At 43.6% G+C, this 72,089-nt stretch overlaps 1 non-coding gene across 1 annotated transcript; it reads right to left on the reverse strand.

Moving 5' to 3' along the window:
• Positions 1-25,449: 25,449 nt before the first annotated feature.
• Trnat-ugu lies at positions 25,450-25,523 on the reverse strand. The gene has a single exon. It is a non-coding gene; the product is annotated as a tRNA-Thr (tRNA).
• Between the last annotated feature and the right edge of the window lie 46,566 nt (positions 25,524-72,089).

Raw genomic sequence — 72,089 nt, forward strand, 5'->3', positions numbered from 1 at the left:
GATTATATGATAGCGGAACAAATACTGGTAGCAGTTACTTCTGTAAAATATCTGGGAGTATGCGTACGGAACGATTTGAAGTGGAATGATCATATAAAATTAATTGTTGGTAAGGCGGGTGCCAGGTTGAGATTCATTGGAGGAGTCCTTAGAAAATGTAGTCCATCAACAAAGGAGGTGGCTTACAAAACTCTCGTTCGACCTATACTTGAGTATTGCTCATCAGTGTGAGATCCGTACCCGGTCGGGTTGACAGAGGAGATAGAGAAGATCCGAAGAAGAGCGGCGCGTTTCGTCACAGGGTTATTTGGTAAGCGTGATAGCGTTACGGAGATGTTTAGCAAACTCAAGTGGCAGACTCTGCAAGAGAGGCGCTCTGCATCGCGGTGTAGCTTGTTGTCCAGGTTTCGAGAGGGTGCGTTTCTGGATGAGGTGTCGAATATGTTGCTTCCCCCTACTTACACGTCCCGAGGAGATCACGAATGTAAAATTAGAGAGATTCGGGCGCGCACGGAGGCTTTCCGGCAGTCGTTCTTCCCGCAAACCATACACGACTGGAACAGGAAAGGGAGGTAATGACAGTGGCACGTAAAGTGCCCTACGCCACACATCGTTGGGTGGCTTGCGGAGTGTAAATGTAGATATGCCAAATTGACACTGAATTATTGTGTTTTATTAATTGTCAGTCAGCTGGTCACTAGTAAGGTTAAATATTTTTTACTTAAAGTGTTATGGACATGGCCAGATTCGGTACGTTAAATTGGAGAACAAATTTGGACATATGAACTTTCAGCAATGTCATGAATACTTGCCTTGAGCTTTCTTATTATTGATGTTCTTTTTTTTTTAATGCAAGGAGTTATGAAATAAAACTGCTCAAGAGTAACATTCACTCTCAGTTCAACCCATCCCTACTACTGCCATCACTTTGAAATCTTACTGTATGTGACTAAATATCGGCAAGATTATTTCAAACAACGCTTCATTATAGATAACGGCATAGTCTACGAAAAGTCCAAGGTTACTATTACTATTTTTCTCAAGGGCATTAATGCAACATGAACACTTCCTTGGAGCATATCCGATGTTAACTCTACATCTGCCCACGACTCGCTGCCCGAAATACACTTTAAGAACGACGTACCAGGGATGAATTGTCCGAATGGAACGGAAATCGGTAGATGTGATTTATTTGTTCAGGTAAGTAATTCATTACAATTTCCGAAAACATCGACGACTTATTCAAGAGTAAGAGTTTCACAAATTGAGAAAGTCAATAACGCGTTGGTCCACCTCTGCCTCTTATGCAAGCAGTAATACGACTTGTCACTGATTGACAGAGTTGTTGGATGACCTCCTGAGGAATATCGTGCGAAATTCCTTGCAATTGGGATGTTAGGTCGTCAAAATACCGAGCTTATTGGAGGGCCCTGCCCACGATGCTACAGACGTTCCTAATTGGGGAGGGATCTGGCGACCTTGCCTGTCAAGATCGTGTTTGGCAAGCACGAATACAAGCACTAGAATCTTTAGCCGTGTGCAGTTTATCTAGCTGAAACGTATACCCAGAATGGCTTGCCACCTAGGGGAACAAAACGGGCGCAGAATATTGTCGACGAACACCTGTGCTGTAAGGGTGCCGCGAATCCCAACCAAAGGAGTCCTGCTGTGAAACGAAATGGCACCCCGTACTCCTGGTTGTCAGGACATATGGCGAGCGACAGTCAGGCTGGTATTCCACTGCTGTCCAGCATATTTCCAGACACGTCGTCGCTGGTTTAGGGACTCAGTTCGAAATGGCACTTATCACAGAAGAAAATTCTACTACCCACAATGAGATGCCACGTCGAATGCGTCTGACACCATTGCAAACGGGCTTGTTGGTGTACAGAGGTCAATGGTAGTCGGCGCAAGGGGCACTGTGAGCTCAGCCCCCTTTCTGTCCCCACCCATTAATGGTCCTTGTGGTCATTGAAGTACTAGTCGCATCGATGTTAATGACGAATCCGGGACTCTGAGTGCCTCTCTGACGATTTCTAGTTTTTCTAGGTCAACTGCTTCCTTAGGCCCGTTTCACACTGGGACACTGGTTACGGTCACCAGCGACGGTCACCGGTAATTGTGATGAACACTCCTAGATCACCGGTGTCCGACACCACAGGAATTGCCAACTGATTAGTTAGTGAAATGGACTCGAGCGAGGAGGAACTTTTGTTGGTACTTCTAAGCAAGAGGAGGAGGAGGAGAAAAATGAGGACAAAACGTTCATTACATTTACATCCACTGCTACGAGATCGGCTAGAGAAAATATTGTTTTATACTCTTTATGTCGATCTGAGACAAGACGAGAAGAAGTTTTTTCAGTATTTTTCGAATGTCGAAAACTTCATCTGAGGAACTGTTAAGAGAAGTGAAAGAAGAAATCACAGGAATGGACAATAATATTTTAGCTGTTTTTTTTTTTCGACCATAAGGCGGAGCGCCATAAGAATGGTTCAAATGGCTCTGAGCACTATGGTACTAAACATCGGAGTTCATCAGTCCCCTAGAACTTAGAACTACTTAAACCTATCTAAACTGAGGACATTACACACATCCATGCCCGAGGCAGGCTTCGAACCTGCGACCGTAACAGTCGCGCGTTTCCGGACTGAAGCGCCTGGAACCGCTCAGACACCGTGGCCGGCGGAGCACCTTAAGCGACGATAAGGCGCACACTTAATTTTGTTATCAAAATTTTGAAATAAGTATTTTCTTTAGATTTCTTCTTCATTCGCCCTGTAGGGGTGAGTTCATGGTTTCCACGCCCATCCATTTTTTCCCTCCTTATCGCATTAGGACTGCGTAAAGGTACACTTAATACTGGTAAATGCAAAATAAAAGGGGTGAGGGATGTGTTGTGTTGGCAGAAGAGCCAACACCGTGTTACGAGAGGAGGCCGAAATGCAAGCGTTTTAGCTCACGCAGGCTGGCGTGAGGAGGTAAGGACTATACTGACGTGAGGTCTGGAACATTACAAGGAATTAGAATTTAGAAAGCGGACGTAATTAGTTTGATACTTAACTTTAATCCATTAATGATGAACGTCACTCTTGGCGGTACAAGATTCACAATATTAGCTATTCAGAATACATTCTTGAAGTAATAACTGAATATAGTGCCTTGCTAGGTCGTAGCAAATGACGTAGTTGAAGGCTATGCTAAACTGTCGTCTCTGCAAATGAGAGCGTATGCAGACAGTGAACCATCGCTAGCAAAGTCGGCTGTACAAAAGGGGCGAGTGCTAGGGAGTCTCTCTAGACTAGACCTGCCGTGTGGCGGCGTTCGGTCTGCAATCACTGATAGTGGCGACACGCGGGTCCGACGTATACTAACGGACCGCGGCCGATTTAAAGGCTACCACCTAGCAAGTGTGGTGTCTGGCGGTGACACCACAGGATGCAAATGTGCTTGTAGGTTACTGCCCTCCCAGCCTTTACAGACGTAGCAACTAAATTTCACTACTCTTTTATGGTCCGAAAAATAAGGTATTAAATTTGAAAAAAGAACTGACAACAATTTTGGTTTTTCATCCATGCTCTTCTCATTGGAATCAGGCACAAACTTCATTATAATTTCTTGTCAAGCATTCCTTTTCATCACTTTGTTGCTATAGTCATCGCTTTTGACATCCCAAATAGCAGGACGACTTTCTACCTCACTTATAAAGTTTTCCGTGTTAATCAAATCTAAACTCATGGCTACAATACGTACAGTATAATGAAGAATGAATGTTTCCCGTCACTGTCTCAAAAATGACTGCCGTCTGTTGGCAAATCTGAAGCGCTGTGTCTGTGATCTGTGTCCCAGTGCGAACGCTCCAATTCAAACTAATGCATGTCCGGCGGTGACTGCCGTGAACACAGTGACCGTGTGCCTCACATGTGGCTAGGTCAGTCACTGCTGCGTCACAGTGATTCGATGAGCCTGTGTAGTGTCCCGGTGTGAATGCTCCAGTTCAAACGAATGTATCTCTGTAGGTGACCGTTGCTGGTGACCATCACCAGTGTCCCAGTACGAAACGGGCCTTACTGACGCTGTGTTCGGCCATGGTTCTACATCTACATCTACATCCACACTCCGCAAGCCACCTGACGGTGTGTGTGGCGGAGGGTACCTTGAGTACCTCTATCAGTTCTCCCTTCTATTCCAGTCCCGTATTGTTCGTGGAAAGAAGGGTTGTCGGTATCCCTCTGTGTGGGCTCTAATCTCTCTGATTTTATCCTCATGGTCTCTTTGCGAGATATACGTAGGAGGGAGCAATATACTGCTGGACTCCTCGGTGAAGGTATGTTCTCGAAACTTTGACAAAAGCCCGTACCGAGCTACTGAGCGTCTCTCCTGCAGAGTCTTCCACTGGAGTTTATCTATCATCTCCGTAACGCTTTCGCGATGACTAAATGATCCTGTAACGAATCACGCTGCTCTCAGTTGGATCTTCTCTATCTCTTCTATCAATCCTATCTGGTACGGATCTCACACTGCTGAGCAGTATTCAAGCACTGGGCGAACAAGCGTAAACTACTTCCTTTGTTTTCGGATTGCATTTCCTTAGGATTCTTTCAATGACTCTCAGTCTGGCATCTGCTTTACCGACGATCAACTTTCACCCATTTCTGCCAACATCGTCCCGTAGTGACATCGCTTCTACTCAAATGTCGAGCGATTTGCCAATTACTTCAATCGCCCTCTTTAAGCTCAACAACATGTCCTCTTAGATGCTGATATCTTCGTGTATTGTTCATGTGCCTGTCTGCGAGGCGTAGTTACTGTCCAGCTGAGTACACGGAATCAAATTCGCAAAGACTTTATGCCCTCTTTACTATCCTTGGCAGCCGCGCTGTGAAATTGCGCTGCAGCTTCACACATTCATCCGTTGCCCGCCAAAGTTTACAAATTTACATTTTTCGTCGATATTCGTATGAATATAACTTTGTGGCCCATTTTTGTGACTCCTTCATGGTGTATCCTTCTTTTTTGTCTTTTTGCTGCGTTCTCCTTACCAAATATTCCTCAGTCAAGTCACAATTTTCGTTTGATCCCCCATGCGATCGTACTTTTGATAATAAGGGTGGCAGTCGTACCGAGTCAATTGCTTCTCTGAAATGAATACTGCATCTACCTGCCTGCTTGATCCATCGCTTTCCGTACATCATGTGAGGAAAGTGCGAGATGGATTTCACATGATCGATGTTGGCGGAATTTATGCTGAGGGCGACATGCAGGAAGTCATTCTGTTCGAGAAATCTCGTTACTTATGAGCTCATAATTTATAAAATTCTTCAACAAGATATGCGAAATACCCTCAGTGGAAGACCGTGTATTATAATGGGCTAGCCCTGTTTTCCTTCCCAGTGTGAAACACTTCGACGTGCTGTGTTTGGGGTCTTGAGTGGCCTAACCTGTTCCACCAACAGGTCGAGAGCCAGTAATTGCTACCAATAAAATTAATGCTATTTCGCTAGCGACAGCCCACTCGGCTGACTAACACAAGCAATTCCCCTTCTATTTAACGCCCACATTGTCGGATAAAGGAGCATAAGTATGGCCTCTTTACAGCAATCAAAATGATACCTTTGAAGTAAGGTGTCATACAAATAGTGTATAGTGCCAGTATGGAGTTACAGAGACAGCATACACAGTGCAGTGACATGACCACAACGTGACAGTGGAATAAAAAAATGGTTAAAATGGCTCTGAGCACTATGGGACTTAACATCTGAGATCATCAGTCCCCTAGAATTAGAACTACTTAAACCTAACTAACCTAAGGACATCTCACACATCCATGCCCGAGCCAGCATTCGAACCTGCGACCGTAGCGTGACAGTGGAATAGCTATTTAATTAATCAGTATTATTGTTTCAAACATTTTGTTTGATTACCCATTTAGAGAGCTAATAACTAAGGAAACAAAAGCATTAAGCATACAATCGAAACCTCACGCCACCATCTCGTCATAAAAAGGAATAATATTACATAAGAATAAATATACTTCCTACAGACTTGGGAATGGAAAGAGTAGTTGATATAGAGAACGAGATGCACACTAGCCTATTGCAACATGCGTCTTGTTTTCCAGCCGTGCTTGCTGTAATGTCAGACGATCCTTGCTGCACGGACGCTGTCTCCTCCTAAATAAAATTAAACACACGAAATCAGTTCAAACAAAACTCTACCAAAGAAATGTTTCGTCTGAATGTGAGCTTAACACGAAGAATCAAGATTAGTGTTTGACGGCAACAAGGCTGTTACCTAAGGCGTTCAATGCAATATGAACTTCTTTTCTACGATGATAGCAGGTTTGGGCAAAGAACTGTATTCTTAGGACTGTAAGAAAACTATAGCCACAAAACTATATTATTTTCCATTACCGACGTGAGGGGAGTGTACTTCAGGAGAATTTCCATTGCTTGTTCCTCAGCTCCAATTAAGAATGAATGTGGTTTATCGAAACCCTGAGCTTTAGCCACTGAGTTCGTCACTTGCATTGACGAGATTAATATGACCAGCATATGGGTCGTCCTCGTATTCATGGTATAAGTGCACATATTTGTATCTACGACTGAATACAAAGTACTGAACAACATTATATCAATATTTACTTCATTTGCAGACTAATAATGATTGGTATTATGAGCAGTATGTTTATAGGGTGGTTAGTACTTCGAAGTACACATGGCACAAGGAAACCACTAATGTGTTTTTTTTTTTTCCATAGGCAGTACCTCAGGTACTGATGTATGGACACACATTTGCAAAATGGATAGTCTGTACCGATGGGCGTAGTCCATTTCGTGGTGCAGTTAGGACCACATAAAAAATATCACGTAGGAAGTTATGCGGTTTTTTTTGCCAGACGATTGCTGGACGCACAGAGAAAAACAACTAACACGTTGAAGTAATGTACCAATTATAGCACTATCGGTACCTATACCCCGAACATCGTGAGCACTCCAATGGACATGTGGCTAATGGCTTATTTTATCCATAAAAATTCAGTAGTTAAGTGATTTCTACTTCAGAACAAGCATATTCCCATAAAATATTCGTGGTAATAAATACAATTTAAGTCGCTGCGGCGGCGTTTACTGAACTTTATATTTTTATGAAGCAACTGTATTCTGTTCACAAATAAGGAATTGGTATGCAGGCAAACCATGTAAGCCACTTGTCCGCCGGCACAGTTAACAGCAGTGGAAACGTTTTCCACAGTTATCTTCTTGTGGCGAAGGAACGCGTTTTTGCATTCCCCACGCACATCTGTAGGACCAAGTTAATGGCGCTGTCTGTTCCGCAGCCAACGGCAACCAGTCTAGTCGGAGGGCACACTTATCTCTCCAAAACACAGTTACTTAAAGGCGGCTCTTTGCCTCAACTGCCTACAGTGCTTACTACGTTACCGCAGCAATAAACAGCAACAGGTTCCCTTAAAAGTGAAAAGAAAAACAGCAAGCTCATTACGTGAAGAATGACTATTTTTCAGTTCAGCAATGTAGCGCCGTTGCAGTTAATATACGATGGATTACGACGATAAAATAGGTAAATGCAAATGTTGCCATGATATTCGTGACTTCTCGTGCCGAACATTTGCATATTAAAAACATTTTCTCACTAGGCACCGAATGAAGGTGCGGGCATCAAAACAAATGAGACCTATTCGAGGTTCGGGACAGAACTCAGTTTTCCATGTGGCACTCAGGACTTCTTTTTTTCCGTACTCTTATTTAATAATTTGGAGAGACGCACGAAAAGATTCATTCACGAAGGTCGCGACAAATGCTTGCCTTCTTTTGCCAACTGAACAAATAACCAATCTTTTGTGACGTCGATGTCTGCGTTAAACTCAATCACACGATTGAATTACAGCGCGCTTCTCTTTACTTCTGGCAACAAGAACAGTCCTCCACAAAGCAAACGCAGTATTTCACTTGCGACAAGTAACTTTAGTCGTAATGTGTACAAAACAGATGAAAAAGGCATTATTGGCGAACGAACTATTGTAGTTCTTAAACATTTTTGTAATTTTACCCCATTTTCCTTAAGTGACACAATTGCTTAAATATTGCTGACTAAAAAGTAAACATTCTTCAAGAGTACTAAGTTCTATGGTTCAAATGGCTCTGAGCACTACGGGACTTAACATCTGAGGTCATCAGTCCCCTAGACTTAGAAATACTTAAACCTAACTAATGTAAGGACAGCACACACATCCATGCCCGAGGCAGGATTCGAACCTGCGACCGTAGCAGCCGCGTGGTTCCAGACTGAAGCGACTAGTACAGCTCTCCACAGCGATCGGCCCCGTATCGACGGGTTAAGCCCTGATCTTCCTTCAGTCCTACCTTCACCCTTCCAATTTTTCTAATGAAAAACACGCAGCCGTTGAGAGATCTACGTTATACTGTAAGTGAAAGCCACACTTTTATGATTCTACAAAAAAACTGCAATTTTGGGCCTTTAATGAAATAATTCATTTTACTTTGTGCGTTGATTCATGTACCGAAGAAAGAGGCGATTATACCACTTCATACCAGAAATGAACCATTAATCGAAAAAATGGGGTGGAAACTTCTTATTCTGCAGCAAAAGCGATGGAGTCGAATACATCAGTAGCCAATGATTTCTAGAGTGCTAAGGGAATTCTACCTCTTCAGTACCTTGTGAGGGGTAAAGACTATTTTTGCATGGGAAAACCACAGTCACCATAAAATTATTTGTTCTCGTATGATTCGGAAATTTAGCATCGTAGCAGACAGAATTCAGCTCTCTTTAACACCGTGAATTATTGTGTTTGCATCATCGGGGTGTAAGTTTGGATGTGCAGCCATTCGTTCCAACCGAGTCTCAGTAATTGACTGCAATAAAACTTTTTCCTCTTTTGATATCTTTGAGTGACCGCTAATTCTGCTACTCTCCAAGGGCTTAGTAATTTGTGCTGTTACGAGAAACAACATTCATTTTTATCACCTGACGCAAGACTATGAAGTATATCAACGGTAAGCAATAATGTTCCTGTAAGCGTACACGCTGAAGAGTGAGGTACAGCAGTTTTCATTTATATAAAAATCCTAGGAAATCTATCAGCAGACTACAGTTTAGCGATCGTCAGGTCATTTTTCGTCGCAGAGTAACACAGTTGTGCTTCACTATTTGAATGACCTCCCTTTCATTTGCCGACCTTGTGTGTTCCAGTTAAGCGCCTGACTTGTGGTGTTTCTTGTGGTGTCCTACATTCAGAAATTATTTCTTCTTTTTTTCCTTGTCACAACTCCCGATGCCAGAATGAGTCTTATGTACTACATATACAACGAATTTTCAAGCATCTAGCGGGGAAGAACAATAATAAACAGTATAATGCAAAAATGCATGACATGTCGCGACCGTGTAACAATGCTGCCTCTGTGTACATTCACTTTTAGGAAAACGATAGTTTATGAGCTTTCCGCCTGCATTAACTGTAGTTTTTATGATCGCGGTTGCTTTCACACAAAAACTGTACAAGTAAAATTCTAAACAATGACTGATATTCACTAAACTAAAGTTCCAACACCCATCACTTGCTCCTAATTGGTTTACTTAGAGCAACAAGCTGTGTATCATATTACCTCCTGAAGCGCGTGGTTCATCTCGAAATGCAAACTCTATTCTGTATTTCATATGAGAGATCGTTTCACGTACAAGCTCAGAAGAGCTGACGTAAGAAGCGACCCTACGTTCGCTTGAAGTGATTCTGAACAACCACGAGAAGCATTAAGTAGGATGGGCGAGCAGGGATTTTTGTCTCATTTGTTCCGGATGTGTTTCCAGTGAATTAATGCCGATGCTCAGTATTCCGTGCGTTTTATCTTAGAATGCCACAAACTGGCAATAGACATATTAGTAAACATTAATTTTCATATTCATTTTTGTTACTAAGCATTACACAAGTTCTCTATTACTTTCCATCTGAAATGCGAAATTCATGACGCAAGAGGCGTAAAAAAGTAAGACCCGGTATTGCGGTATCTCTCTCCAGTCGTGCATATTTGGCAAAAATGTCCGCTCAATGAGCTCTATCAGTCTGCGTAGTGACCATGCGTCGAAATCTGTTTTGGGGATAGCTACAATATTGTTCTGTACATAGCATAGAGCTTTATTGATTCTTGTTGTTTCTGTCTGACAGCGATTGACTGGAACGAGCGTAGTTGATAACACTAAAGAGCTATTTTTCATTATGCATGCCATGCAGGATATTCACTTCACGGCAAAAATAAATATATCTGGCAGTTATGGACAGAACTTTTGAATATCCAGGTCCGCTACCTGACGGAACACGTACTCCCTACAAACTGACACGCCGACGTTGGTCCTCATACACGTTTACTGGCTCCTTCCAGAATACGCACAGTAATTATAAGTGATGAATAGGCTGTCACGCTCCAACAAAACTTTTCCATTTATATTTTGTGCAAATAGCGCCCCACAGTTTGTAAATATTTGAAGGAAATCATACTTCAGAACTACTAACAGTTGTGATGACATGAACCATTATTCGCCGCCAGCTCCGATCGACCGATCTACATCGGGTAACATAAAATTATTTGCATCAAACAGTGCATCAAACAGTAAGAATGATACCTATAGGTTTATGTAAATAATTTTGTTACCTGATGACGGTCGGTTAAGCAGAACTGATAGTGCAAACATGTTTATCTCATCAGCAGCTGTGGTGGTTGATAGATATTTTTTCCTGTTGTTTCGAAAAAGGAAGTAAATTTATGCACGTCAGAACAAAAAATACAGAACCAATCTCGCAATGGCCTCCAGCTTACAATCTTGAACCAACAAATAACGTCGAGTTTCAAATGGATCAAATGGCTGTGAGCGCTATGGGACTTAACATCTGAGGTCATTAGTCCCCTAGAACTTACAACTACTTAAACCCAACTAACCTAAGGACATCACACACACCCATGCCCGAGGCAGGATTCGAACCTGCGACCGTAGCGACGCGCGGTTCCCGACTGATGCGCCTAGAACCGCACGGCCATCTCGGCCGGCCGTTGAGTTTCACTAATGGATTCTGAAGGTACGGCCATTTATATGTACCAGGTATTGCGAATACTCTATTTTTTCCCGAATGCAACCGAACCGTCATACTTTTCTGTGACCAGCCCACGAGCTAAGGATAATCCAGCTACATGCTCTAAAACTAACCGAACATCTGAAAGGTCGTTACAACTGTCACAGAAAAGAAAGGGGAGAGATTATTGAGCAGTTGTTTCTGACCTGCCTATACGACTTCCCTAAGACAGAAATAACTGGAAAATGAACTCACGACTAACAGCATCTCACCGTACACTTAAGTACGCGAGGTTCTGCCAACACTTACACCGACTCAATACGGCTTCATGGTAGGAGAGCAGTCAGTTAGTGTCAACAGCTAAGTAATAGGGTTGTTCTCATCAGAACCGACAGCAAACCAACACCAACAACAAATACAACAACAATAGTTTAGGTGACTTAGAAAGCAGTGGGTGAAAAGGTAGAGAAATTTTATGAGTATATTTAAAGAAAAGTTCATTATGAAAATGGGAAATGATAACGTAGTAACAATGAGGGATTGGAATACGGTTGTAGGGGAATATATAGAATAAAGTCTTACGGAAGAATCTGGGCTTGTTAGGAGGACAGAGAGAGAAAGAGTAAGTGAGTTATGCAGTAAATTTCAGTCAGTAACAGAGAATACATTGTTTAAAAGTTGCAAGAGAAGGACATATACTTCGGAAACAACTGAGAATACGAGAAGATCCTGGCTAGAATACATCGTGGCCAGGCAGAGATTTGAAATCAAGTATTGGATTGTAGGGCGTACGCAGGAGCAGACATAGACTCAGATCACAATTTAGTAATTACTAAGAGTAGCCTCTAAGTCCAACAGACTCATCCTGAAGTACCAATGAGCAAAGAAGTGGGATACTGAAGTACTGTGAAATTGTGCAAGATGCTCTAAATAATGATAAAAAGGTAAGGTGTATGGAAAGACGTGTAATACACAACAATCCTTGCACCGCTGCTGTTCAATGTTTCACTGAATAAGAAGTGAAGGAAATAAAAGAAGGATTCAGGAATGGAACCAAAATTCTGAGTGACAAGATATTGACGATAAGATTTACTAACAACTTTGCTTACCTGATTTAAAGTGAGTACAAAATGCAGGACACCTTGAATGGAATGAACAGTCAAATGAGCGCACACTTTGAACTGACACTAAACCGAAGATAAGCGAAAGTAATCTGGAGTAGTAGAAATGAGATTGCTGATAAAGTTAACATCAAAATAATGGTCTACGAAGTAGAGCAAGTTAAAAAATTATTCTACGTTGGAAACAAAATAACGTATGGCAGACGAAGCTATCAGAAAATAAAAAGCTGACTAATACAACAATAGGAGGCAACCTCATGAAAAGAAGTCCACTAGTATCGAACACTGGCATTAGTCTGAGAAAGATATTTTTCAGAACGTACGTTTGAAGTGCAGCAGTGTACGAACTGTCGGGGAACCGACAAAGAAGGGACTGTAAGCGTTTTAAATGTGGTGCTACAGACGAATGTTGTAAATTAGGTGGACTTGCAAGAGAAGAAATGAAGAGGTTCTCCGCAGAATTGGCGAAGAAATAAACATATGAGAAGCACTGACCGAGAAGAAAGGACAGGATGATGGGACATGTGCTAAGTAAGATATCAGGAAATAAATTCCATCCTATTAGTGGGAGCCGTAGAGGATACAATCTGTAGGGGAAGCCAGAAATTTGAATACATGCAACAAATAATTGAAGACAGCTACTTTGAAATTAAAGAATTGGCACAAGAGTGGACTTCGTGACAGGTCGCATGAGACCAGTGAGAAGACTAAAAAAAAGAAAAAAAAGACGCGGTGAATGAATGTATGAGCTATATCCAGAGGTCAACAACTGAAAATAAAAAATGAAGTACCTTCGAAAGGCATGTCAAAGTTTATATGCTCGTCTAGATGGATGCCATTACAAGCGAAGCATTAAAGACGCTTGGATATGGCCGGTAGGAAAACATTGGCCGTGTACTTGTTTAATGTTATTCGTGGAAACTGCTTAAGCCCAAACCTGGATGCCCTAACAACGAACACTATTCCTCTTGAATACAGTCCCAGAGCCTCAACCTCAGAGTAACCTCTAACAAGACGGGTGGATACACCGACATCTCGTATCAGATTGTGACCGATTTTCTACCCAGTACAACAGTCCTACAGTCAGCAACGACTCACTGAATGAGCAGATTGTCTCCACTACATCTTCCCTCCAGAGTATTTCGAGTCCGACGCAGCTTTGGGAAAGCGTATGCATAATGAATGGTGCAGAGCAGCTGCTCGGCGAGGCTTGAGTAAACTGTGCATACAGAATGATATTCGAATCCCGGTTCCTCTAAGCAACGGAGATTGTCCCCACCAAGGACGAGTTCCGCTGTTGCACCGGCATACGCTCGAAAGACACGGAGCACACCAGACAAAAATTAACCATCCTCAACACGCAGCACTCTGATACCGTGTAACGCCGTCTCTAGCATTGGTAATTGTCTCAATTCGCCTAGGAAGGGAATCCACAAGTTTCTTCAGGCATACCAAGTTCAACAAAAACTACTCATTGATGAATAGATCACGTAGAGCAGTCGAACTACATAGATGTTGATTGCTACTTTTCGATCGCTGTTCCAAATAGTGGCATACATTTCTGTGGGATAAATATCGGGTATTTTAGTGAGTCAATTGAGGTGTGATACGGTCCCCGAATCAGGAAAGGATTCGTGCAGCCCTCTGTGCAAGAGTTTTCACAGAATGCTTACCATGATAGTGTACAAGTAAGGAGAGCACTTGGTCACAGAATACGTTGAGGTAAACTTCCTTGTTCGTGCTCATAGTAACCAGAATGAGTAAGTCCAAGTCAATGTACAAAATAGTGTGGACCCACTTCCAGCCTAAACTGTTCTCTCCACACAATGTAATTCAAACACTTGTCAGTGCACTCGACGCCTTGCATCAATTTAGAAAAGGCAGAACCACCTTCAGTGAGTTACTGTCCTGTTCCTGGTTGTTTGGCTCACTTTATGAGTCGCCATGAACAATAATCTTTTTGAAGGTACTCAACTTGAAATATCACTGCTTGCTGTTCCCTTAGCAACGTTTGCTCGGAAACTGGTTGGAATGAACTGCCATTCAATGATGGCAGCTAATACTGTTCGGTTTCAATTCTTTTTTCGGTGACAAGGCGTGACACACTTTTCCGGTTGCGCGCTTTTTTCAAACCACTGTTCCTACGCCGCATTACATAGCTCCAAGCGGTACGCAATTCCTTGTAGCACTTTGACAGTCTGTGTTAATACGAATGAAGAGAATATCAGACATTACGAGTTAAATGTCGATGCATGCAATCAAAGATAGCCTGGATATGTTTCTGAGGCTTTACCCTCCACACGATTTCTAAGTTAGTTATCATAATGCATATCCCCCTGTTGTGGCCTAATGAGTTGAGCTACTGAATCACAGTAGTGTTATACATCTTGGTAGTATACTAAAAATCATCCAAGTTCTACCTTGGCAGCTCCTCGAAGGCGAACCACCTGTGATCATCAATAGACAGCCAACTAGGGGGAAATGCTGGGCGAGTTGCGGCAAACACGGAAGCTATTTTAGCACAGAGGAACGACTATTATGACATCATGGAAGCCGAGAAATACAGTCATACTAGTGACAGAGCAGAGTTTCGTAAGGAAAATTAGATACAACGTAATGATAAGTATTCAGGTGTCGAGCCAGCGGAAAAAAAGTGAAAGGTGAAGATGCAAATGTCTGTGGTTACTAGGAGAGCTGATAGCGACGTAAAACCAGGACACTTAACCATCCCCTCCACCGCAGAGCGCATGGGAGGTGTCAACATAAATACCTCACCCTTCTTGACAAATGTCATTGCTGACTACTGTGCTGATACCTGACTGCCCGGGGTGTAGTCTCATCTCTTGTGTCAGTTGCAGATATCCAGTGAGAGGGGAGGCTGTTGAGGTCAATCCTTGGCATACCCAGCTGTCTTCGTCTATGGAACCACGAGTCCGGCTGGAAGGATGTTGCTGCTGACAACTTCTGAGGCAACACTGATAGGGTACGGAGGCTACCACCATTCTGCAGGCCTGCTGGAGACCTCTACTACGAGGCCTGGACGCTGTCTGTCATCTACTTTTCAGAGGAGATCACTGCAGTTGTTCATCGGTTCCTGTGGCAGACACCGATGCTGCTTGCTCCTGTCTCCTAAATGGGATCTGAGAGGTGAACCTGTGTGCCAGGCACTTCTTAAGGTGGACCTCGACGTCAACAAAAGAAGAGCGGGTGGCCGCGTGATTTCGCTGCTCTATAGCTGCCCCATGAGGTAAGAGCTGCCACCTGACGCTTCGGGGTACTGGCAGAACTGTGAGTCGAGCATGTGCTGGCATTTCACTACTGTCGAGGAGCTGCTCCGCCGGCCTGGCTGTGGTGCCAGCACTTTGGAAGACATCCCTGTATTAATGCTTAATAAGTGTGTTATTGTGCTCTCTTCTGAGGGCTGTTGGAGTCTGGCATCGAACTTCCATTGTAGGGTTTGAAATTTTCGTCTCGACACATTTTACGATCGATTAAGTAGCTCACTTGAGCTATTATATTTCTGCTGCTGCCTCTCAAAGGACCAAGAGGGAGACGCTGGAAGACGTCCTTACTGAGAACAACTGAGGCGCCATTGTCCATACCGAGAATAATCTACTCAATACACTAGCTGATCGAAAGTATCTGGGCACCTATTAGTGGACATTACTACGTTGTGTGTCCACCCTTCGCCTTTATGAGAATTTGAACTTCTCTGGGGAAAATTTCAATGAAGTGTCTGAATGTCTGAGCAGGGATGGCGGCGCGTTCTTCCTCAACAGCCGAAACCAGAGATGGTGTTGGACGCTGGGATCGAAGGCGACGTCCTAGCCCATCCCAGAGGTGTTTTATTAGAGTTAGGTGAGAGGTCTGTGAAGTGCAGCCCATTTGAGGAATCTTATTGTCCACAGACCATCGCCTCACGTATGCTACTTCATTATACGATACATCATTGTGGTGATACATATAATCATCGTCTCCGATCTGTCCCTGCACGCCATACATAAAGCTGTAAAATAAGTGAAATCCCTGGGCTAGCAGGACAGGGCGGATGCGGTAATATTTGTGAAAAGGGGCCAAAATAAGTTACTGTCAGTTGCACTCAACATATAAACTTTATTTCTTAAAACACACAAGCAAGAATCAAAACTCTCAAGGTTTTAACGAAAGACCTCCTTTGATTTAATTTAGACTGGCTGAAGGCCACATCGAAAATCCGAGGCACAAGGCCTAAACAAGGAATTGAGGTACAGGAGTTCTTCTGGAGGTTTCACTTCTTTAGAAAAAATTTTTTGTCTTCAATATAAATAGGCTAAAAGCCTTAGCACAAATTTTTTTCCATATAACTCTGCTGAAGGCGTCACATAATCAAAAACAGTGTCACGGGTTAAGGCCGAGACAAAGATTTTCAATGTTTAATCTAAATAGGCTGAAAACTCGGCTGAAGGCCGCATATCAACAAAACAATTTAATATTTACTATTAAAAACAGTCTTGATCACGATTTATTTATCAAGGTGACCGGTTTCGACCACTACTGTGGTCATCTTCAGACCATTGAGTAGGAACCTCTTTCTGTTGGAGAATCACTACAATAGTGATTCTCCAACAGAAAGAGGTTCCTACTCAATGGTCTGAAGATGACCACAGTAGTGGTCGAAACCTGTCACCTTGATAAATAAATCGTGATCAAGACTGTTTTTAATAGTAAATATTTATAAGACATTGATCACTGCCTTTCCCGTAACGTATTCAAAAATAAAACAATTTAATGGCTTAAGGCCTAGGAAGAAGAGCTTTCAATTTGAAAAGGCTGAATGCCTTATATTAAAATAATTCGTGTAAAACTCGGCTGAAGGCCTCACACTAAGGAATAACAATCTTATGACTTAGGGGCAAGACAAGGATTTTGAATTTTTAATTTAAGAGAGATTAAAACTCGGCTGAAGGCCACAAACCATGCAGAAAACAATTTTACACCTTAAGGCCTAAGGGGAAGAGCTTCTAAATTTCAACTAAAATAGGCTAAAGGCTTAACCCTAAAATGCTTCACACAACTCTCGGCTGAAGGCCACATACGGAATCCAAAGAATCTCATGGCTTAAAGGCCAGACAAAGAAATTTCTAGTTTTTAAGCTGGAAAACTCGACTGAAGGCCACATAAAAACTAGAAAATATTTTTTACGGCTTAAGGCCTAAACAAAATTTATCAAATTTTGTTTTGAAAAGGCTGAAAATTCGGCTGAAGGCCACATACCAACTTGAAACCAATTTACAGCTTAAGGTCTAAGAAGAAAAGCCTTGCAATTTTAATACGCTCAAACTCGGCTGAAGGCCACACAGAGTACTTAAGACTAAAAAGGAATTCACTATATCAAACAGAAGGAGCGGCGCTCAGAAGGTTCCAAGCATCGGCCTGGAAAGGTAACACTAACGCACGTTTAGGTGAGACAGGCAGCTCTTAATTGGAAGGCAATCCAACCGAAAGCCAGCCGACAAACCAACCAACAAGATCAGTTCTGCTCCACCCGACTAGCAAAACGACAACAAGATGTCAATAGCACAACGTTCTGGATACTGGTGCGCAATCCAGCCAAGTGAGAATAAACGCCCAAAACCACCAACAACACCTCAGCTGTCGAATTACATGCCGTGCTGGACAGCGTCAACATGACGAGGAAAATACACTGCCAAAACTATTTCAACGACCAGGGCAGGTCACCGGAATGTCAACAGCCTCAAGGCAGAAGATACCACTGATACACTTCATTAATGAAGGAATGAATTGAATTAAATTAAATTAAACACCACACAGGAAGATGGCTGCAATTCTAGCCGACTTCAATGCATACACGTTGTTGCTCGCAGGAATCTCCCAGAAAGCGACAACCAGGATCAAACGAAGAGATGTGACAGCAGTTGAGGCTTGATAGTAGGTTAAGTAAGCGCTCAACTTTAGTGTCCAGGTTCGGTAGGCGGCGAACTTCGTAACCGTCGCAAGAAGCGCCTCACAACTCCAACCGCGCGTGCACGCCGGCAGCGGCTCTGGCCTGACTACGCACAGCGGAGACTTCCTCACTGCTCTGGCCCAACCGACCGACCGCCACACACACAGCACACCCTGAAAATATATTCGCCACACCAAAGATACTACAGCAGTACTAGTATCGACACATGCTGCTGCTGCCACTCACAGAGAGAAGACAGCAACGTGATGGCGGTAAGCGAAGAAGAAATAAGACACCACTGAACTGCAACCAATGATAAAAAAAAACACGGCATGACGCGAACCAGCCACGGCTCAATAAGCTCATATCCTTCTGCATTCAGCCTAAAGTGCAATAATGGGACCACACTGTAACTATTAAAAGCACCTCCTCCCCTATACAACCTCCTCTGCACTTCACTGTTGGTACTAAACATGACAGTAGGTAACATTCTCTAGGCCTTCGCCAGACCCAAACCCACACAACAGACTGACACAGGGCAGAGCGTGAATCATCCATTCAAGTCACCCGTTTCAAGTCATACACTGTCCAGTGGCATCGCTCTTTACACCACCTTAACACTGACAACCGAAGTTTGTGGCTTATGAGGAACTGTTAGACCATTGCTCCCCATTACTTTTAACTCCCTATGTACACCACCTTGTAGCTTGGCTGTCGCTAACACTTTGAAACATACGAGTGATGCATTCCCCTGATTTCATGAGATTTATTTGATAGTCACTCTCCGCAAGGCACGACAGTACCTGTCCGTCAGTGCATCAGGTCTGCCTGATCTTACTGTAACTGCGGCTGTCCCATCGCGTTTCGACCTCATAGTCACATCACGAAAAGTCGGCTTGTGTAGTTTGAGAAGGGTTGAAGTGTCCCTCATAGATTTGTTACTCGGGTGGCAACCAATGAGTAGTCGATGTTAGAAGCCGCTGAGGTCTCCTGTCACTGCTTCTTCGCTCACAATAATACTGCATTCCCTGTTTTATACTAGTGGGTCAGCCTCTAGTGACGCCACTCCACAATACATAAGGCTGTCAATATACTTTTGATCATTTAGTGTATTTGTAAAGAAATTACGTCCTATGGGGGTGAGCTAATACAAAATTTTGCACTCCCCTATAATATTTAGCATAACTGTTTGTCCAGCGTCAGCGTCGGAGGAGTCAGCCGAAAAACCATCAAGATAGAAAGACTGTATAAGTAAAATGTTAGTACCGAGAGTCCACTAAACAACAAAGCAAAGCAACATTGTTTACTAGAGGGCTAGGACGAATACGTTGTCGACCAAGCACATCCCATTACCAAATGGGCGATATCACAGACGAACGAGCAGACTAGTGAAAAGTACCCGTCGTTCTTTGAGGAAGACTTGTGCATTCCTCGCCTCCCTTGGTGCAGCGTTGTCCTGCTGTAATATGGAAAGAGGAGTTCCCGGGAACAAGGACAGTATAGAAACATTTCTTATACAAACACCCGTGTTGGCATTGTCGTCAACGACTAGAAATGCTTAGGGGCGGAGTACAAGTTCATTGCATTCGCTTCGTTTTATTTAGGGAAGGTACGGTAAACGTAAATTCAGGTGGTCGGATGGGAATTTGAATCCAGCTTCTCCAGCATGAGCGTTCGCTGTGGTAACTATTACGCCAGACAGCTTGTGAACAACAAACAGACGTCAGACTGCATCATCTCAACAGAATCTGCCACCTCCATCACAGTAGTACAGGTTAGATCCGGACCAGATCGAAAACGCTATGACTTGAAAGTCAGCACTTTAGTCCGAATGTCAGCACCTCAACCTGCTGCGGAGATGGTGCCAGGCTGAAGCATTAGTGATACTATGTGATCCTATCCGTTACAGCCCATCTGTGATGGCGTTGTGTGACACACTGTCCCTCTTCTACCCACAGGTTACTAAGTTGCCAGTTTGTGCACGATGACGTACATATGTACTGGCTCTTGCACCACCATTTCCACTTAGTTTAGAGCTCTTCGCTGAAATACTCGTACAACAGACGCCTCTGCGATGCCTAACTGTAGGCTCTTGCTCCGTAAGCTTGGTAACTTACCACTTGTACACTTGCATTTGTTCATACAGGCCATTATATTTAAGTGATGCAATTTTCACATATGTTATTGTAAAAGCCATGTACCAATGGTGACATCATAGGACCTTATAGCAAGCCGCGATCAATAATGCAAAGCATGCAGTGTTTGAATCAATCGAAAATGGACTGAAATATCGAAACTGGTCTTAAAGTTGAAATAATAATGACAAAACCCGTCTTCTATAGCAAATGATTTAGTGAGACCTGGTCAAATTACAAAATGCAATCTATTTTACTCATTACAGTACATTACTTTTACTTTACAGAAATATTCTGCCATGGGGATCTGCGCCTAATGTGATAGTCATTTTTCACATTTTTTTCCGTAGACTACTATCGATTACTTGCGCTTAATGTGACAGTCATTTTTCACATTATTTTTCCGTAGACTACTATCGATTACTAGCCCTGGGTTCTAAACGAAGGCGACGGATGTTATATCTGAAGCAAGAGTGAACTAAATTGCGACACCTTCTCGCGCGCGCGCGTGTGTGTGTGTGTGTGTGTGTGTGTGTGTGTGTGTGTGAGAGGAAGAGAGAGAGAGAGAGAGAGAGAGAGAGAGAGAGAGAGAGACGGACAACGGACAGAGGGGGGGGAGGGGGGAGGGGGGGAGGGGGGAGGGGGGGAGAGGGTCAGCAATGGAACAGTATAGCTGTTAGCCGGACGCGGCCTAAGTGCCAAAAAAAGTGTCCAATAGGTATACATCTCTACTGCAAGTAAAGCGCTCCTCAGCATGTAGTGCCACACTGTAACAAACACATTAATGTAAACGATGGATCATCTTACGATGATTAACTTGGACATTACATAAGGACTTTCGTCGATTGAAAGTGTCGATTTGAGAGTACTGTATCTCACAATAGCACTCGAGTCCAGGATATTAAAACAACGATACTACTTAAAGCCATGTGCAGTTTTGAATAGAATAGTACGCACAAACTTTTAAACCATGGTGAAACTTAATTTATGCTTGCTGTTATACTTCTCGTTCTTCTTCCTTTTCTATATGATTAGATCTCGGGAGCATTTGTTATCATGATTCAAGCTGCTCAATCTATTCTTTTCTGTGCAATCTTTCTCCAATTACCAAACACTCCACCTCTTTGTAAGTCTTCTTTCAATCCGTCTACCCATCTGTTCCTTGGTCTTTGCTGGGGTCTTCTGCTATCTGGTAATGTGTCCCTGCAACCTTAGGTCACTGTTAGTTTCTTATTCTAACCAAATGTCCAACCCATTCTAGGATCCTAACTGACACTACAATGTTGGGCTGCTGGTACAGATCCTGTAGCTCTAATTTGTGCACAGTTCTCGCCTCCATGGATTTTCTAATGGGTTCTGAGCTTTCCCCTGAGGATCTATCACTCAAAAGTGTGGAGTTGTTTCAGTTCTCGCTTTATTGTGCTCTAAATCTGACACCCGTAAATTGCAAAAAAGAGTAAAGCGGATTGGCTTGACTTCTCAAGAAACACAGAGCTTTGCAGTTTCCTGAGATACCACCTGCTTGTGCTCACTTGATATTTTCTGTGGATAGTTTGTAAATTATTAATGTGTGGCTTGGCTATAGATATCGAAAAGACAAGCATAATGTGGAGAGAAAGTACAACAAGAAAGGTTTTTTAGGCCCGATACCTTGAATCAAAAGTCTATTTCATACAAACAGCTGCTCTCAGTTAACTAAATCGCACAGTAATAATAATACTTCCTCTTTCGGGAAATAATAGAAAGGCATGTTAATCGTCGAGCTCAGTAACACGCGGAACGAATTTATCAAACTCCCTGCGCTTTTTAAGTTCCTACAGTAAAAAAAAAAGAACCCAGCGGGACGTTGTATGTTCACTATAAGTGCTTTGATCCGTACGCTGCGGTGTTCATCAAACTCCATTTAGATTCCCACTTCGTCCTTTGAACGGACATATCCAGTCAAAACAATGTTTTTAGGCCATCCTTGAATGGTTCATTCAGTTATAATGTCAGAATGTTCCGTTCATGTTTGTGGATACTTCACTTACGTAGCGATCAAATATATGCAGAGCAAAACCGTTTGACACATGTCTACGTTGTTTGTATTTAATCACATACCACGCTAGCACTCAACAGATTTCTTTCGCACATAAAACAATTTGTAAACATTTCTTTCCAATGCACTAGCATCATCTGGCGGTGTTTGTGATCGTCGAACAAACGTTAACCTCTAAGCAAAGGTTTCATGATTATGAACTTAAAACGATCCCCATAAAGAATCGAATACCATAAATCAAAAAAATCTCAGGATAAGTTGGCTTTGATAAAAGACCATCTCTTCAATTATAGCAATTTTCAAAACTTATATCAACCATCCCATCTGAGACGTAAGCTTATATGTAGTAACTACTGCATATTTACACGACACACGCTGTTTCACAAACGTTCGGAGGACAAATTACTCTCTACCTATACTTTTATAGACATACTTTTATAGACAGGATCTTAGATGTGTCTGCACGAGTTTCATTCGGAGCGAGGTGAAGTAAGCGTTACTAGTTTTATAATGTAGCGAAGCGCTGTTGAAGATACAACGGCAACACTAAGATCGTTGTGAATATTGCTGTCGTAAATAAAAACGTAAATAAAAATTAGAAACTACTTTTAAACTTTTTTGTTATTAATATAATGTAAGTGTAATTACATTACTGTAAGTGTTCGTTCCGTTTGAAATAATGTGAAAATAGCATAAGAATATATTTATCTCACTACACCTACAATTGTAAATTCATGCCTAATTTGACACTCGAGAATCGTACGAACAGTAGAACATAAATTTCTTTTTCATTTGTTTCATTGTATCTAGCGTGAGTAACAATTAGCCGTGTGTTTTGCGAAAATTTTAGGCTATGGCTTCTTTGGGGCGACTGCATGAGGGAAGAGAATGAGATGGTCTAACGGGTTCGTCCATGGAATTGTAGGTTATGTCAGAAAAATAGGAAAATCGAGGAACAGGGGGCGAAGATTCGCGCCCTCCAGGCAGAGCTAGAAAACGCGAAATTTGAATTACGAAAACTGAAGAGGGGAAAAGAGAAAGGGTACAGGGAACAGGTGGCAAGTAACGGGTGAACAGGGGAAAGGTTTGTTAGAAAATTCGAAATTCATGTAAGCAATAGATTCCGCTTGCTACCAGAATTATAGAAGGAAGAGCCTCGTACAGATGTAGAGAAATGTAGGGAGCAGCAGAACAATACTAATAAATCAACTCATGAGTCGGATTCCCTTTCAACATGATCCACTTTTGCACCTTCCTTTTATTCCCATCATTGCTTCTTCGACGTACAGATTATACTGTAGGGGTGAAAGACTACATCCCTATTTTACTCTCTTTTTGATCCCAGCACTTCGTTCTCTGTTTTCCATTCTTATTATTCCCTCTTGTTTCTTGTACCTGTTGTATATTGCCTCTCTCCCCCTATATCTTACCCCTATTTTCTCAGAATTTTGAACATCTTGCACCATTTTACAAAGCTTTTATCAGTGATACAACGAACGTGTCTTGATTTTTCCTTAGTCTTGCTTCCATTATCAGTCGCAATGTGAGAAATGCCCCTCTTTTGCCTTTGTCTTTCCTAAAGGAAGAATGATCGTCATCTGACACAGCCTCAGTTTTCCTTTCCATTTTTCTGTGTATTATTCTTGTTATCAATTTGGAGGCATGAGCTGTTAATCTGACAAGTCTCGCGCTTGTTGGCTCTTGCAGTCTTCCGAATAGTGTGATGTACTAGTGTTCATCTCAATGTCCTGTAGAACCTGGTCCTCCAGATTTGGTGTACACACAATCCGCCGCCTGCCTGTTCGGTCGTGCGTCTGAAAGGACCCATGACCAAGCAAACGCCCAAAAAGGGCATGAAATTGTGTGTGATGTGGTTGGTGTGTATTAGAGTACTTGTTTTGGTATCGCCGTGCTGCCACTCAACCCCTCACATCTGCTTGGCCGTACTCATAACACGATCTCGGCTGTTTCGACATGAATACCGGACCGGTCTGCTGCTTACAGTACGCTACGTCAACACATAAGGGACGAACGGCACAAGGCACAAGGCACATGGCCTACCGTGCCAACGATGCATTTCTGCACACATGTTTATAGGACCTTTACTCCTCAATTTTATGTTCTTTTAAATATAGCATGCTTTTCTCGTTGCAGCGGCAACAGTGTTCTGACCTGTTACGTGTGCAATAGGGAATTAGTGCCATCGCTTACTAATTTATTTGTTATACGTCTCTCGCTTGTCACCGACACTATTTCTTTTACTTTAAACCACATATGCTCTACGCCTATATAGATCGGAAGGAGTGGAGACTGTCTCTTACGAAAGTTTTAAGCGAATTTTTATCTCCTTTTTTAAATAGATATATTTTGCCTTTATTTTCGGTGGATTTAGATTTTAATCCAATGATGTAAAGATCACGAACTCGGCACTAACGTCCGTTTGTTTTAATCTCTTCCTCAAAATTTGAGTTTCTGAAATAGGATTTTTCGTTATTTAAACGTATTTGTAGTCGAATCTATACTAATAACAAATCTCTAAAACCGTCGTGTCTGTGTATTTTTGTGAGTTTGAACACGCTAATCCCCAAAACTGTAAGACCAATTTTTAACGGGGTTTCGAAGGTAACTTGAGCATAGTTTGAAGCACCGTATAGGCTTTAGTTCATCAAAATCGGATCACGGAAAAAAAAGATATCGAGCTTTAATGTTTTACTAAAATTTTCTTACCTATGTCTCAACACACTAATCTTCAAAGGTATTAGACGTATTTTTATCAGGTTTTCACTAGTAACTGCTGCGTAACTAGGAGAATCGTAGAGGTTATACTTCATCAAAATCGGATAACAGAAAAAATATATTCGTATATATTATTATATTATGTGTGTGTATGTATGTATGTTCATGTCCTCCGAAACCACTGGACCAATTCCAACCGAACTTGATACACATACAGACTGACAATTACTGAACTGTATGAAAGAAAACGTAAATTAGTTACAAACTACTGCGTGCACACATTTTATTCGTATATACACTAAGATGGTATCTGTTCTTTCGGACATGTTGACAGGCGTTAACGTACGTCAACGGGGACAGATGAAAATGGGTGCCCCGACCGGGACTCGAACCCGGGATCTCCTGCTTACATGGCAGATGCTCTATCCATCTGAGCCACCGAGGACACAGAGAACAGCGGGACTGCGGGGATTTCGTTGTAGCACATTTTATTCAACATGTAAACTTCACTACAGATATTCGGCTTTAGATTATGACATGTTCGATATGCCTGCCATCATTGGCATGATGTAGCGCAAACGAATAGCGAAATTCCGCTTGACCGGCTGAAGTGTCGGAACATCGATACTGTCAATGACCTCCTGAATGGTAGTTTTCAGCTCAGAAATGGTTTTGGGGTTATTGCTGTTCTCCTTGTCTTTAATATAGCCCCACAAAAAGCAGTCGTTTGCATTCAGATGCGGAGAATATGGCGGCCAAACGAGGCCCATGCCAGAGGCCTCTGGGTACCCCACAGCCAAAAGGTGGTCTCCAAAGTGTCTAACGGACAGGGACCGGAGGCCAGTGTCACGCCTTGTGAATGACAATTGTCTTCACACCCGAAAGAAATTGCTGCTGTTAGTGAAACCACGTCTATCTCAGCCAGTTTATGAGGAAAAATTGGGTTGAGCACTGTGTCCAGTGCATGTTAGCACTCGAATACTTTGTAAAAGACCATTGCTGACAGTGGTATATAAATCTATTAGTAGTCAATGGGCCAAATAAAACAAAGTGAAAAATAGCTGACTAGAGACATGTAGTGTGATAGGACGAGTTGCGATTCTGCCTCTCTTTGAATGATGCAAGGTATGTAGTGTACCGATGACCCAGTGAGAAATTTAAGAAGTGGGGAGGCTGTAGTTCTGGCCAGTGAAGATTTTGCGACGTTTTGCGAGTGTTTTACCTACAAAGACTTGGGCTCACTCAGAGGCTGCCGTGGACAAGAAACAGGATGTTCATTTCGCTGTAACACCGACCGACATCGATACCTCTCCTCAGTGCAGCTCTGCGTGAAGAATGGGCTGCCGTTTCCCAAGAAACCTTCCAGCACCTGATTTAACGTATGCCTGCGAGAGTGGAAGCTGTATCAAGGCTGAGGGTGGGCCAACACTATATTGAATTCCAGAATTAGCGATGGAGGTCGCCACGAACTTTTAAGCCATTTTCAGCCAGGTGACCGGATACTTTTGATCACATAGTGTAGCATTGACTAACTCTGTTCATTGAGGAGATTTTGTGATGATTTGCTCTTATGTAAATATATTTCATAAAGCTACCTTTCTTATCATGATGCTATTGTACTTGGATGTTGTCTTCTACGCTATTAATAAGTCTGTACATAGCAAATGTGAATTTCGATAAGTTATTCAAACGTATAGCATCTATATGTTATTTGAACTGAGTCTCAAAGCCCCTCCTAGTTTGAACTACATAGCAAGTAGGGCAATTTTGTCAGCTGAGTTTGTATATGCCTGATTCTTTGTAAGGGGGTGGGGTATTAGTGTTTGTGAACTGCTATCTGCTGAAGATTGTTGTTTATGAGGAAGGTTATCCTAGTGTGTGTTTTTAAATAAGCATATTTTGTAACAATGGTAATGCAACATATTTTCCGCTGTTTTCTACTGTATCTTGTGTTAACTCCATGGTTGCCTGGTGCGCAGCTTTGTTGTCTGACGGTTTCTATATTTTTTTGGGTAGTTTGTCTATCATGAGAGGCCTGTATCCAAGGTTTGGAGCTACAATTTTAGTGATATTGATTTGTTTTTCGTTTTGAACTGGTTCAACTGGAATTTTGTGTAGACGAATCAAGATGCACCTAAAATAAGCCATCTTATATTGGTTTGGATAACAAGGTGAGCTGTTGATACACACGTAAGTGGATACTCGTTTTCTATAAATCTCAAAATGATGTTTATGGTTTAGCTAGCGATTTTTATGTTTTAGGAATCGATGCTTTTGTTAGTCTCATGTCCAACGGTGAATTTAATGTTTTGTGTATGCTGCTCAGATTTGTTGCCAAGGTGTCAGTTACCCCATTGGTGCCATCAAAAATTATAATTGTATCATTAACATACCTTTTGTAGTAAAAGAATTTGCTGTTGATGTGACTGTTAGCTTCGAAAAACGTTGGCTCTATGTGGTTTACGTAAATATCTGCTAACATATGAGCTAGGCTGCTACCCATCGCCAACCCATTTTTCTGTTTGTACATTTTGTTATTAAAACTTAAATAATTATGCGACGGCACCTAGGTAAGCAACTCAGTGAGCTCACAGATCACTGCCATGCCACGGGCTCAAAATGTCAGTTTTCGACGAAATAGCACGTCTGGGACTACTTGGAACAGCACATGATTAGCAGTCAACATTAGCACATTTTGGTAGCTCTTTGAGATCTATAGTAGTGCGCAAATTAAATGGGATAACACGATCAAACTTTAATCGTGTACATTTATTACTGTATGTACAATATAGTTAGCAACTTAATATTAGTAATTGATGTGTTCTTTTGCTTGTGTGAGCTTCTGAACAGGTTGTGTCTAAGATTCGACCAGGTCAGAGGAAACGTTTCGTAGTTCGTAGTCGTTGAAACCACTTTTGCGCTACATTTACTAAAATGCATTCTTCTGTTGCACAGTCCATTTTACCAAGACGTCTTTTCACAATATTCCACAAATTCTCAATGCGATTTAAGTCTGGTGAATTACAGGACCACTGAGCACTTTAGTGTTGTTTTCTTCCATGAATATGTTGAATGCTTTAGAAGTGTGACACAAGGCCAGAACATGGTAAAACGTTCCTCGATCAACTGCGAAGGTTTGTGGGAATGGCACAATCCAGTGCTTAAGGACTTCCAATTGATGGCATGACGAATTGAGTGAGATATGTGGAACTAGTGCTCCACGACCACTTACAACGGGCCGGCCGGAGTGGCCGTGCGGCTCTAGGCGCTACAGTCTGGAGCCGAGCGACCGCTACGGTCGCAGGTTCGAATCCTGCCTCGGGAATGGATGTGTGGGATGTCCTTAGGTTAGTTAGGTTTAATTAGTTCTAAGTTCTAGGCGACTGATGACCTCAGAAGTTAAGTCGCATAGTGCTCAGAGCCATTTGAACTTACAACGAAGAAACCCGAAAACATTTTCTGGAAGGGTATTTTACAATCTGTTCAAGATGATCAGTCTCACTGTCTCATGGGTGCTTCACCTGACAACCCTTGCTTTGTAATCTTGAATAATAAAAAGTGACTCGTGACTGGAAAGTACTCTTTTCCAGTCACAGGAGATCCAAGACATATATTTTGGCCCATGGCAACCGTTTTTTCTCCCAGGCACGTGTTGACAACTTCTTCTTTATTGGCTGTTGCGCAATAAATCTCTCTGAAGCTCGCCGGCCGCGGTGGCCGTGCGGTTCTGGCGCTGCAGTCCGGAACCGCGGGACTGCTACGGTCGCAGGTTCGAATCCTGCCTCGGGCATGGGTGTGTGTGATGTCCTTAGGTTAGTTAGGTTTAAGTAGTTCTAAGTTCTAGGGCACTTATGACCTAAGATGTTGAGTCCCATAGTGCTCAGAGCCATTTGAACCATTTTTCTCTGAAGCTCATTACTAGTCTTGCGAGTATGAATTCTACTAAGCAGAGATTTGTCAGTTCTACGGGTGGTTTTTCGTTTTCGTCCACATCTGGTATTTTTCCTGGGAGACAATGAGGCGGATCGCTATATGCCCTAAGAAGTAATGAAACACTAGCTTTCCCCGCACCAGCAACAGAGGCATCGTCTCATAGTCATGAATGTGTGTGCATAAAGAGCAACTACTTTTGACGCTTCTTAGGTGAAATGTACATTTTAACACAGCCAGAAAACTTTCCTGCCGAGAACACACAAGCTGTTGCTGCACATACAAACACGCAGCTGAACTAACTGAACTGGAAAGGTTCTCAAATTGTTGGTAGTAGTCGAGGCAATAATAGGCAAGCGTCCAGAAACTGGGCGAATAAAATTGGTTACAGCTAACCAACTTTAATTCCTTGTGAAATATGACCTTGTTCCAATTAATTTGCACACAGTAATCGCTTCATCAGGCACAACTGAAGTTACTTGGGGTCACACCTAGAGGTGAGTGAACTATTGTTTCGCATGTCTGTTACAACTCGTGTGTTTTAGGACGTAACCACGACATCGACATAACATTTTCACACTGAGATGCAACCTCTCCACCCTTGTCTGGCCAAACCACCCGACCCCTGCTACCAGAGAAATGCGAAATGAACTAAATACTGTTGCCAATTACGTTTTGTACGTTCTTACATCCATTTTTTTATTGGCTTTCTTCGTTGTGTCAAAGAACATATGTTAAGTGATTGAGCTGTTCTCGGAGAGGAAAAGAACTGTGAAACGTTATTCTGAGACTTGCGCTTTAAATAGGGAACGCACGATTCTTATATATACAAAAAAAGAAAAGAAAAAAAAAGGGCTCTACGCTGCAGCTCACAAAAGACCTAACGCTGCGAAAGTAAGACACGCACGTCCCTTCCCATCTGCATTGTGGCAGAGACACAGGAATGGCGCCATATGGTTGGAAGCAGAGAGCACTGCGATCGCTTCAAAGGGCTGGTGCGTTCTGTGTGTGTAGTGGTCTCGTGCGCAGCCGAACGGACGGTGCACAAAGCGCCCCCCGGCAGCACGGATTAGAAGACACGTTGTCGAACTGCATACTGTGCTGTGTCGGTACAAGCGCACACGACAGGATGGTCAGTCGCTACCACATTCCGTTAGTGTAAGCATATAAAACGATTGAACCCCCACTCGACAGTATTTCCTCTTGTAACATGAGTCGATGTGGATTTCAAGTTGTCTCCCTTTCCCCCCCCCCACCCCCCACCCCCACCCCACCCCCACCCCCACCCCCAATTTAACAAAGTAAATCGCTTGGTTTTTCTAATACACAACACTATTGTATTCTATGTTCCCCATTGTTGTGACAGTACAGAGGCTGCGACCAGTCATTGTCCACACTGAAATAGATCGTAACTAAAATGTTAATTACGTAAGGAAAGGCGAGTTCCGAATAACGTACCACAGGCGTATAGTATGAAATTCCTTTTATAACATAAGCAATTGAACTGTACTTTCGATAATGATTAATCACACGTGTGTGGCTGGAACTAACTTTGAGTGTCCGCTAATGTGCCAGCAAGTTCAGAATATTTTGCGACTTATTACTGCATTAAAACTCGTTAAGTACTGGTGCCTTACTGTCAGTAAATACGTTTTTCACAAGAAGTGCAGCATAGTTTAGTATTTTTACTGAAGCTTCTTGATGATACTGCCACAGATATCTAGAAATTAATTCATCTTAACGTATACATACGCCGAGCGAGGTGGCGCAGTGGTTAGCACACTGGATAACGACGGTTCAAACCCGCGTCCGGCCATCCTGATTTAGGTCATCCGTGATTTCCCTAAATCGTTTCAAACAAATGCCAGGATGGTTCCCTTGAAAGAGCTTGGCCGGCTTGCTTCCCCTATCCTTACCTAATCCAGTGCGACCAATTATATCACTGTTTAGTGCCCTCCCACAAATCAACCAACCAACCAACCAATTAACGCGTACATATTACCAAATAACTTCTACATAAACACTGCTAACACCACCACATTTTCTTTATTAGAGAGTACAGCACGCTTCTACAAAAATACTTTCGTCCGAATCTTCACAGATTCAAACCATATTGCAACAAAGTATTAGCAGAAACATTACGACGTGCATATATATGACGGGTCTTCTCGGAGTTCTGCATAATTCTTTTCGGCCTAGCGCCGAAATTTTCACGTTGTGCGACGGCCACGTTTTCTCGTAGGAGATGCAAATGGCCGCTCTAAAACGTGTCTTAGAAGTTCCACGTCAACCGTTTCATGCAGACGAACTATCGGAGGGGCCCTTGGCAGGTGCAGTGTACTGTGCCGCACTCTTTGTGGCTTCGGTAGTGCGTTCCGGTGGCTTGACTCCATACACAGCGACGTATTCCAGTACAGTGCGGAGCAGCGCCTTCTGCTGTTTGATACCACGATGCGGCTGCATCGTGAGAGATGGATTCCGTATTCGCTACAATAAATGCGATCGATGGCTTTGTTCCTGATATCTCAAATGTTCAAATGTGTGTGAATTCCTAAGGGACCAAACCGCTGGGATCATCGGTCCCTAGACTTACACGCTACGTAAACTAACTTATGCTGACACCAACACACGCACCCATGCACGAGGGACGTAACAGGGTGAAATTCACTGAGACGAGTGAATAATGAGGAAAAGTAATTCACCCGCGATAGAAGCAGCTTAAAAACACTTATTCGACCACTTGTTGAGTGTATTTGAATTGGAAACCATATAATTATTCTCAAAGTATATGGTTAAGCCCCCAAAGAACACCTAACATCAGTATACAACACTCGTGGTTCAAAAGTCACAGCACGAGAAATCTCGAAACAAAGTAAAATCTATATATCTCGAAAAATACTGAACGAAGCTCATTGGCCGGGAATCTCAAATGTTCAAATGGGTGTGAATTTCTAAGGGACCAAACAACTGAGGTCATCGATCCCTAGACTTTCACACTACTTAAACTAAATTAACCTACCTTACGCTAAGGACAATTCACACACCCATGCCCGATGGAGGACTCTAACCTCTGGCGGCAGGGGCAGCACGATTCGTCGGGAATCTCATGATTAAAGAAAAATGGTACATCTCAACGCGGAAAACACGCTCTAAAATCCTGAAAGATTCTGCGAAAGTCTCCAGTTCAACCACTGGACCCCTGCAGTACGAAACGCGGAAAACAGGCACGCATTAACTGCGCGGTATCTGTGAATGACCTGCAGACAATGACCTGTGCTCAGCTTCTACACAACTGTACACCATGTTACCATAGCGCTGCGCCCCCTCCACCTTCACCGACCAACAGCAGAAGAACGGCCAGACTAGACTAGACCACACCAGACCTTGTTTTGTGTTTCAAGCACACCGTTCACTGCTTCCCACGAAGCACACTCGAATCCCATTGGCTCGCGGAACCGGAAACTCAGACAATATCTTTATACCTTGCTACCATGTAGGCATAATTAGCGACATTGTCACGACGTCGCAGACTTGACGCCTAAAGGCCCCTAAGAACCCTTCACACGTACCAAGATATAGGCCGACCGTCCGACCGACCGACCGACCAATGTCTACACACGTCCGGACGACTGCACTCGGGGATTATGGCACCACTCTGTTTCCTTTGTTTTTTTTTTTTTTGTTTTATTTGGCCTCCAGAGTTTGTACTTAATTTAGCCATCGGGAACTCGTGTTTACTCAGAATACATAACTGTACAAAGAAAATACAAAAATGCATATTTACGGAACGGAAATCTCAGCTTTTACCACAACAAATGTGTAACAATAGACTGATAAGTAAACTAGTCATATTTATGTAATCAATTCATACTAAATCTTAAATATAATAGTAACTAATACAGATACATGAAAATGTGAGTCCTAGAGCTCTTTCCCTATACTCCTAAGAAAATTGTCAGTCACTTTATATAGACGAATGTCTCTAGAAACCAAATGAGAAGACGTTGATTGAGGAAGAGGGTAACCCGTACTCATCAAAGCCCTCAGAAGTTTCGATCGTTTATTGTCAAATTTGGAACACGAAAACAAAATTTGATTCACATCAGCTTCTGACTCGGAATCACACTCACATGCAGGGTTACCGCAAGTGTTGGTTTAGTACAGATGTAAAGGAAACGAGGCATGGTCAAAGCGGAGTCGAATGATGGTGGAAATCGTAGATCTGTCCAAATGCGTTCTCGTAAACAACGGCCTTGTAGTAATTCGAGGCTGTAATGCCGCAAAATATCCAACTTTCTGTTTTTGGGACATTCCTCATCTTTTGTCATTGCTGTTTCCCGTGGCTCTTGACTTCACGTAAGCAGTCTTTGTACGATAATTTCACATTGAGAATAGTTCCTGTAGATGCAGCTTGCTTCGCTAAGACATCAGCTTCGTCATTATAGCGGATGCCGGCGTGGGAATACACCCACAGCAGAATAGCTGTCTTCCCTCCCTGTTTACAGCGAATATAGTCCAGTACCAAATCCAAAATATAAAGGTTGGTAGTTTTATTCCATCACCGGAGTTGAATACTTTTACGAACACTCTGGGAATCGGACGCGAAGAAAGTAGAAGATGCAAACTTAATTGCTTCCAAAATTGCCACAGTCTCCGCCGTAAAAACTGAAGCACTTTTAGGCAGTTTGTATGCCTTACTGATTTGTATCTGAGGACATAGGGAAGCACATCCAGTATACTCGTCTTGTGGAATTTTGGATCCATCAGTATATATACAGATATAACCAGGTCACTGACTTTCAGTGAGACAATTAAATAAGAAATTCTCGTTGCCATATCATGATAACAGACTGGAATAAGGCAGCTGAGAGTGTCAAGATCATATTCAAATAAAGACAAATCTGGAAGACATCGCATATAACTTTGCCGCTTATTTCTCGTGCTGGGAAAGCTGGAGGGCTCCTGTTCTGACATCTCCATCTTCTTCTCTTCAGGAAGTATTCCACATCACTTCTAACGACCGCAAACAAGTGGCTTACACCATCCATCGGGAAATCCAACGTAGTTCCTAGAGAAGAATGGAATCTGCGTGTTATCGCTGGGCAGCCGGTGGTTGTCGATGTTGACCAGTAGGGCAGTCGAAATTACCACCCCCTTCGCCATATGCCGCACCATACATGATTGTGCTAGTCTCTGACGAGGGGAAATTCAAATAATATAGACTGTTGTAAGCGAACCAAACGTAAAACCAGAATTCACGAACTGAAAGGAAAACTGTTAAGCTTAGGCTCGCTCAGTAATACTGGCAAATATGCTGAACTTATGCAAAATATTTCGGAGCGCTCGTTTAACCGTTGCTATTGTTGGCATTTGTGTTAGGTTCACTGTTTACATTCTGTGATAGCTTGGTTTTACACAAAAAAATGAAGGTTTGCCTTGGCTGTTTTAGAGGTAACAAGGCCAAAGTAAGGCTGAGAGAACGCGGTCGGTAAAGAACAGGCTAATGCAGGAAAAGAAATTTACTTCGTTCTGTTACTTAAGTAGCTTGGAGTCGCTAATTTCCGTGATTACCTAAGAATCGATAAAATATGCATTTCGTAGCTGGTAGATAACATCAAATTGTTCTTAACGATAAAGAATACAGCCTTGAAAGTGGCTGTAAGCAGCAGGGACAGTTGCTAGCTGCATTAAGATTTCTGGTTAGTGGCAGAAGTAAAGAGGACCTCAAATTCTGTGCTGTTGCATCCCCCCAATTATCAGATAAAATGATTCCTGAAACATGCAGCTTATGTATAGTTGACTGAGGAAATACATAATGGTAAAGTAAAATAAATAAAACAAAAGATATTCGGGTAAACGTTAGTAATTTACTTATGTGTGTAGCATAAAAGACGACTCCTAAGTTTAAGAAACTCGCACATGGTAGCCCAGCACATCAAACAATGAATACACCAACAGATACATAAGAAATGAAGCATTTAGCAACTGTTAGAACTTGCTCTTCATAGCAGGGGGCTTTGGTGTATACTGAATTTTTTTAATACCTCTACCAATGAAGCCAGTGTGTTTAATGTACTGGCATGCATTAAATGTCGAAATTTCCATTTTTAGATTTCATTTCCGATAAGTGTTGGAAATAAAACCTAAAAACAGAAATACAGAAGTTGGCTGGACTTCTGTTCTCTCTGTATGCCACACGAAACCTTTATGGATTCATCAAAAATGAAAGGAGTGCTTAACTTCTTGCATCTGTAATGCTATAATCCTCGCACGTCGTGCGCCACAGGCATCTGCAGTCTTTATCCAAAAACTCTGTCTTCAAAATTTCATCCGCCTCGCACGCTGTTATGTCTATTAGAACAGATTTGTATCCCGCACAGTGACAAAAGGCGAGCTTCTGTGTGGTTGGCAGGACAGCGCTCAGCGCTACAAAAGGCCCAATTTGTTGTGTGGGGTGATGGAGGAATCTGCTGTCGAGTGGTCCTACCCGCCCGACGTCCCCACAAGGAAAGTTCTTCTGTCGGTTGTTCAAAACGCTTATACATGTCCAATTTGTCGGCCCATCGCGGTCGGATTGTGCGTGTGTAGGCCCCTTAAAGTTCACCATGATTGGTGGCCATACCGATAATTTCCAGTAGAATAGTTTTGATCAAAAATGCCAGCTTGTGTCATTTATGGTGTACTGATCATTCTGGCTATTGAGCCGTGCAGGGCTCGTGTTCATGCCATTTATTGTTTGTCATCTTCTATTACGGTACTGCCAACTCGTTTTCTTATTCCATTTACTGGGATCACTAACTTCCTGCTTACTTGACGGTGAGTGGCAGCAGCAGCAGCAGCGCGTATCGATAGTGCACTGTCGTACCATCTCTGGAGCGTCCAATAGTATTTCTAGGCCGTCGTGTGTCTGGAAGTCAGTTGGAGACGGACCAGCAGTGCAGTCGGGGACGAAGCAGCGGCGGGCGACGAAGGAGCGTCGGGGACGGAGCACCAGTGAGCTTGCTGCTGCTCACATCTTTTACTTTCCCCTCTTTGGGGAAGTGTGTGTGGGGGAGTTTGTAGCCTTTCGGCTTTTACTCCCCTGTGAACGTGTGTGTGTGATTTTTTTTTTTTTTCTATAGTTTTTTGGTGTCTGTGACTTGTGATGTTTGTTGTGAATGAGTCTAGTACTTGCCTGAGGTAGGCGAGAAGATTGGTGTTATATGGGAAGGAACTGGATTAGGGATTGGGTTTTGGGATTTTCTCTTCGACTTAGTCGTCGAAGATCGTCATAGGGCGCTTATGCTTGTCGCGGGACATGTCGTACCGACCTAGGGAGTGGATGAGCGCGTTTTCGGATCTGGAAGAACCCTCATAGAAGGACCTTGCCAGATCCTGGAAACGCTCTCTCAGGAGTGGGATTTCGGCTGCGGCGTGCAGGTCGTCTATGGGGAATCCGAGTGGTAGATGCAGTGCCCTTCTGAGGGCGCGGTTCTGCAGCCTCTGGAGTTTGTCCAGGTGCTGCTTTGCCGCGTATCCCCAGACAGGGCACGCATACTCCATTACTGGCCGGATCAGGGCCTGATAAACATTTACTGCTACTGGGAAGGGAAGGGAGCTGTTTGTGTTCAGGATAGGGTATAGAATGGACATTCTGGCGCAGACCTTCCTGTGGACCTCGTCTATGTGGGGTTTCCACGTAAGACGAGAGTCCAAGGTTACGCCAAGGTACTTGGCGGTTCTGCGCCAGGGGAGTTGGATTCCATTTAGGTGAAGGTGGAGGGGGGGACGTTGAGGAGGTTCGCGCCTTCCGAGCCTGCGGGTAATCAGCATTGCCTGCGTCTTCTCGGAGTTGATCGTGATGCGCCAGCGACGGGCCCAAGTTTCTGTGTCATCTAAAACCTTTTGTAGCCTACGGATGACCAGGTCCTTGTTCGCATTTCTCGTGTAGAAGGCTGTGTCGTCAGCGTACTGCGCAGTGTGCACCAGGGGGGCCGTCGGAGTATCCGCAGTGTACAAACTGTACAATACGGGCCCCAGGACCGATCCCTGTGGCACCCCGGCACGAATACGCCTTCTGGTGGAGGTGGCAGTTTCTACTTTGACGGAGAAAGTCCTGTTCGTGAGATAGCTCTTAATGAGCTGAACTATGCTCCCGGGAAACCCTTGTGTGTACAACTTGTAGAGTAGCCCTCTATGCCATACTGAATCAAAGGCTTTGGCTACGTCTAGTAGCACTATCCCGCAGTAGCCTCTGTGGTTGAAGCCCTCTGTGGCTGCTTCAACCATTCTCATGACCTGCTGTGGGGCAGAGTGGTTCTGCCGGAACCCAAATTGGAAATCCGGCAGAATTTGCTCTCTGGTAATGTGTTCTTGTATGGGTCTTAGCAGGAGGCGCTCATAGATCTTGCTGAGTGTTGGCAAGAGGCTAATCGGCCTGTAGTGCTGCGGGAATAGAGGGTCTTTCCCTGGTTTGTGTATCGCGACCACTTCCGCATGTTTCCAGCAAGCTGGGAAAACACGGGAACGAGTAATCTCGTTGAGGACGTTCGCGAGGTGTGTGATCGCTGTGGGTGGGAGTTTTTTGACTAACTGGTTTGTGACACTGTCGTGCCCTGGCGCCTTTTTTGTAGGGAGGGACCTAATTACTCTTGCCACGTCCTCGGGGGCAAAAAGTATGGGTTCGTCCTCTGGGTCCTCCTCAGCATTGAGGAAGACGGCCAGTTGACGACTGACTACCTCTTCATGTTCTTCATCCTGGGGTTCTGCCGCTTGGAACTGCTTCTCAAAGGAGTCGGCGAGGGCGTTGGCCTTTCCAGCATGGCTGTAGACCAGTCCCCGCTCGCCATGCAGTGGCGGCATCCTAGCGCGTCGTTTTGTAAACTGTTTGGTCGCTTGCCATAGTGTATGATCGTCTACTTTGAGAGATGTGAGGCGGTTTTGCCATTGCTGGTTTCTGTGCTCATTGAGCGCTACCTTCAGCTCTCTCTGTAGACGATTGAGCAGCCTCCTGGTGGCCTGATTTCTGGTGATCTTCCACTCTTTTGCCACTCTGTTCTTGTGTCGAATTTGAGCTAGCAGGTGTTCCGGGAGCTGTATTTGCGGCGGTGGGCCATCCCTTTGTGGAGGGGTGGCTTCTTCCGCTGCCTGCAAGATGGTGCCTGTTAGGTCTTGTAGCGCTTGTTCCACTGTTTCCGCAGTGGGTGGCGGAGCGCGAGCGATATCAGAGGCGACAGTTTCTTGGTATCGCTCCCAGTCTGTTCGTTTGTACGACGTCTGGTACCGTGGGAGTGCTACCCATTCTCCCACATCGACCTCCAGAATCACTGGGTTGTGGTCGGAGGACATTCTGTTGATTGTCCTTGCGGCCACGAACCCTGCGATCCTCCTGGTGAGAGCTATGTCTAACACATCGGGCCTGCTTCCGTTTTTTGGAAAATGTGTGGGCTCGACTGGACCCCATGTTTCGAAGTGGTGGGCGCGCGCTAGTTGTTGCAGTTTGGCGCCTGCTCTGGAGGTTACTCTAGAATTCCAATCGGGATGTTTGGCATTGAAGTCTCCCCCTATTATGAGTTTGCCTTCAATTTGCCCTAGAGCAGCTATGTCTCCCTCATCTATCTGGTCATGTGGGGGTCGGTAGACTGCAACAATTGTTAGGGGTCCAGTGGCAGTGGTTACTTCCACCGCCACTGCTTCGATTTTGTTGGTAGCTGGTAAGAATACCTGGTGGTGGGGAATCCCTCTTTTTACATATATGGCCACTCCTCCGCCTTGGGTTGGCCTGTCTTTACGGTAGCTACTGTAGTTGGGAACTGTCGCTTTTACTCCCGGCTTTAGGTGGGTTTCCCCCATCATGCATATGTCGATGGAGAACTCCTTCATGAGTTCTCGGAACTCGACCTCTTGATTAACAATGCCGTCTGCGTTAAAGACGCACATTGTCAGGCCTTGAATATTTGGTCGTCTATTCATGATGGGGTGTCGATACTACTGAGGAAGTCGCAGAGGGGAGCGACTGCTGGACTGTTGCCTGAAGGGCGACGAGGATCTGTGTGTTCTGCTTCTGGGCTTCCCTGAATTCCTTCATCATTTCCATGACGAGGTTCATGGTCTGCACCATTACGCCTAACAACTGATCCATGGGGGGAGAGTGTGTGTGGGGTTCCCTGGGCCTTCCTCCGTCATGGTGGACCTGGTCGTTGTTGCTATGTGTTTCCCGGTGTTGTTCTTGTGATAGTGTCTGGTGTTGTGATGGTTGGGCTACGCTTTCATGGTTCCTCGGTGGAGAAACCACTTCCGCATAAGTCGCCCTCGGTGTGTCTGGCCTTGGTTTTACCCAGGCCTTGTCCGTGTGTGTTGCCATGGTTTGTTTTCTTGTGTGTCTTGGTGGGTTTATGGTGTTTTGTTTGCGTGTGTGGGGGGCGGCCTTTGCGCCCTTTGCCTGTTGTGTGTGTCGTTTGTGGACCTCACAACCTTGGTAGCCCGCCGTGTGGTTTTTGCCACACAGCGCGCACCTTATTTGTGGGTCCGTGTGGTGAAGTGTGCATGTTCTCGTGTCGTGGGCCTCGGCGCACTTCCTGCACCTTACTGGCATGGTGCAGTAGGCGGCGATGTGGTTAAGGCCCTGACACCTGAAGCACTGCACCGTCTTGTTCTTACGGCGCAGCGGTTCGGTGGTGACAGGCACTGCCAGAACCATCTTTATCTCCCTTTTGTTCTGGGGGATGTCCGGGAGTGTGGCCTGGTAAAGTGGCCACTTACTGTTAATGTTGCCCATCTGTTGGACCCCCTTGACGACGTACCCCTGGGCAGTCAAATCTGTTTTGATCGCCTGGGGGGACACTCGTCTTGGCAGGTCTCGTATTACGATGTTTCTGTTCCTTGTTTTTGTTGTGGGGAACGTGTAGTGTGGTATGTTTTTATTTGTGAAAAGTGTTTTGACTGTTGTGTAGTGTTCTAGTGTGTGCAGTGTGATTTTGATTTTGTCCCCACCAGCAGGTTTTGCCTGGAAACTGCCTCCCCCGATTTCTGCCTTCAACAGCTCGAAGAGCTCCTCATAGCTGTGGGCAAACTCAGCAACAATCGGGGGGAGGTGGTGGGCGACTTGGTTCTGTGTTTGCGTTGTGGTGGTTTCTGTTGTCTCAGGCTCATCAGCAACCGCCTGAAATCTGTTCGGGGTGGGTTCCAATCCCCGGGCTGGCGGAAGCTTCGGCTGACGAAACGTTTTCTTCGCCAGCACGAAACCGTCCGAATCCTGCCCGGTTACGCGGTTCCCTTCCAGTGCAAGAGTTTCCTGGTCCCCTCCCAGTGTGACGACAGGTGCTGTCGGGGGCGCTGGCTCCTCAGAGGGTGTGGAAGCGGCTGGGGTGGGGGTGGTGGATTTCTTCTTCCCCTTGGAGCGCTTCTCCTTCTTGTCCTTCCTTGCACGCCGCTGGTCGGATGTGGTGGACTTGAGTGGGGGGGATTTAAGGTATTTGGAGCGGGTGGAAGACTGAGACGAGGGGGTGGGTTTGGGGAGGATTTTTGTCGGCAGACGGGGCATCTGCTTGCCATTCTTCATGGACGTGAGGAATTCTGGAAGTGTGCCGGTGGCGTGGGCAAGCAGGAGCGGAGATAGGACGAGGTTAGGAGGGGCAGGATTGCAAGTACTGACAATATATTTTGTTGTCGGCGTACTGTGTGTGACTGCGTTTTTTGGTGTGTTTCTTGCCATGTCCGGGGCGGAAAGTGGGGCTGCTGCCAGGGGGGTGCCAGTTACAGCCTTTGTTGGCACCGTTAGGTATCCCGGCTGCATTGCTGGCCCTACTGTAATTGTGGACGCGGAGGTCTGATCGGCGGCGGCGGAAACCTTCTCTGCGGTTCCGCGGCCGGCTCCCAGGTCCTGGCCCACATTTTCCCTATCCTTGGGGGGGGCAGAGCCTAGCTCTGCGGCAGCCGAAGTGCTCGAGACGGCCGACGACGCGGCCCGCGGCAACAACAAGACGCGCTTTTTGTCGACAGCGGTTGACCGCTTCGACCCCAAAGCACCACTGGAGCTCGACATCCCGCAGTTGAAAGAGGAAACACGACAATTCTGCTGTCGGGCGTCTCCAAAAATATCCTGCCCGCCGTAATACCTTACTGCAGACCTTGACTGGGTCCCGCCGATGCTTTAATAAAAGCAAAGCCGTAGATTCCCCTGGTGTGTCACCCGTACAAGCGGGGGCCTATGACTGACAGCGCGCGAGTCAGAGGAGCAAGCTCAACCCTTGACTGCCACTCAGCGAGTGAGCACCAGTGAGGTGCATACTGCCAGTACTTGCTGACCGCTGGCGACACACATGCACTGTCCGACTGAAGGAGACTGGAGAGGGAACGACCGTTGGTTGGTAGTTCGGTCGGTCAGTCGTCCCATCAGCCGACGTCTGATTGGTCCTTTGACCATTTCCAGGTGGTGGGAGTCGGTCAATTGGTGCAGAGCAGCGAGGAGGTCCCCGTCGCGCGGAGTCGGGCCGGAGCCGCTGGCGGCGTGCACGCGCGGTTGGAGTTGTGAGGCGCTTCTTGTGAGGGTTACGAAGTTCGTCGCCCACCGATCTTGGACTCTTAAAGTTGAGTGCTCACTTAACCTATCAAGCCTCAACTGCTATCACTTCTCTTCGTTTGAACCTGGTTATTGCCTTCTACGAGACTCCTGCGAGCAACAACGTGTGTGCATTGAAGTCGGATAGAACTGCAGCCATCTTCCAGTGTGGTGTTCCATCATCATTTAAGACTGATTATGCTATGCCTTTCAGCGTTCAGTCTGGAGCATAGTCCCCCTTATAAAATTCCTCCATGATCCCCTATTCTGTGCTAACATTGGTGCCTCTTCTGATGTTAAGCCTATTACTTCAAAATAATTCTTAACCGAATCCAGCTATCTTCTCCTTGGTCTACCCCGACTTCTCCTACCCTGTACTGCTGAATCCGTGAGTCTCTTGAGTAACCTTGCTTCTCCCATGCGTGTAACATGACCCCACCATCTAAGCCTGTTCGCCCTGACTGCTACATCTATAGAGTTCATTCCCAGTTTTTCTTTGATTTCCTCATTGTGGACACCCTCCTGCTATTGTTCTCATCTATTAGTACCTGCAATCATCCTAGCTACTTTCAAATCCGTAACCTCAAACTTATTGATAAGGTAACCTGAATCCACCCAGCTTTCGCTCCCATACAACAAAGTTGGTCGAAAGATTGAACGGTGCACCGATAACTTAGTCTTGGTACTGACTTCCTTCTTGCAGAAGAGAGTAGATCGTAGCTGAGCGCTCACTGCATTAGCTTTGCTACACCACGCTTCCAGTTCTTTCCAGTTGCCATCCTGTGAGACTATGCATCCTAAGTACTTGAAACAGTCCACCTGGTCTAACTTCGTTCCTCCTATTTGGCACTCAGTCCGTTTATATATCTTTCCCACTGACATTACTTTCGTTTTGGAGATGCTAATACCATAGTCCTTACATTTCTGATCTAGCTCTGAAATATTACTTTGCAAACTTTCAATCGAATCAGCCATCACAACTAAGTCATCCGCATATGCGAGACTGCTTATTTTGTGTTCACATATCTTAATCTCACCCAGCCAATCTACTGTTTTCAACATATGATCTATAAATAATATGGACAACAGTGGAGACAGGTTGCAGTCTTGTCTTACCCCTGAAACTACTCTGAACCATGAACTCAATTTACGGTGTGGTGTTTAACTTAATTTAATTCATTCCTCCATTAATCAAGTGTACCAGCGGTATCTTCTGCCTTGTGGCCATTAACATTCCGGTTACCTGCTCGGGGCGTTGACATAGTTTCGTCAGTGTGTTTTCCTCGTCGTGTTGTTGCTGTCCAGCACGGCGTGTAGTTCTACAGCTGAGGTGTGTTGGTAGTTTTGGGCGTTTATTCTGACTTGGCTGCATTGAGCACCAGTATCCAGAACGTTGTGCTACTGACGCCTTGTTGTCGTTTTGCTCGTCGGGTGGAGCAGAACTGAGTTTGTTGGTTGGTTTGTCAGCTGGCTTTCGGTTGGGCTGCCTTCCGATTTAGAGGTCGTCGGTCTGGCTGCCTGTCTGACCTAAACGTGCGTTAGTGTTACTTCCCAGGCCGACCCTTGGCACCTTCTGAGCGCCTCTTTTGCATTTTAAATAATGATTTCCTTTAGTCTTAAGTACTCTGTAAGCTTTTCTTCTCTTTAGGCCTTAAGCCGTGATATTGTTTTCTTCATGGTGTGTGGCCTGCAGTCGAGTTTTAAACTCTCTTAAACTAAAAATTTAAAATCTTGGTCTTACCCTAAGTCATAACAGTGTTATTCTTTAGTAAAAGGCCTTCAGCCGAGTTTGCATGAAATGTTTTAAGCTAAGGCCCTCAGCACGTTAAATTGGAAGCCCTTCTTCCTAGGCTTTAAGCCGTTAAATTGTTTGGTTCATATGCGGCCTTCAGCCGGGTTATTGCCTGTTATTGCTATTTAACAATATCCCAATGGTAAGGGGAAGGCTGCAAATGATATACAGAATTCTTGTAATTGCATACTGTACCCGTAGGTTGTGCTGTCTTCCCTTTTCGTTCTTAACGCTCTCTTCTACGTTGTTGCATCGAATTAGTTCGTGCCTGCAGATAGGCATCCCAGTGAACAGATTTGCAATGCAAGTTGCTGCCGCGCCTTCCTGGATTATCAACAAACTGCGCGCACGTACTGAAGTTTTCCACGTCACAAATGCTTTACATATTGAGCAACCGTAGTGTGAGTTAAAAATTTGAAGAGCGGCTGTATCCTTGGTTGTGTGCCTGTTTTCAGTATGTCCGTGTGGTTTTGCGCCATCATCTTTTTTCTTCTCAAACCTTCGAAGTAGTTATGAATCACCCTTCACGTTACAAACCTTTCCGGGTTGGAAAACAGAACGGTGGAAATAATGTTTTGATACTGCTCCTTCTGATTACGTCAATAATTAAAAAAGACGATGCATTAATTTCTTTCACTTCGAAAATAAATTGGTAGTCAGGTGGCTAAAACCGCTGTTGCACGCACACGCCAAACTCAGAAACAAGAAGCAGTTGTAAACAGTAGCCTGCTAAAGTTTTGGTGCATCTGCGCCGGCTTCAGAGCAACGTACAGCGTTGAGTCAGTAGCGTCAAATCTCGTTTTTAAGACTCTACGCATACTGCCGAACGTGGCAAAGGCAGTAATGCTTGCGGGAATCGATAGCTCTGAGCAGACTATATCTCAAAGTTGCAAATGTAAAAGACAACTTTCAAAGTTTACTATTTTAAATTCTGAGAGAGTCCGTTCCGGAAAGAGTTCAAAGTTTACTATTTTAAATTCTGAGAGAGTACGTTCCGGAAACAGTTGGCCGATATATTACTTCCTCCAATATACGTCTCGCGAAATGACCACAACGAGAAAATCCGAGAAATTAGAGCAGGTTTACCGACCATCATTCTTCCCAATATCGTTTTACAAATGAAACAGGGCAAGGGGGAGGGGGGGGGGGCGGAAGTATCCTGCGCCATGCGCCATAAGGTGTCTTGCGGAGTGTAGATATAGGCTCCCCATCAGTACCTGAAGGTACTGAACGGCGTGTGACGAAATTTACACCGCGATCAACGATCTTGTGGAAAAAAATTCGCAGTGCCGTTTTCGGACTGCGAACGCGCTGATTTGTTAACATCTCAATTGGCTGTGTCCATCACGTTTTTGACGATGGTTTGAGTATGACACAGCTTTTCGCTTCATGCGTGACGAGTGTAATAACCACTGCCTAAATTATCTTCAAACGGCCATCGCTCAAGAATATACAGTCTGTTTTTTTAAACGTAATCCTAGCAAATTTCTCAAAGGTTTCACAGCAGTGTATGATACGTACGTTTACCGTTCCTGCCAGAGGTGAAATAAGTCGAAGCAGTGGGTCGCAAAAGTCTAATCGTACCAAAGGAAACTGTCCCGTTCGAAGGGAAAGTCTGCCTACCGTTTTTCTCAGCTCTTAGTGATCTGGTCACAAAGTACCATTTGGAAGTATTATGCTTATTTATTGGGCGAAATGCTCAAGTATGCCGATGTGGGCAAACCCCTACATCTAGCATCGAAGAGATTCCTCTTTCATCACGCTAATGTTCCCTCATAAATCAACGGGTTTGTTCATAAAATATTGCATGACCTTGACTTTCTAATACTTTCACACGAACCAAATTCTAATTCGGTTCTAAACGATTGCTTTTTGTTATCAAACCCAAAGACGCAATTTCAAATGCCGAGGCTGAAGTTGACACCCTGCGTACATTTTGAACACTTGGGCAAATCATATTTTATTGCATCGGTAAAAGCTGAGCTGAATATATTGTCTTAGAAGAGCCAGTCAGATGAAAACAGATGAAAAAAGTAAGTAAACCATCTACTATTTCAAAAGTTTTATCGCCATAACTGTTAATACATATATCCGACTGTGGGGAAAGACCTTCAGTTCTTTCATGGAAAAATGTTGGCGACTGCCTAAGGAACCATGATTGACACCAGGAGTGCACCTCTTCGTCCGTAGTAAACTGACGGCCGCGAATGTCTTTCTTCAGGGTGCCAAAAATGTGGAAATCGCATGAGGAGAGATAGGGACTGTATGGAGAATGTGTAAGTGTTACCCAGCGAAACTTCTGTAGAGCAGTCAAACAAACCATGGCAACATGTGGGCAGGCTGTCTACTTGCATCGGACTAAGGCGCTGCAGTCGTGGACTGTGTGGCTGGTTCCGGCGGAGGTTCGAGTCCTCCCTCGGGCATGGGTGTGTGTGTTTGTCCTTAGGATAATTTAGGTTAAGTAGTGTGTAAGCTTAGGGACTGACGACCTTAGCAGTTAAGTCCCATATGATATCACACACATTTGAACATTTTTTTCGGACAAGCAGGTGCGCCGCTTAGTACAAATATGGTTCCATAGGCAATCGCAGACAATTTTCAGTAAAGGCATTCAGCATCTCATCTCTCAGTGGAAAATGTATTACAGTCACGGCAATTACTTTTGAAATAATCAATAGTTTACTTACTTTTTTTCATCTTCTCTCCACAAAGGAAAAAGAAACGACATTATTGTATACATCCACCTAATTGGGTGTAAAGCGTCGTTTGGCACCTGGAACATGTTGGACCTTCCAGGCTAACAGTGCATTTAAATCCTGAACATTGGTAAATATGATTATGCGTTACGTCTCACAAAAAGACTTCGTTCTTTAATACGCAGTTGGCAGCAGCTTTATAGCTATTGGAAATTGTGGAAATTGGAAATTGTGAGATGAATACATTGGCACATCAACTGCAAATCGCCACCAGCATCAAGAGGACCGCAGACCAACTTCAGATGCTGCCCTCCTTACAAAAAAACATTTTCAGTTTTTTATTGCCTATTGTAACCGTAAAGGGGACGGTCCACATTAGGTGGGACACAGCTCGAAGCTTTCCCAGCAAACGGAATGTTCTACAATTCTTTGGGTATGTAAGCAGGCCCACTTTCTTCTTATTTCACCGCTGAAAACCTTCTTGTTTTTGTCAAGGCGAATCACTGGGTGAATTTAGAGATTAAATTCATTGCGATACCATTAATAAATGGCTCTTAAGACAACTGTGAGACTCAAAGCGTAGTTCACACAGCAGAGTCACAATCACTGATAACATTGTATGCAGCTTAACAAGAAACGCATCATGGTTGAAATCACGCATATACCTTGCACAAGCAAGATCGAGCCTCTCCGTACGACATCGAAGTCAGCAGCGATTAAGAGCCAGGTCGCAGGCATCGCAATGACAAGTAGCCCGTACACAAATTTGTCTTTGAGCGAAAATGAGATACAAGAGCATTCCAGCAATCGTCTGAGTGGAAGACCTCATCCAGGTTGAGTATGCTGCCGTCAACACAAATTTCTAGCGCATCCTTGACCGCAGAATCCCAAACTCGTGAAATATTTTACACAGCCTGGATGGTGTTGTAAATTATTGCAGCGCCAGTAAATATAGTCTACAGAGATGGTAAACGCTGAATTTTGTGTGCTTCTGATGTAGAACTTTCATTCAATGTCCGTCCTCCTTTTTTTGTAATCGAGAATTTTGTTCTTTAACACATGAAGGTTGATCCCCACAAAACTGTACCCTTCGGCGGTTCACAGTGACAGAGGCGTTTTTCCAGTCTTCATAGTAATTCTGGAAGGTTCTCTCGGGATATGTGTTAGTTCATCGGTTACGCTCTTCTGGACATTATCCCCAGGTCCAAAGTGACTCCCTCTGAAGCGATTATTCTCACTTAGTAATAAACACTAGTCTGAGATTTGTCGTATAGGAGAATGGACGGAGTGGCTGAGGAATGACGAGAATGCTATTTCCCGCCAAAAATTCATGGAGAGAGATTGGTGCGTGACAGGACACGTGGTCATGGTTCAGCGCTGAAATACTTGCATTGTCTGGTCGTATATGTGACTATCTTTTCCTGAGTCTTTCAAGGACTTCCCGGCAAAATGTTTGCGTGTCCTGCAGGCATATATTCTTCGTTGGCGATCCACTTATTATACAGAAGATGACCATTTTGGGTGATGTTAGTAAGTGCTCGATTAACAATCTCAGATTCCATTGAGCATCGCATAGGCTGAGTGAAAGATGACATGGAATGTGCAGTTTATCTATGAAAGAGATTGTTACGAAACGCTCGTGCTTCAGTGGTGCCCAAGTTTTAGAGATCAGTAACAAGTGTCGACAACAACGTCATTAGACACGAAGCACAAGCTCGGATTAGGGAAGGACAGAGTAGGGAAGCGGCCGTGCCCTTTCGAATAAACCATTCCGGCATTTGCCTTAAGTAATTTAGAGAAATCACGGAAAACCTAAATCAGAATGGGCAGACGTGTGTTTGAATCTTCCTCCTCCCGAGTCCAGTGTGCTAACCTAAGCGCTATCCCGCTCGATAATAACACGTCTAACTCTAAGGAGAAAACCAGTATGTAGAGAGAATAACAAGGCGAAGGATCACAGGGTTGTCAGATGGTCGAGAAAATGGAAGCAAAATGATGAAAAATTATAAGATGCCATTTACGCCGTAAAATTTCTAAAAACTAACTTTCGCGACGAAATCTACGAATATTCACCATCTTTCTACTTTTTTCCCGTTAAATGTAACAATAAAGATAGATAAATAACATCTGGTGATAAGGCGAGCACTCACTCAATTTGCCCGTTCCGTCCGTGACAATATTTGGTTTCTGGGGCTCTCAACTGCGTGGTTATCAGCGCTTGTACAGATTCCCAATCTTTTCACTGTCCAGTATCGCTACTTTCCCGAATGATCAAGAAATGATAACAACAGAAACACCCAGTTCCCCGGCGGAGAAAATATACGATCCGACTGGGAATCGAATCCGAGATCCCGTGGTCCGCGAGCCGCGAACTCGCTCCGTCCCTGAATGGAATAGTAAGACCTTTACATTTGGCTTATTTTCTAGCCACTGACAGAGAAAAGTTAAGACTCCTACAATTGCAGATTTACAAACACCTCGGGATATTCATTATAATAAAAATTACGTGAATAGTTGTTGGATTTTATAACTGCTGAGGATAATCGCATTCACTAGATCGAGAAATAGTGACAGCTGCACATTAGCAGTGCAGCTTTCCAGTCCTGTAGTATTTCCGCATCGTGACACAATGGTATCACACTATTCTTCTACTTCCATTTTAATGATTGCCGTAAACCTGTAAACTGTGCTAGTGCACGGTGACTGCAAACGTTTGTGTCATGAACACTCATTGTTATGGCAACTATAAAGATTTCGTCAAATCAAATAGTCCGTACCATTTTATTATTATTTACATCAATGGAGAATAAACTGCCGTGCAGAATGCATGAAATGCGGGATGGTGGAATATTTTCCTGCGCCTACGATTTTACGGTAACACTACATAATTGACGTTGCAGATGTTAATCATTTAATCTTCGCTAGTTCTAGGTTCCAGCAACATACGGAAAAGTTTCTCTCATAAAAACTTAGCTTACCATTTGCAGCGATCGTTTTGCCTATTAACAAATATGGATGGGAAGTGATTCTTGTTAGTAAGAAAAGAACGTTCACAGGATGTTAGAAAAGGATTGACACTGGCGATACTTCGCATGAACAGACAACGCTGTTGCCTCCCTCTTCGCAGAGCAGTTAGGTTGATCCGTCCTGTTGGCTCACTGCCACTTCTAACTCGCTGCAGTTGCAACAAGAGTGAAGTTGTCGTTGGCAGGTCGACAGAAATCTTAACAACGCTGCGTCATGAAAATTTTTGTAAACCTTGGCGAATCCGCTACTGCGATTTATGAAAAGTTTTGAGTTTTTGGGGAACATTCCCTATCCAGGGCGCAACTGCAGATGCCCCAAGTTCCTTTTAGAAGGTCGAGAAGAAATGGAAGATAGCTCTCGTGGGGCGAGACCTTCAAACTCAAGAATGGATGATAATGTTTAAAGAGCGAAGTGTCCTGTGAGGCCATATTGACGACTGATGACGAAAATAATTTTGCAGTAAGTTAGAACATGTTTAGCATCCATCAATTTTTAACACAGAGTCCGGGCATGCGAAAAGTGTGAGCAATCATGATTCAAAAGAACCTTACGACTGACCAGAAAAAAAATCCGAAGAAAGTCTGTCATGATGTTGTGTATCGCCTTCACAGGGAATCAGAATTCGTCAGCCACGTTATCACAGGTGACGAGAGAAAACGCCAAAGTCGAGAGTTGGATACCGCAAACTCTCACCGTCCCCCGAAGTCGAGAATGGGAAAAGCCACAATCAGCTTAACAGCTCAGGTATCCCAGCTGCTGACAAGAATAGTACACAGAATATTGGAAAAGAAAATTAAGAATCTGTTAGATTACGATAAGCTTCGTTTTAGGAAAGGTAAAGGCACCAGAGAGACAGTTCTGGCGTTGCGGCTGATAATGGAAACAACGTACATAGGTTTTGTCGTCCTGGAAAAAGCGTTCGACAGTGTAAAATGGTGCAAGATGTTCGAAACCCTGCTAAAAATAGGGATAAGCTATAGGAAAAGACGGGTAATATACAATATGTACAAGAAACAAGAGGAAACAATAAGAAGGAAAGACCAAGTACGAATTGTATGGGTTAAAAATGGGTTCAATCTATATGTCGAAGAACCAGTGATTGAAATAAAAGAAAAGTTCAAGAGTGGGACTAAAATTCAATATGAGAGAATGTCAGTGATGAGACTCGCTGATAACAGTGCTATCCTCGGTGAGGATGAAGAGGAATTACAGGACATATTGAATGGAATGAGTACTGAATACGGACTGAGAGTAAATCGAAGAAAGACGAAACTAATGAGAAGTAGCAGAAATTATAACAGCGACAAATTTAACGTCAAAATAGGTGATCACGAAGTAGACGAAGTTACAGAATTCTGCTACCAAGGCAGCAAAATAGCCCATGACAGGCGGAGAAATTAGGGCATTGGTAAAAAAGGCATTCCTTGCCAAGAGAAGTCTACTAGTATCGAACATAGGCCTTTATTTGAGGAAGGAATTCCTGAGAATGTACGTTTGGAGCACTGCTCAGGATGGTAATGAGACGTGGACTACGGGAAAACCGAGACAGGAGCGAATCGAATCATTTGATATGTGGTGCTATAGAAGAATATTGAGAATTAGGTGGACTGATGAGGTAAGGATTGAGGAGGTTCTCCGCAGATTCGGCGAGGAAAGGAATATATGGAACAAACTGATAAGAAAAAGGACAGGATGGTAGGACATCTGTTAAGACATGAGGGAATGACCTCCACGGTACTAGAGGGACCTGTAGACGGTAAAAACTTTAGAAGGAGACAGTTATTGGAATAAATCCAGCAAATAATTGAGGACGTCGGTTGAAAGTGCTACTCCGAGATGAAGAGGTTGGCACAGGAGAGGTATTCGTAGTGGACCGCATCAAACCAGTAAGAAGACCGATGACTCACAAAAAGAAAAAGCAACTGGTTATCTTCTCTCTAATATTCCCAACTGGGGATCCTTCTGTCCCGATTTGGCTTATAAGAATTGAGCTGAAAATAAAACGTATCAAAAAAATATCTGTTTAGAGTAAATCCTTAGTTTCGACTGGGTACCCGATTATCAGACGATTATTGAAACTGGACATCGCCTCCCAAATATTCGTAACTGTGGTCCTCTTTGTCTCAGTCTCAAAATGCAGGAAGTAAAATTCATACTTCAATAGCGTACAAATATGAAATGTTTTGAGATGGCTCAGAACGAAAATTGTAAACAACTTCGATTCTATACCACTCATGATATTTCAAATTAATAAAAACGAAACACATCAGGTTGAATAAATACACATTTTAGCAGTTAGAAGTCGGATTTTTAAATAACTTAATGTGTGGGTTCTTTGCTCGACTTCAGCAAAAATTTTCTAAATAAAAAGCCACTACACAAAAAGTGTTCTACATAATACAAGTGGTTTCGTATAAAAAACGTTTTTATCATTGCTATCTGGCAGACAATTTATGTCATTTGCTAAATGATCAAAGATTTTGCTAACAGAAATATCACTCCCTTCTAAGGTAAATTTAGTTTTGACAAACTTTTCTGCAAGTTAAGTTTTCTTCTAGTGTCGTCATTGTTTCCCTTGTTGTTTCATCAAAACAGTAATTATTTGCAACAAATTACTAACGCAATGTGTTCGCTCTGATGCTGTACTTAAAATATCTAACCGCTTACACAGTTGTGTACATTGGCGTTGATTAGCACTGTTCTTATGGTGTGCTTTTGCGCAGTGAATATTGTCTTTCCTAAAAATGAATTACCCCAAAATATAAATTCTTTCGTCTGCGATCGTTTGTAAGGAAGAGCGGTTTTCTGTTCTTCAGTGATATTGGAATCCTTGCACGGTAGCAGGTAGGAATGAAAGCTTAGCAGAAGCCTCTCCAATATAGTTTGTTCAGAGCCAAATAACGAACTCAGAAACTCTTGAAGATTAATTTTAGAAGTATCTCTCTCGTATTCGGTAGAACATGCGAGAGGACGTGAGCGGCAGAAATTTCTTCCCCATGACATGAGACTACTGCTGCCAGCCTCTAATAAAAATACGTTGTCCCTGATAAAGTGGATAAGCGCAGCGCACAACCACATTGTACTGTGATAATCAATATATGTCATAAAATTAAGTACACAATATGCTTACGACTAAAAAGCAGAAACGAGTCCCGGTACTATCAAGGGAGTTTTGTGGTATGGTAGCCCTCTATCCGCTATCTATGAAGAAGGTTCTCATTTTTACTTGAAAGGTGCGCCTTTGAAGCTATAGTGGCTGAGAAGTTTCGCCCTGTAGAAATTTCTAGAACATTCTAGAACGCTCTGAAGTGTTCGAGAACATTCCAGAACGTTTGAGAGTATTCGAGGATATTCCAGAACACTTCAGAGTATTCGAGAGCATTCGGTAACATTCCGGAATGTTTCGGAAGGTTCCACAGTCATCCGGGATATTCTGGAATGTTCGGGAACTTCCCAGATTATTGTAGCACATTCCAAAACACTCACGAACGTTGTGGAGTGTCCTGTAACATTATGGACCATTTAAAGCCTTTTTCGTATGTTCTGGAATTCGCAACTGATGATTGTATCCTTTGGTAGGGGTATGTAAAGGAAGACCTGTCGTTTCTTCGAACGTCAGTTTCTTATCAGTGGCGAAGGGAAGAGCCGAAAAAGTTGTGCAGTGAGTGAATAAAAACAAACGGTGAATGTATGCAAAGTGATACAGTGACTGAATATAAATCGAAAATAAAGTCATGTTAACTGGATCCTCCGTCAGTTCTTGTTAGAACAACATAATAATAAACGAAAAGGGCTAGTTTCCATTTGTTCTACAGTATAAATTTTATTGTGCTACTCGGCTTTCGGCTTACGAGATCATGTCTGAAGATGGTCTTGGAAGCCGAAAACCGGTTAACACAATAAAAGTAATACTGCAGAACAAAGTCAAACTACCGCTTTTCATTTATACGAAAATAAAGTGTGAAACGTGTGTGAAGTGTACGTAGTATATTTGATAATAAAAGGTGGATTTCATTTATATTTTAGACAATGCTCAAACGTAAAAGAGGAGGAGCTCTTGCCATTTCTGAACCGCTTGGGAAGCCAGTTCTGAACGGCGAAAAACAAAACGAACAGCGGAAAAACGAAACAAATTAAGAGCGCGAAGTGCGTTCACAAAGAACGATAATGGGCATCCTGCGAAGCACGTAAACCTAGGAACAACGAAATGAACGGATTAAAGAATCAGGAATTGCGACACAAATCTTATAATAAAAGAGCGCCAAACATAAAAAACTCTCTACGAGAAGCGCGGACGACTACAAGTAAATACTAAAACCTAACAAATGAAGCATTCCGTTACGACTCGACGAATCTCGTAGCTCCCTGAGCGAAGCCGGGTACGCCGGCTAGTGCTCAATGAGAGTTTGCTTGTATAATCCGTATTAGCTGCTTTCGTTATGCTTCAGAAAAAGTACTGTTCTGTCTGTTTAATACACCGAGTTTTGCATTGCAAAAATAACAAACTCTGTAGAGAGTATCGGCTCTTACTGAGAGGAAGAAAATTTCTGTCAGGTGCAGCCCTTATTGCAAATGCAGTAGTTCATTTTAAATGTCCGCAGCTCGTGGTCGTGCGGTAGCGTTCTCGCTTCCCGCGCCCGGGTTCCCGGGTTCGATTCCCGGCGGGGTCAGAGATTTTCTCTGCCTCGTGATGACTGGGTGTTGTGTGATGTCCTTAGGTTAGTTAGGTTTAAGTAGTTCTAAGTTCTAGGGGACTGATGACCATAGATGTTAAGTCCCATAGTGCTCAGAGCCATTTGAACCATCATTTTAAATATAGCCTCCTAACTTGCTCTTCGATAATATGGGACATAACATTCATTTTAGACGAATTTCTGTTTATATCGTAGCTTTGCTCTTCAATAATACGAGACATTACTTCCATTTTAGACAAATTTCTGTTGATATCGCAGATTTTTCTCATGATGTTAGTTTCATTTGTATTCTGATAGAACAGTAGGCGAACAAAAAAAAAGTTATTGCGAGCTTTCACTTTTCCTACATTTCGCGGGTTATGTGCGTCTCCTGTGGATTCGTACTTTCGTCCAAGTTGTTCGAGGTCTTCCTACTTTCTTCTTCCTCACTGAATAGTACTGCATCACTTGTTTCGCTAATCAGATTTTACGTACCCATTCTTGTTTTATATCTTCATCACTTCATCTGTCTGGTAGAGAACAACACAGAAACTTCATTTCCGTTTGAAACTTCCAGGCAGATTAGAGCTGTGTGCCTGACCGAGACTTGAACTCAGGATGTGTGCCTTTCGCGGGCAAGTGCTCTACTGACTGAGCTACCCAAGCGCGAGTGGTGACCTCTTCTCACAGCTTCACTTCCGCCAGTACCTCCTCTCCTACCTTCAAAACTTCGCAGAAGTTGCGCTTGCTGCGCATTTGAATTATTGCACTCTGCCCTTGAGTTTTCATTTCGAAAGGGAACCCGTATCTCACATTTGCCAAAGATTGTAGGCTTGGCCTTTAGTTTATATAAGGTTAACACTACGTTTTTTTTATGTTATTCTTTAGTATGTTACCTGTAGTACAATACGTATATTGAAGTCTGTGAATGCCTTTTTACATTTTCTTGTGTTGGTTAAAGTTTGTTGTGTTGTATGTTTTGAAGTATGACGTGTTGTTTTGGATGGATATCACAACACATCTTTGTTATATAACTGCAAACAATTTTTAGAAAGCTGTGACTTTCGTACCTTGTTTCAATATTTTTATATTATTCAATATAAATTTTACTGTCTTGATCGCAATACAAAGAAATAGATAAACGGTTTCAGTTGTTGAACAACACACTTCATATCATAGCACCTAATGCAGCTGGTATAGTAAAACACACTGTGAGACGTAACCGATACGAGTGCATTGCAAACAACAAATTTTGCAGGCGGTCAGAGTGTGTACAGTGCACTACGGGCATTATAGACAGCCATTGAAAGACCGCTGTTGTGTTTATTAAGCATTAAATTTATTTGACGACGTTGCATAAACTTCTTAAGTAATGACCGAAGCAGACGAATTGAATTAAAATTTGTACTGTGGCCGTGACTCGAACCCGGTTCTACTTGCTTGTCAGGCAGAAATGCTAACCATTACACCACCACATTGCTGCACGAACTACCTAAGGTGAGTGTTCTCCCCAACACAAACTTCAATTCATTTTTCCCTTACATATTGTCACCAACCCCAGTACAAATTTAATTCATTTCGTCTGCTTCGATCATTATCGTAGATAATAAAAAAGAGACTTAATTGTGTCAGGGAAACATTTAATTATAAGATGTATTATGATCAATTAATATATTAACGGTGGTTTAATGTAATGCAACGCCTTGCCAGAAAATTAAATTGAAAGAAAATGTTAAATAAAGTTGAAGATAAATTACAGTTCAGATTTCACTAGTTTTTATTGGCAGTGACCAGTGTTCGTCAAGTTTTATTTTAATCGGTTTCTTCTTGCGTGAGTCCACAGCTGCGACGCTAATTTTTGAACGGTGAAAGCATTTTTGCTGTCCGCAGTAGGCTGTCAAAGTTTTCATGCAGATGACTCTACTATATCATGCACAATATTAGTGGCCAGTCTTGACCTGTGGTCATTTTAAAGTACAGTTGTATCGGTGAAATATATGTGGCTATACAGTCCAAGACCAGAAAACGACGCACCACGAAAGAATGATCCGAATGTAACGGATATCGTTATACGTGATGTATAAGCACAAACAAATGATCACAGTTTCTTAAAAACTGGATGATTTTTTCAGGAGAAAGAGGTTCACAAACTATGCAAGTTAATAACGCAATGGTCCACCTGTGGCGCTTATGCAAGCACTTATTTGGCTCGGCCTTGATTGATAGAGTTGTTGGATGTCCACCTGAGGGATATTGTGCCCCATTCTGCCCAACTGGCACGTTAGATGGTTAAAATCCGGAGCTGGTTAGAGTGTGATACAACAACACATTTCATATAATAACAGGAACATCGGAGGGATCCTTACAGCACAGTGGTATGTCGACCGATATTCTATGTCCTTCATGAAAATCCTAGGGCTATGTTTCAGCAAGATAATGCTCGCCCGCACACGGCGCACCCTACCTTGGCCAACAACAAAACGACGCACCACGAAAGAATGATCCGAATGTAACGGATATCGTTATATGTGATATATAAGCACAAACAAATGATCACAATTTCTTAAAAACTGGATGATTTTTTCAGGAGAAAGAGGTTCACAAACTATGCAAGTTAATAACGCAATGGTCCACCTGTGGCGCTTATGCAAGCAGTTATTTGCCTCGGCCTTGATTGATGGAGTTGTTGGATGTCCACCTGAGGGATATTGTGCCCCATTCTGACCAACTGGCACGTTAGATGGTTAAAATCCGGAGCTGGTTAGAGTTCCCTGCCCATTATGTCCCAAACGTTCCGAATTGGGCAGACCTTGCTGGTCAAGGAAGGCTTCAGTAAGCGCGGAGACAAGCAATAGAGACTCTTGCCGCGTGGGGGCGGGCATTATCTTGCTGAAATGCAACCCCAGGATGGCTTGCCACGAAAGGCAACAAAACGGGGCGAAGAATACCGTCGACGTACGGATGTGCAGTAAAATCATCATTTCTGACTCTCGGGCTATATAGTGGGCAACAGTCACATTGGCATCCCACCACTATCTGGGGTATTTACAGACACGTCTTTGGCCTGGAATCTGTTTGACTGGAGTAGAATTGTCTTCAATGATGAGCTCCGCTTCGAAATGAGCTCCGATGAGCAGCGAAATCGCGTCTGGAGACGCCCCAGACAGCGGTGGGAAACCAACCTGCCTGTTGCCCGCCATACACCGTGATAAACATTAGTGTTGGTCTGTGTGTGATACAACAACACATTTCATATCATAACAGGAACATCGGAGGCATCCTTACAGCACAGTGGCATGTCGACCGATATTCTATGTCCTTCATGAAAATCCTGGGGTTATGTTTCAGCAAGATAATGCTCGCCCGCACACGGCGCACCCTAACTTGGCCAACAGGGTCACCGGGTCTCTTCCTGACTGAGAACGTTTGGAGCATCGTGGACAGCGCCCTCCAATCACCTCGAGATTTTGACAGTTTAACGCACCAGTTGGACAGAAGTTGGCTGGATATTCCTGAGGGGGACATCCAATAGCTATACCACTCGATGCCTAGCCAAACAATTGCTCGCATAAAGGCCAGAGGTGGACCAACGCGTTATTGACCTGCCCAGTTTGTGAAGCTCTCTCTCTTGAGTAAATCATCCAATTTTTCTGACACACTAATCATTTGTTTGTCTGTGCATGTACATCATTTTTACCGATTTCTGTCCTATTCGGATAATTCCTTCATGGTGCGTGATTTTTTTCTTAGAGAATACTTTGAAACTATTTAGCTCTCTGTTCCCTAGCTCTCTCCCTTCGGACGCAGCACTGAATAGTTTCTAATTATACGGCACACGTTTCAAAGACGCAAGTGCATTGGAAATGAGCCAAAGGCCGAAACTGGCTAGTAATTTAAAACGTAATAAAGTTACCCGTATAAAAATTTTCGGAGTGTTTACAGTAGACATGAAATTAAATTAAATGGCCGTATAGCATTTTTGGCAGAGAGGTACTGTGGTTGATTAGTGCAAGTCTTTCTATATACGAGGGTGAGTCAAATGAAAACCTTAAATATTATTTATTATGCAGAAGTGCTACAAAGCTGTATCACTTTTCAACATAATCTCCCCCATGCTCAATGCAAGTCCTCCAGCGCTTACAAAGTGCATAAATTCCTTTAGAAAAAAATTCTTATGGTAGTGCGCGCAACCACTCATGGCTTACCTCTTCATGAGAACGGAACTTCTTTCTCCCATTGCGTCTTTGAGTGGTCCAAACAGATGGAAATCACTTGGGGCAAGGTCTGGTGAGATTGGTGGATGAGGAAGACACTCGAAATGCAGGTCTGTGATTGTTGCAACCGTTGTACGGGCAGTGTGGGGCCTTGCATTGTCATGTTGCAAAAGGACAACTGCTGACAGCAATCCACGTCGCTTTGATTTGATTGCAGGCCGCAGACGATTTTTTAGGAGATCTGTGTATGATGCACTGGTGACAGTGGTCCCTCTAGGCATGTAATGCTCCAAAATGACGTCTTTTTCGTCCCAAAAGAGAGTCAGCATAACCTTTCCTACTGATGGTTCTGTTCGAAACTTCTTTGGTTTGGGTGATGCGGAATGGCGCCATTCCTCGCTCGCTCTCTTCGTTTCCGGTTGTTGGAAGTGAACCCAGGTTTCGTCCCCAGTAACAATTCTTGCAAGGAAGCCATCATCTTCTCGTTCAAAGCGCCGAAGAAGTTCTTCACAAGCATCAACACGTCGTTCTCTCACTTCAGGAGTCAGCTGCCGTGGCACCCAACTTGCAGACACTTTGTGAAACTGGAGCGCATCATGCACATTGTGGTGTGTTGACCCATGACTAATCAGTAAACATGCTGCACTGTCATTCAGTGTCACACGGCGGTTTTCCCTCACTATGGCTTCAACTGCTACAATGTTCTGTGGAGTCACAACTCGGTGTGCCTGACCTGGACGAGGAGCATCTTTCACTGAAGTCACACCATTTGCAAACTTCCTCTCCATTCGTAGACTTGCTGCTGTGACAAACATGCATCACCTTATTGAACCTTCATTCGTCGATGAATTTCAATAGGTTTCACACCTTCACTATGCAAAAACCGAGTAACAGAACGTTGTTCTTCCCTAGTGCAAGTGGCAAGTGGGGCGGCCATCTTTATACTAATACCGCGACGGCATGTGTGCATCTGCACTATCCTGCCACCTACAGGCCATTCTGCGTGCTGTTTGTAGCACGCTTACCAACTTACAGGATAATGGCGGGAAATTTCGAGTCGTTATTACAAATTTAAGGTTTTCACTTAACTAACCCTCGTAAAAAAAAAGGTTAGTCATTTAGAAATCTAGCTTCAATGTATGCGCTACTGTAAATACTACCGCCAGATCGGATGAAGTCCTTACGAAAGCCGCCCATATTCATTAAACCCACAGTTTCTTCCTGTCCACTCGTTTACACAAATACGTGCAATATTAGTATCCGTAAGTTGAAGTCCGGTCGCCTCGTCACGAAGCTGGCATCGAATGCTGGCGCGTACGTGCTTATGAACGCTGTCAGTCAGGAGCGTATCAGAGGCTGTAGAACGCGAGAATCGGGACGTGGTGCTCTGGTGAATGGGCAGACAGTGAGCGTGGGCTGGGGCTGGTGAATGTGCAGTCCGGCGGCGACTGCGCACGTCCGCTGGCCGAGCGGTCGTGACGGGACTGCGGGGCCACTTGCTGATAGCGGGGGTGGCTGCGTCCCACCCCTGACAATCTCACCGCTCCGTTAACAAACAAGGACCGGCGCCGGGGATGGCAAACGCCGCTGTGTAAACAGGTGCGCGCGCAGGAGTCTAGCTCCGCCCCGCTGTGTCAACGTCCGTGGGATCAGTTCCGGTCGAGGTCGGTGTATATGAGGCTTATTCCAGAAGCAGGGGCTGTTTGCTTGTACGAGGACCATTCAATAATTAACACTTGGAGTGCCACCCCCATAATATTAAGTTGTCTTCAATATCGGAAAGAAAGCCATGTCCGCAATTCCAGGGGCTTTGAAAACAGAATGCACCATCCCTCCCCCCCCCCCCCCCCCCCCCCGAGGCAGTTTCGGTTGAAAAATACGTAATTTTTCACGGGACATAGTGGAATATTCCCGCTTTGCCCCTTTAGTTTCCTGAAGTTCCGATAGGTGACGGTTCTATACGTAACCTTCAAAATGGCGTCTGTAACGGAATGCGTTCCAAGCAGAGAGACTTCTTGACTTCTTTATTTTGGCACTTGCAAAATGTCTACGGAGACCTGGCAGTGAACAAAAGCACGATGAGTCGATACACGAAGTCTGTCACCATCGCAACACGATCGATCGCGCAAACTTGTCCGATTTCCCGCTTACCGGCCGGCCGCACACAGATGTGACTGCCGACCGGGGTGGCCGGGCGGTTCTAGGCGCTTCAGTCTGGAACCGCGCGACCGCTACAGTCGCAGGTTCGAATCCTGCCTCGGGCATGGATGTGTGTGATGACCTTAGGTTAGTTAGGTTTAAGTAGTTCTAAGTTCTAGGGGACTGATGACCTCAGAAGTTAAGTCCCATAGTGCTCAGAGCCATTTGAACAGATGTGACTCATGCAGTGTTGGAACATGTGGACATTCTGATTCAGAGTGATTAACAGTTAGTTGTTCAAATTGACGTCTCCGCTGGTACTGCTGACACAGTCGTCCACCAGTTGGCGTAGTCAAATGTGTGTGTGCCCCCTGGGTTTCTCGCCACGAAACAGAAGACCATAAAGAGCCACGAAAGACCATCCGTGCGAAATTACCGTCGCGCTTCGAGGCTGATCATGAAAATTTTTGTCGAATATCATCACAGGCGATCAAACACGTGTTCATCACTTCGAACTGGAAACAAAATGACAATCCATGGAGTGGTGCCTCACCATCTCCGAATATAAAATTCAAAGCCGCACCCTCAGCCAGTGAAGTCACGGCGGCGGTCTTCTGTGACTCTGAAGGGCTTATTCTGTTTGATGTCCTCTCTTATGATGCAACGATCAACTCTGTAGTGTATTCTGCTGCTCTCAGGAAGCGGAAGAAACTACTTCAGCGTCGTCACAAAAATGCAAACGCTTTTCTCTCCTCCATGACAATGAAAGACTGCACACAAGTCTGCATACCATAGAGCAGCTCACAATACTTGACTGGACTGTTCTCCCTCACCCACCCTACAGTCCGAACCTCCCACCTTCCGGTTCTGTTCGGTCCATTGAAGGATGCACTCCACGGGAACCAGTATATGGATGATGGGGAGCTTACTGATGCAACAAGATGTTTTCTCCGACATCGACCAGTAGGGTGGTACCACGTGGACATACAAGCCCTCCCAGTAAGGTACCGAAAGGCCTTTGCATTGAATGGAGGTTATGTTGAAAATAGGGTTTTGTAGCCAAAAGAAAGGGGAGTAAGGTGATGTATTGGAATCCTGAATAAAACCAACCTGCTCTCAGAAAAAAATGTGTTTCATTACTACTCGTATTACGGGCACGGCGTATTAGCGATGACTTTGGGCATGGCAGTTCTCACTAAGATGTTGTATCCGTTATATTGCGGGTAAAGCATTGTTTCCAACACTGAAGACAACGCATTATTACGAGTATGGTACTTAAAGTGTTAAGCAGACAAATTCCTGTATAGTATAAATTGTTAATGAAATCAAAATATTCTTAGTAATTTTTGTACATAACCCCCAGCAACTTCTATTCACTTGTCCCATCCTCTTAGTCCGCAGCTCGTGGACGTGCGGTAGCGTTCTCGCTTCCCGCGCCCGGGTTCCCGGGTTCGATTCCTGGCGGGGTCAGGGATTTTCTCTGCCTCGTGATGACTGGGTGTTGTGTGATGTCCTTCGGTTAGTTACGTTTAAGTAGTTCTAAGTTCTAGGGGACTGATGACCATAGATGTTAAGTCCCATAGTGCTCAGAGCCATTTGAACCATTTTTTCCCATCCTCTTAATAGTCTTATTATTCCAACAACGAAGAATTCTTTACCTTGTTCTCGAAGCCAGTTTAGAGTTCTTCTCTTCTTCTTCATCGCCGTTGAACTTGACACCATGTAAAGCTTCTTCACCGGATGAAACAGATAAGAATGCGAGGGGACGAGGTCAGCGTCTGTAAAGAGAATGAGGTAGGAGGCTCCAACCCACTTTGTCAACAGTTTCCAGGTTCGATTGTTCCGTATGTGGGCGAGTGTTGAGTTGAAGAACCAGCACTCCTCTCCTCTGCCATACGAGACATTTCCTTTTCAGCGGTGGCTTCACTTTGTTCTCAGGTATGCCCAAATGGTATACGCCGTTGACAGTGCGTTGCTCCTCTAAAAATCACAGAAAATCGGACCCTGGCCACCCGAATGAATGGTTAAAGTAACCTTACCAGCCTATGTTTTCGTTTTGTATTTGTTACGGACAGATAGTTCAGGGTGTCTCCTCTCCATACTTTGACGCATTTGCTCTAGCTCAAAATGATGTAGCTTAGCCGCGTTCCTTGTTAAAATCTGGTCCATGAAAGTATCAACTAGGGTTTTTAGCTTGTTTGCAAATTTTAAGCCTCTAATCTTTGTGATGAACAACAAGCTCTTGGGAACCCATCGTGTACAACGCTTGTGGTAGTTCAGTTTGTTTTGAATGACAGACGGAGGTTTGATCAACACCCACTCGGCATTTTTCGGCAATTTTTTTATGCTATAAGTCATCCGTCTTCTTGGATAACGGAGTAAATACAAGCTTGGTACGCCTATTCGATGTTCATGCCCATATCTCTTTCTAGAAGCCATTAGGAACAAGAACGAATTCTCGACGTTACTCCGTGGTGAAACTACATGACTTATCTGGTGTGCTGATCTTGGGCTGTTTCCTACATGTGATTCGAACCAAGAGTTTTGATCGATGATAAATGTACATTGTAGAAATATTTTAGACAATATCTACACTACACCCATACTTTAAAAACCAGTGTGAAGCGCATGGTAGTTATTTGTGCTTCTTCATAATGTTCAAATGGCACTTGAGCGCTGTAATTGATCTAATCTTGTCCTCACGATCCCTATAGGTGTAGTATATTCCTGGATTTATCGTTTAAAGCTATTTCTTGACACTCTGTAAGTAGGCTCTTTCAAGATAGTTTGTGACTATCTTGAAGTGTACGCCAGTTCATTTTTTTCACCATCACTGTGACGCTCTCTTACGGGTCAAACAAACTGTGACCATTCGTGTTACCTTCTCTGTAGACATATGATATTCCCTGTTAGGACTATGTGGTAAGATTTCCACACATTTAAGTAATATTCTAGAATGGGTCGCATGAGCGATTTGTAAGTAATCTCTTTTGTAGATTGACTGCATGTTCTTATATTCTTCCAATGACCCGAAGTCCGCTACCTGCTTCACCTGCAACTAAATCATGTTGTCGTTCCATTGCATATCCCTACAGAGTTACACCCAGCTATTTGTATGAGGTGAACGATTCTAGTTGTGACTCGTTGATACTGTAGTCTAGGATACGTACATACAAGCGTAAAAAATTTCAACTTTGGGAATTAACGACATCAGAAATCTCTGTCTGACGCAAATTTTGAGTAACTGGCATTGTTCGGTGAAAGGGGACTAACCATTTTCTGAACGTGTCAAGTTACTGATTCGTTTTCGTGTCATCCAAATACTGAACTAGGGATCTTGCAGCAGGAGAAACACAATATGGCAAGACAAGACACAAAATTAGTAAGCAGACTTGATCATCTGTAATTCTCACTAACGTGTTTGAAATACTGTATCACCAAAATAGAACAAAAACGTGACACTGCTTATCATGAAATGAAAAATTTGTGTCCCGTCGACAGCTAGGCCATTACATCACCCATTACTATACCGTCACAGACTGGACAAAGACTGGAGAGGACTTTGGCCATGGCTTTTTCAAGGAAATAGACCAGGAGTTAGAGTGATTTGGAGAATACACGGGAAACAAACCTGGAATGTTAGACAAGGATTTAAACTCTACTGCTACGGAGTATAACACCTTCTGGAGGAAAACGACAGAACCAAGCTTACCAGTCACTAAAGACGCCAGTAAACCGTTCCATTATTTACTACAAATTCTTTCACTTCAAAGTAGATAATTCAGAGATGTGACGTCAAAAACATCACAGAACACATACCGAATGCGACCTTCTTCTCATTCACCAGCCAGGGAGCCATTTACAACAGCGCCGAACTTTAGGAATCTGCGGCCAGATAAATAACGAAATAAAAATAATACAATATCTATAACAGAGCTGAGGGATTTGCTGGCTCCTATTCAGCATGTGTTCTGGTCGTGATAATCCAGCGTCTAATGAGCGACAGAACTCAAGTCCTAGATGAGACTACCGGCCGGAGTGGCCGAGCGGTTCTAGGCGCTACATTCTAGAACCGCGCGACCACTACGGTCGCAGGTTCGAATCCTGCCTCGGGCATGGATGTGTGTGAGGTCCTTACATTAGTTAGGTTTAAGTAGTTCTAAGTCCTAAGGGACTGATGACCCCAGCAGTTAAGTTCAAAAAAATGGTTCAAATGGCTCTGAGCACTATGGGACTTAACATCTATGGTCATCAGTCCCCTAGAACTGAGAACTACTTAAACATAACTAACCTAAGAACATCACACACATCCATGCCCGAGGCAGGATTCGAACCTGCGACCGTAGCAGTCGCGCGGATCCGGACTGAGCGCCTAGAACCGCTAGACCACCGCGGCCGGCCCAGCAGTTAAGTCCCATAGTGCTCAGAGCCATTTTAACCTAGATGAGACTGCTGAGTGTGTCCCGCCGAACTCTTGGATCTTGACCGAATTTTGTACCATGGGTAAGACCGTTCGATGTCTTACTGACAGGTGAGAATTATTGGGACATCGGTATGCCTGCTCCGGTGAAGGAACATTGGAGTGGCCGACCGGCTTCAAGCCACACGGTACTCGCAGTTACTTGTGCATCTGCATCGCTCTGCAATCTGTCCAACTAAACAGAGTATAACGTGGAGATTAAACCCAAGCTACTTCTACAACTCTTCTACAACACAATCAAGTGCAGAACTTTAGGATCAGAAGGTAAAAGCTCCAATAAAAAATACTGTCAAACGGCATACGGAGAGGTTAAGTGCGGTAAAAAAAATTAATACCAACTGGAATGAAAATAGGGCCATATGTTTTGTTCCAGAGACATATCAGGCAGGAAATTTAGGTTTAGATTTTATTGTAAACAATAAATTTTCAAATAATATTACTATACGATGTAAAACTTCTACAGTGAGTGGAGACAATGATGTATGACAGCAAGTCCCTCTACATAATGATAATGGAGGATTTTAATACGTAAGTATGTACCATTTTTTAATTACCTGTAGGACAAATTTTATATAATACCATAAATGACAGTCACACGTACCTTAACAGAATTTGCCGAGACGAACATTTCTGGCCATAACGCATTATTCCAGAGGAAATCAAACAGAAAAAGGACTTGGCAACAAGCAAATAGAACTAAACATGTAACTGTCTATATTTTACAAAATTTCAAAAAAATATGTTCAAATGTGTGTGAATTCCTAAGGGACCAAACTGCTTAGGTCATTGGTCCCTAGACTTACACACTACTTAAACTAACTTAAACTAAGAACACCATACACATCCATGCCCGAGGGAGGACTCGAACCTCCGGCGGGACGGGCCGCGCAGTCCGTGACATGACGCCTCAAACCGCGCGGCCACTCCACGCCGCAAAAAAAATAGTGAAGAATGTGTAAAGCACTTATAATTTCAAGAGGTCTTTGTTTGGTAAGATGCTGATTAAAAATAGTTACAAAGTTAGACAGGAATAGACTCATCAGATAGAAAGCCAGAAATGAAGGTTATGGGAATTTACTTAAAACTAATGTGGTGTAAAAGGTTAAATTAAGCAACCATTTTAGTAGATTAGAAAATGAATATTATAAAGGTACAGATAAAAGATTAGTATGTAACAAAAGGTAATTGCTTAAGCAAATAGCAAAAGACGAATCATACTATGAGAGCAAAACAAAAGAATATTTCAAATGGAGTGAGAAATCTAACGAAGAGTTAAGAGAAAACGATAGCAGAAGCAAGGTAGAATATGAAGAATTAAAAGAAATTATACATAAATATTTTTGAGTCGATGTGAGAAGGTACAATGAATGAAGAAGACAAAACAAATTTGAGTAGAAGCCTCATTTTCAATTATTACGGCAGGCAGGACAACGTCAAGGCAGAGAAAATCGTACAATCTTCCTTCTTCAAAGATTTTTATAGTTCAACGATAATATTGATATTCAATAATGGAATTAACGTTCTGGAAACGATATCAAATGATATGTAAACATTCATTTCAGAAATAATGAAAGGAAAATCGCCTTGAGATGATAGTGCTTTAATGGAAATGATTAAAGCTTGAGAGAAAGTAATATAAAAGGATGCTACTGCGGTTATCTGTGTACTACCGGATGCAATCGTCGAAGGTCCACGATATTTCGGCGAACAGCCGTTCCACCATCATCAGATGGTACAGACCCCTCATTCCATCAGTACCACTTGATGATGGCGGAACGGCTGTTCGCCGATATATCGTGGACCTTCGACGGTTGCATACGGCAGTACATCTGAGAACCACGGAAGCATCATATACGTCGGTGGAGCCTCAGATGTCATAACATAAAAGGAGCTTATGAAATTGCTGATGTAATGTCTGCGGAGAAGGAAATCCCCTAAACAGTGCTGTGGTTATTCTATAATATTTCACAAGAAAGAAGACATAAAAGACTACAGACCTATCAGCAACCTCTCCATCGTGTACAAGATACAACCACAGAGAGAAACTTTATACTTTAATGGAGAAATGAGTTTGAATTACCACAGAATCTGTTACGCATTTTGAAAGCTTCTGAGTCTCTTAAGTGACCCTGAGAAACAAGGGACTGTTTCATCTTAGGCTAGTATCCTGCAGAAGTTGTAAGCCAAGCCACAGCTTGCATTAGACTTCATCCGAATATCTGAAAGAGGAGTCACACAAGAAATTTCCGTGTGACCGAATATAATGTCAATAAAACTAAAGAAATTCCCAAAGTTTAAACTAGGAAAATGGTGAATAAATAGGTAATAACGGATTATATATAAATCACATTCGGTGCAATTTTTTTATCCGCCTCTAGTGCGGGTGAACCTTAACGAACAATGGGAGAGCTTACCTTACCGCGTTTGACAGTTGACCTGAAAATCAGTTATGACAAGACCAAAAGGTGTAATCAACACATTGAAAATAAAGTTGTACACATTGACAATGGAGTCGCTGAATCAGTTTATCATATTTTGTATTCCGGGAACCTTAAGCCAGATGGGAGGACTGTACGTAAAAGAAAGAAGCAGAAGAATAAAAATTGACGACGGGTCTTTTGGTAAAACATATTCAAAACTTAAGTTCCAAAGTGTATGGAACCGAAAGCTTACAATCAATCCGTTTTACCACTTCTGACTTGCATTGGTGAAGCATGAAAACTGTATTTGGTCGAGACACGTAGCTAGGCAAATGGACGGTACATCGACCAACGAAGTTCTTTCATGGATTCCAAAAGATGAAAAAATACTAAGTAGACGACTTAATAGAAGATGCATAAAAGCGTAGAGGGGGGATACATATAGCAGAACACCGCAGTGCGTGGAGAAGTTTAGAAAAGTTCTAGGTCCAGCAGTGGATGTCCAGTGGCTCCTGGAACATACGGGCTTGTGTCGCCATATGATCAAGAGCCTCATCCAAACTTTGTACACGTGTGACTTGCTGCTGTGAGCGGACGGCATTATAAGCTCCAATAGGAGTTTTTATGGGAAATGTGGAATGTGTCGAGCACTTTCAGCCAAACAAGGTAACCATTTATTTTACTATGTGGGAAAAGTAGTACGACATGCGAAACCGTTTGCACTCCTAGGATTAGAGATATATGTGAGATAGGGTTTTAATTTAAAAGTAAGTATATCTGTGAAACGCGGGAAGCAGTTCCAACAGAACGTGTACACATATTACTTAGTACTCATAAAAACTGCACAGTGGGTAATATACATCCATGGGTAGCAGTGAAGTAGGTACCTCTGGAAAGCGTCTCACAATTTCAACCAAACTTGGTACACGTAAAACTCACTGAGAGGAAAGAAATACCGTAGACCTCATACAACCAAATCACATCTATGATTTTTTTTCGGTGGAGGATGGAGGTGACATGCATAAATACACCCAAAAGACGTTGTCGGATGTCAATGTAACTTCGCACAATTACACATCATAGGCTGATATTTAAATGATTACAATTGCACTTCTCTGAGACTGGCAGAACGGTCACCAGAGTGCATTAGTGTTCATATTTAGTATTGCGACCAGACCTAGAAGAGTGTATAAGGAGCGCAAACAGCGTCGGGTATTGGGTGAGGACTGTGAACGACACGTAAATGCCGTGTACTCGTCTGAGACAGCGTTATCAGCGTCTGACAGAGTTTGAAATGAGCTCCACTGTAGGCCAGAGGGTGTAATTTTGCAAGAGCCAATTTTGTGGGGCTTTCAGATGTATCTGTGGCCCGATGTTGGACTGCATGGGAACGTGAGGTTCCGATCGACCATGCCCGAGCAACACAAGGCAGGATCGCCGTATTATGCACTAAGCTCATACTAATCACTTTCCATCTGCATCTGCCAACTGAGAACAAGTTGCGGAGCGCCTTCAACATTCAGAGGCTAGCAGCAGCCGGACTAGAGCCACCGTTACATATACAGCCTTCCGCTAACACAGCAACACAAACGGCTGCGTTTTTAGTGCTGCCGCTGCCCTGAAGCATGGACTGCTGATTAACAACGTCACATTGTATTCAGCGATAAATCACTATTCTGCACCACTGTCGGCGAGTATGCCCGCGACCTTCTTCCAATGCTTCGGAGAGGCAGAGCCGTCTAATTCCTAGCGTCATGGTGTGAGGAATCATCGGCTAAGACTTTATGTCATAGCTGGTAGTGACTGATGGAGCTGTGACGTCACGGACGACTTGTGTGTCTATCTGTTACTTCCCGTACGACAGTATGGTGGTGTCCGATAGAATTTGCTTGGGACCAGCTCGGAATTCAATTCCGTCACACTACCAGTATTCATTATGTCAAAGACCAGTTATAACAGTTGTCGCTGTCTTGCGTCGTGAGAGGACATAACGGCTTCAGACACAAATCAGCCGATGCATCCAAGCCAGAGTCATAACGTCATAAGTGGGTTCATCGTGCTAAGTTCTTTATAAATTTAACTTGGTTTTGTAAAGTTGAAATGACATCACATACCTCGCAACTCGTGACGTTTCATTTCGTTTCCTCCTTCCCTGCTGGGTGCTTCACTTTTCTTGCCAGGCAGAGTATTTGAGAACAACCAATATTACTTTCGAACCCGCAATCTTTGAAACCGATAGGCTGGGTCACGACAGTATCACCGAGTGCAAGTTTAAGCGAATATACCGCCTAAAACTGTAAATCGATCTGTAACTTATTTTCAACGAACAGAGCTCCGTAAAAGCTTCGGAAAGGACTTACACTTGCAGATATAATTTCTCAGTGTGTTCCTATTCCCATAAATCAATCTACTTCCTGTAAAATATCAGGACAATTATCATTTAAAAACTGAGGCTGGTTGGTCTCGAGAAGGGAGGCAGAGGGCTGGAGTGAGGGGTGAAGAATTAAACAGTCCTGTTATTCTACAGATATGGCTGAACAGACGTCTATACCTAAAACGTGTGAAAACTACTGAATGTAAGCAATTCGGAATAAAACAAACGATAACTTGTCGGAGATTATTATCGCGAAAAAACTCGCACGCTGCACGGGTAACTTCAAGGGAAAGGCTACCACTAACAAATTGGGTACACCTGTGTATAACAGGACGGCTCGCGCTGCAGCATTCCAATTACTGGCTGCAAGTTATTGCTGCTTCGCAAGTCACGACGGGACACTGGCCCAGGCCGGGATACCAAGGTCGCGCACAGCAGCCGCGGTCGCAACCGCAGATAAAGATCTCGCCGGGCGTAGCTGACTAAAACAACAGCAACACGCAGATAAATCTCGTCCTCAGACTGTTGCGGAGGGCAGCTGCTGCAACAGCTGCAAACTCGGTGCGAACTTAAATGGGAAACGTCGTTGAAGTTAAAATCGTGGTCCTACTGGGGATGCAATCTCGTCAAGATCGACAGTTTCTGCTTTCACGAGAGGTAGTCATAAAATTTGAATTATCGTCTTAAAAAAATTAAGTTAAAAATCATGTAACTTCATTTGTAATAAGCTACCAGGGAACATAGGCCCTTATACTAACTTCACGACTATCCTTCGTAAGCCATTGTCAAGTACTACTTACTATAAAACACGGTATTACCTGTGGGCACCTCTTGATAGAGCACCATCTTCCAGAGAGCATCTAAAAAACAGCCGAAAAACTGAAAACAAGAAACATGTTATATGAATGCGTGTTCTTTAGGACATCCATAAGCTATATGACCCAAGCTCGGCAGCATCGCTATCCACCCTACGTTCTTCTGCTCTCTATCTTGTCTTCTCAACTGCTAAGTATTTTGCTCCGATTTGGCTAAATATCCTGTATGCGCAAAACATCCATGTTTATCGTGAGAATGATTGCTGGCGCTATCAAATGAACACCTACGGAATGGCTGCCAATAGGAAGGCAGATTCCACCCTCTCAACTACGACGACTAAATGCTTTTACGAAGAAGATTATGAATAATAAAAATATGCCAGTCCGTCATGATAGCAATTATGCAAACCATAACTGACTCCGGTCTAGTTGATCACCAACAATAACAGCTAGGGCCTTTGTGGAAGGTGAATTCAGCCTTATCTATGCACGGACTCGAGACGGAATGGACAACAAAATAATAATAAGCCGAGTATCACTCAGAAACAGTTAGGATTTGACTTTCCACGCAAAACACGGTCAGTGCTAAATACAGGGTGCGTCAAATAAATGTATACACACTTTGAACTCTCATAGACAATTTATTTCCCATTCTACAAGGTTAAATATCTGTGAGAAAGTAATGTTATGTTTCTTCAACAGGTGGCAGCAGTGGTAAGGAAGTAACTGCAACATGGCGGACGTGCATTTGAGCTTTGAAGCGCGGAAGCAGACAATTAAGTGGTGCTGGAAGTTTGAGAATGTAGCTGCGGTTCGAAGACAGTGGAGCAGTGAGTATGGTACAGGACCACCTTCAAGGTTAACAATTACACGTCTAAGAGACAAATTCGAAATGCATGGAACAGTGTGTGATGTTCATAAAGGTCGATCAGGGCGACCTCGTACAGCTACAAGTGATGATTCCACAATTGCAGTCTTGGAACTTTCAGCGTTCGCCTAAAAAATCTTCAAGGCAAGAGTAATGCAAGTGCTAGTAGTGTGCTACGCATTCTGAAGAAAGGCAAGTTTCGTGTGTACATTCCAAGGCTGGTGCAACAGCTAAGTGACGACGACCCAGATCGAAGGTTAGACTTTTGTAAATGGGTTCAGGAGATGGTGAGACGTGAACCAGGATTTGTGGGTAGCATAAGTTGGTCGGATGAAGCCCAATTCAAACTCAATGGAACTGTCAATAGGAAAAATTGTGTGTACTGGGCTGAAGATAATTCTCACATTACAGTTGAAAACGCTGTGATTTGCCTGGTGTAAATGTGTGGTGTGGTTTGTCTGCAAGGGGACTCATTTGGACTTTCTGCTTTGAAGGTACTGTTACTGGAGAAACGTGCCTGACAATGCTTGCTGACTCCATATTCCCTGCCATTCGTGCATTATACGGTAATGATGAGTTTTATTTCCAACAAGATGGCGCCTCCGCTGCACTAGGATAGGGACGTACGAGCATACCTGGATCACAATGTGCCAGGCCAGTGGATAGAACGCACGGGACCAATCGAGTTTCCTGCACGCTCTCCAGACCCCACGACGCTGGATTTCTTCTTATGGGGCACAGTAAAAGATGAGGTGTATAAACGTAAACCACGTAACCTGGACACACTTTGGAATGAGATTCAGGTGGTGAGCGCAGAAATCTCATTGGACACTTTGGTACGATGTACGGAATCAGTGGTGACTTGTACTCAGAAATGTATTGATGCTGAAGGCCACCAGTTTGAACATTAATCACATTTGCAAAGTACATTTATTTTTCCAATTGGACTTTAAGCTTTCCATTTCCAGAAATTTAACAGTGTAGAACGGGAAATTAATTTTCTACGACGCTTCAAAGTGTGGATACATTCTTTGACGCACCCTGT

Source organism: Schistocerca piceifrons, chromosome 1, assembly GCF_021461385.2.
Source record: "Schistocerca piceifrons isolate TAMUIC-IGC-003096 chromosome 1, iqSchPice1.1, whole genome shotgun sequence".
Taxonomy (NCBI): domain Eukaryota; kingdom Metazoa; phylum Arthropoda; class Insecta; order Orthoptera; family Acrididae; genus Schistocerca; species Schistocerca piceifrons.